Source organism: Atractosteus spatula, unplaced genomic scaffold (assembly GCF_055471065.1).
Source record: "Atractosteus spatula isolate fAtrSpa1 unplaced genomic scaffold, fAtrSpa1.hap1 Scaffold_1, whole genome shotgun sequence".
In the NCBI taxonomy this organism is placed as follows: domain Eukaryota; kingdom Metazoa; phylum Chordata; class Actinopteri; order Semionotiformes; family Lepisosteidae; genus Atractosteus; species Atractosteus spatula.
This window is the reverse complement of record NW_028296652.1, coordinates 241,390-313,478: the sequence shown is the minus strand read 5'-3', so window position 1 is coordinate 313,478 and position 72,089 is coordinate 241,390. Positions and strand designations below refer to the sequence as shown.

The 72,089-nt window shown below is 40.6% G+C and overlaps 1 protein-coding gene across 1 annotated transcript; it reads right to left on the bottom strand.

Annotated features, from left to right (window-relative positions):
- Positions 1 to 36,775: 36,775 nt before the first annotated feature.
- On the bottom strand, positions 36,776 to 71,417 carry LOC148810259 (polyunsaturated fatty acid lipoxygenase ALOX8-like). Its single transcript, XM_088909118.1, has 14 exons — positions 71,182 to 71,417; positions 61,997 to 62,192; positions 60,061 to 60,142; positions 58,112 to 58,234; positions 57,701 to 57,807; positions 57,060 to 57,232; positions 53,394 to 53,537; positions 52,331 to 52,531; positions 51,383 to 51,469; positions 45,929 to 46,098; positions 45,117 to 45,238; positions 43,320 to 43,420; positions 41,456 to 41,626; positions 36,776 to 38,674 (listed from the first exon to the last, which is right to left on the bottom strand). Exons 1-14 carry the CDS (start codon positions 71,332 to 71,334, stop codon positions 38,495 to 38,497), a joined length of 2,010 nt encoding a protein of 669 aa, XP_088765244.1. The 5' UTR covers positions 71,335 to 71,417; the 3' UTR covers positions 36,776 to 38,494.
- Positions 71,418 to 72,089: the final 672 nt, after the last annotated feature.

The window sequence follows — 72,089 nt, the reverse complement described above, 5'->3', positions numbered from 1 at the left end:
GTTGAGGAGAAGGGAGGGAGCAGCAGCACCTGATGCAACCCATGGGAGAATGGGTAAGAGCATGCAGACTCCAGACAAAAGGATGACAACAAAACAGGAGTGAACCAAGGGCAGTGTGCTGTCCTGTAGATAGATGACAAAATTGCCAATAGGTAAGGCTGGGTATGTGGTTCACTGTCTAATGGAGACTAATGCAACTGGTCTAGCACATATTGCCATATGTACAGTGTAGTGTGTGTAGTGGATAACTCTATTAATATGGTGTGTGTTTAGACTGTCTCTCTACCATGACAGTGTATGCAGTGTGTAGTTGTGTAGCTCTGTCAGTACAGTGTGTGCAGTGTGTAAGTTGGCCAGTACAGTCTGTGTAATATGAAGCTCTGTCAGTATAGTGTGTGTTGTCTGTGAAAATCTCAGTATAGTGCATATCGACAGTAGCTCTGTTGTTGCAGGTTATATAGTCTCTTAGTGGGTTCTCTGTAGTCTATAGCTCTGTATTGACAGTGTGTATAGTCTGTAGCTCTTGAAGTACACTATAGTTGTCAGTACAGGGTCTGTAGGCTGTAGCAGTCAGTGCAGTACATATAGATTGTAGCTGTCAGTAAAGAGTGTGTAGTGTGTAGCTCTGTCAGTACAGTTTCTGTAATGTGTAATGTGTATATTTGTCAGTACAGTGTGTAGGCTCTAGGTCTGAGTGCAGTGTGTGTGTATTCTGTAGTTCTGTTAGTGCAGTTTGTGTAATGTGTTGCTCTGACAGTGCAGTATATGTAGAGTGTAGCTATATCAGTACAGTGTGTGTAGTGTGTAGCTCTTTTATTACTCTGTGTGTGCTGTGTAACTCTCAGTGCAGTGTGTGTAGTGTGTAAGTCTGTCCAATCTCTTTGCTTTGTCCAATATGTTTACAGTACAGATTACATGGGATCTCCAAAGATGTCATTTCAGATCGTGGACCTCAATTAAACTGTAGGTTCTGGAAGGATTTCTTTACTTCATCAGGAGCTTCGGTCTCTTTGACTTCTGGTTATCACCCTCAGTCCAATGGGCAAGCTGCACGTGTTAACCAAGGCCTTCAAAATTACACATTTGTTTCTTCAAGATGATTTGGTACGCCTCTTGCCCTGGGCAGGGTACGCCCATAACTCCCTGACTATTTCACCACAGGCATGGCACCCTTCCAATGTTCCTTGGGCGACAAACACCCACTCTTCCCTAATTCCTCCCTGATTCATCAGTCTCTTCTCTTCATGACTACATCTCCAATCTGCTAGAATTGTGGAAAACAGCAAAAGCAGTCCTCCAACATATTGCTGACCATCAACAGGAGGCTGTGGACTGATATTGTCGTGTTGTTCCCCGAATTAGATGTGAACGATTTGTTTGGCTCGCCACTCGCAATATACCACTACATTAGTTTTCTTGCAAATTGGGTCCCTAGTGTCATTTCTCAGATTGCACCAGTCACCTACTGTCTGGCTCTTGCACTCACACTTCGGATTCATCCCACCTTTCATGTTTCTGTCCTGCAACCTGATCACAGATCTCCACTCTCCCGACCACAGCCTCGACCACCTCCACCTCGCGTGATTGATGGGCTGCCAGCTTACACTGTCACCGGGAGGGTTAAGGACCGATGGGGGCGTTCATGGTGCCTGAAGAACCTGTAGGTTCATGGTACTTACAATGTTCCATCGTTGATTCCCAGGCCATCGCTACATGGCGTCAAGAGTCTCCCCTAGGAGGGGGGGTTACCGTTACGGTTCCACCATTTTGCCACCTGAGGGCACTCCAACCTCTAGTGCCTGCTCTAACTGCGCAGCAGAGGTGCAGACCAAGCAGACGTCGGTAGCCAATTCCCTCTTGCCTAGTGTCCTTAGCTCACCACACCACCCTTCCTCAAGCCTATTTGAACCCTGCTCTTTGTTTCAGCTGTGCTCAGTATTGTTTATACTACTCCAAGCTCTAGATCTGGATTTCTCCCTTGTTTGTATATTTTTCTTCTGCTCCAAATCACTTCCCTTTTTATCCTTTATCTTGTTTTTGCTCCAGAGTTTTCTTTGCTTGTTGTATCCTGGTTCGGTTGTCCTCAGTTTGTTGTTCTTGGTTCCTGTTTTTTTGTTTTCTTACCTGGGTTCCTTACCTGGTTTTGGACTGGCCTGTCTCTCATCTTCGACTTCTGGATTGTGTTCTTTATTCTTTTTTTCTGGATTAATCTTTCTGTTCTGGACTTAGATCAAGAATTGACTTTGGGTATCCCTCAATTATTTTCTTTTGGATTGTTTGTGACAGTAGAACCCACATAAGGACTATTTCATGACTAACTGAGCTCAAGACCTGCCTTACATAATAATAATGCAATGTGTGATCTCCTGTCCCAGCCTGAGAAACTGACAGTGAGCCTGTCTCTCAATAATAATAATACAGTGTGTGATCTCCTGTCCCAGCCTCAGGAACAGACAGTGAGCCTGTCTCTCAATAATAATAATAATAATAATAATAATACAGTGTGTAATCCCCTGTCCCAGCCTGAGGAATTCTCAATGAGAATAATACACTATGTGATCTCCTGTCTCAGGCTGAGGAACAGAGCCTCTAATAAATGCTGTACAATAAAAAGTCCAGCTAGTTTCATTCCCTTAGTCATTCCAATAAAGCTCTTTCAGGCTGAATTTGAGTAAGGAGAAGGTGTGTCTGAAGAAGGAGGAAGGAGGTAGAGATGGCCAGGAGTCCCCTGTCCCTCGCTCACCTGAAGGGCTCTCTCCATAAACAGAGCAACGGTCCATATGTTGGTAAGCTGGCTCTGCAGACTGATGCAGAGAGAGCGGTTAATACAGAGACTGACCGGACACTAAAGTACATTAACACTGCTCTGACAGAGCAGTTAATACAGACAACTACTGAATACTACAGTACATTAACACTGCACTGAGAGAGAGGGGTTAATACAGACACATTGACTGGACACTACAGTACAATAACACTGCACCGAGAGAGGTTGAGGTTTTAAAAATACCTTTATTCCATTAAAACACAAAAACAACATCACCACACACAACAGAACCCCACCCCCTTCCACACACATCAAATACAAATGAAAAAGTTAAAAAAAACAACAAAAACTCTCAACATAATAACTCTTAATTTCCCAACTTCCACTGCCCACACCTCCTGAAACATGTCAGTCTGATGAGTGAGCAAACTGGACACCACGAATGCCCTGAACACGTATGCCCTGAAAAAGTGCCATGGCAAAAAATTGTTATAATATAAATTATACCTTCTTTCTGGAATCTGTTTTCTCTCTTATCACTTTTGAAATGGAGTGAGCATCGTGGTGTGGTGTGAGCACGATGGCCCTGCCTGTAGAGAGCATGGCAACGTGCTTGGGTGATACTTTTCCTTCGTCTTTGTGCTGCCATTCTGCACTCTCCGGGGTTCCTGCTTTCCCCTGCCGTACTTGCACTCAAGTGTTGTCTTGCGGTGTGCCCCTTGGCCCAATATTTGTATTGTCGTCTCTTTTTAACCTCTCTCAAATCGTTTGGGGATTTGAAGGTGCGCTGGAGAATTTGGTTTTGGTTAGCTTGCCTACATCTGACACCCTCTCTGCCCACTGTTCCTGTTCAAGACTTTTCTTGGTGGTACTCAAGGGTACCATCAAAACCTTATCGGGGGGCATTCTGAAGTACATGTTCTCTATAACAACCATAGAGGAAAGTTCTCATCTTTCTAATAGACTCTACTGGTCTCTGTTTCCTCCTGTGCTGAAGGATTGCGTTCTTGACAATTCTTCCTAACCAGGTCTCAACATGAAACTCTCTGGCTCTTGTCTGTGCGTCCTCCACCTTTGATATGCCTTTGTGGTCTGAAGCATGTCTTCCCAAGGTACCAGACAAAATCCCACTCCACAGAGGTAGTCATGCAGTGCAGTTTCCCCAACAGGAAATTAATTATGTCATCAAAGAAATGGGGGTTTGCACTATTACTTGATTCACAGTCTTCATTTCTTTCACCTGATATGCTACCCTTACATGTAGCTTGAAACTCAGCAGCAAAATGAGAGTGGCTAAGTATGCTTCTCATTGTTATGTGCTCTTCCTCGTCTGTAACTTTGACTTCTTTTTTCCTGCAATGGAAGTTTTGGGATTACCCCCCCTGTTGCATCCAGGAGAAGGCTCACTTTTTTCCTTCTTCCTTAGATGGGCAACTAGAATTCCCATAACCATTCCCATACTTTGTGTTAAGATGGTCAGCAAATTGGTCAATTTGCAAAACTGGTACATATTCAGGCCACGGGACATGGTCTCTGTCGCACTCTCTCTATTGGGTCAAACTTAATTCTACTGTCATATCACGGTGAAGGTGTGTACTGTTCCTGAACTCCGATGAGATGACTTGCAGGACATCTCGTATTAGTGTGTTGGATAAATTACCAGTTACAATTCCAGCTCTCAGAGATCTGATGTGTAATACACTCGGGTTGAGGCTGTATTGACTCATGAAGGGCACCCCCCCCCATCTCACTACATTGCCTGTCTAATGGTATTTTTAAAAAAATCATAACGAAAAACATGTTTCACAAATCAACGCATGACAGTGTAATGTGGAGCAGTGGCTCTGTGGCTAAGGATCTGTACCTGTGACTGGAAGGTTGCTGGTTCAAATCCCGTGGCTGGCAGAGGAATCCTACTCTGTTGGGCCCCTGAGCAAGGCCCTTAACCCTAACTGCTCCAGGGGTGCTGTACAATGGGTGACCCTGTGCTCTGACCCCAAGCTTCTCTCCCTGTCTGTGTCTCATGGAGAAAAGCTGGGGTATGCAAAAAGACAAATTCCTAATGCAAGAAATTGTATAGGGCTAATAATGGAACATTAACACATTATTAAAGTTAGAGGGCCAGCCTGTGGTGTAAAATACTGTAGATGGTTACAGCATCATGAGTGTTATGGTGAAATGTATTGGCTCATGAAAAGCACTCCCCTATTTTAGTGTATTGCCTGTCAGTGCCGCATTAAAAAAAATAATCCAACACAATCATGGGTTATATTTACCATGTTAATCACTGGTTTGATCAACATGGGCACTGTGTTTTAAAACAAGTACAGAAGAGAATCGAACAAAAGTGTGGAAACTGAGAGAAAACAAAGTAGATTTCAACAGGCTGGTGAGAGAAATGAAAAACAACACAGAGGAAACAGAGGAGCCTTCAGTTGAAGAAGAGTGGACTGAGATGAGTCACATCCTAGAAGAGGCTGCTACCAGGGTTTGTGGAAAGACAAGAGGAGGCAGACCGAGGGAAAATGAAGAGTGGTGGTGGGATATGGAAGTTCAGGAAACACTGAAGGAAAAGAAAAAAGCATACAAGGCACTGAAAGATGGCACTGGAGAATTACAAGAATATAAGAGACTAAAGAAGGTAGCAAAAAGAAGTATAGCAAGAGCAAAGGAAAGAGCCTGAAAAGAATGGTATGAGAAACTTGAAACAAAGGAAGGAGAGGACCAAATCTACAAGATTGCTAAACATAGAGCGAGACAGAAAAAAGATATTATCCGGGTGGCGGTACTCAAGGATGGAGAAGGCAGAGTCTTGATTAAAGAAGAACAGATCAAGCAAAGATGGCTGGAGTACTTCAAAAATCTGTTAAATGTAGAAAATGAGAGGGAGAACCTAGTGGAGGCAGACGTAGTGTGCGGGCCAATCCAAGAAATTTCAGTAAAGGAAGTGACAGAAGCTATCAAAGAGATGAAAGTGGGCAAAGCAACTGGACCACCAGGAATAGCAGCAGAACACTTTAAGAACCTCGATGAAGAGGGGATTCAGTGGCTTACGAGATTGCTAAACAATATTGCAAAGGAAGAGAGATTTCCAGAAGAATGGACAAAAAGCAGTATGGTTACCATCTATAAGGAGAAAAGAGACCCAATGGAGTGTAAGAACTATAGATGAATAAAACTTCTGGAACATGGATTGAAAATCCTGGAAAAAATTCTGGACAAGAGACTCAGGAAGATAGTCAGGATCCACAACTCACAATTTGGATTCTCAGCGGGGAAAAGCACAACAGATGCCATTTTTGTGATGAGACAGTTACAGGAGAAGACACTAGAGAAAGGGAAAAAGCTGTATGTGGGCTTTCTGGACTTGGAGAAGACATATGACCGTGTGCCCAGAGAGGTGGTGTATTGGTGCTTGAGGAAGAAAGGAGTACTAGAAAGCATGGTGAAGTTAGTTCAAGCAGCCTATAGAGATGCAACTACGAAGGTGATCACACAATGGGGAGAGACAAAAGAGTTTGAAATCACAGTTGGAGTACACCAAGGATCAGCACTAAGTCCTTTGCTTTTTATAAACATTATTGACACACTGACAGAGGAGGTAAGAACAGAAGTGCCTTGGGAACTCATCTTTGCTGATGATGTGGCACTGATGGCAGATTCAGAAGTAGAACTACAGGAGAAAGTGTTCAAATGGCAGAGGAGTCTGGAAAAGGGTGGACTGAAAATGAATGCAGAAAAATCTGAAATTATGGTAATGTAGAGAAGAGGAGATACTATGACCAATGTTGAGGAGACAAATGGAGGAAAACTAAAACAGGTTGATGGCTTTAAATACCTTGGGTCAAAACTGGTAAAGGGAGGAGAAACACTGGAGGCAGTAAAACAAAGAGTGAAAGCTGGATGGAACAAGTGGAGAGAAATAACTGGAATAATCTGTGACAGGAAAATTCCTAGAAAGTTAAAGTGCAAAATGTACAAGACTGTGATTAGACCTGTACTACTATATGGAGCTGAATGCTTGGCAGTTGGAAAGAGGGAAGAGAACTTGATGAGAAGAACTGAAATGAGGATGTTGAGATGGATTCTGCAGATTTCAATGAAGGATAAGATCAGAAATGAAGAAATCCGTAGACGATGTAGGGTGGTGGATGTAGTTGAGAAGATGCGAGAGGTGAGGTTACGGTGGTATGGACATATCATGAGGAGGGACGTTGAGGAAGTAACAAAGAGGGTAATGGAATTTGAGGTGGAAGGTAACAGGGGAAGAGGCAGGCCTAGAAAGAGATGGATAGATTGTGTGAGAAAAGATATGGAGGTATGTGAAGTGAGTGAGGAAGATGTGCTCGACAGAGACAAGTGGAGAAGAGCAACCAAAGCAGCTGACCCCAGGACAGTCTGGGACTAAGGCTGTGAAAAAGAAGAAGAAGAAGACAGAAGAGAATCTTTCCTGCTGTCAGCAGTTCTGCACATGGAGTTGACTCATACCTGAAGGAAAACAGGATGTAAAGAACTAAAGTCTGAACCCAGTCCTTATAGGCTGTTTAACTGGAGACTAGTTTGAGTTTGGCTCTGTCCTATTCTACTTCCTGTGGTCATAAGCAGGTGGTTTGCCTGAACACCTATTGAGCACTATTTCTCGCATTGTGAACTTATGTACACAGCAGTCCGGCAGTATTCCAGTTGGTGCATAGTTGTACATCAATCAAAAAGCCAGGGTTTATTAGTTGATTCGCTGACGGCTTAGTTGATATGAAGTATGTGAACATTTTCACAAATCGCACAAATGAAAAGACTTTCCTCTTACTACCATTGGCTCTACAGGGTTAATTTCCACCTGGAAGCAGGTACCCCTATATATCTTGCATTTTATTGGAAAACATGTATAGAACAGGCCTTGTAGAGAGTTTGAATTCAAGGTAACCCATTGGGTATCAAGTCTGAACCATCAAAACCTTTATATCCCTGACCCAGTACACACCCTAGAGTTGTAAATGCAGAAAAAAAACAAAAAACCAATAAAACGCTTTTGTTTTTTATATTTCCCATAGTCAAAATTTGAAGTTTTAGCATTGGTAGAGAACTATAACTTTGTCCATGGGTCCCCAAAACCTCTCCAAACCTCTCCAAACTGTGAATTTGTGCCATTATTGGTGGCCAACCATACCTGGGTTTTATGAGCAAAATTTAGTAGGGATGTCATTTTCTGTTTTTATATTGTACTTTGCATAAACATTACAATTCTCAATCCCCTTATTTTCCTTTACAATCCAATATTCTATCCAAAAGGTGGCCTTTTTGGAGAGGTTTGGGTACCCCAAGGGTTTCCATAATGTGTGTGCATGAACAATACTCTAAATTTCTAATGCCACACCTGTCAAGACACTTACTTCCACTCAATTCTGTAAACTAGCAGACTATTTATGTGTATTCATTAGTACAAGTTCTGATGTACCTGACCTGACAAGTTTTTTTTTTGTTTTACCCTTTCAAATATTTTCTCAGTCTTTCAAAGTAAGCCATTTTTCCCTGTGAAGATAATTCTATTGATCATTTGAAGTTGTACTGGCTACCATATTCTCTCTCCACAGCCATTCACATTTCTTTTATGCTCACAAGAGATAAAGGAGGTTGACAAAAAAGGCCTCACACCCTTTTGCTCACTCCATTGAAAACACCAGGCAGACAGAAAGACAAACACAGCCCACTAATTAGACTATACAAATCCACAAGCAGCTAACAGCAAATTTATCCTAATTTGCTTGAATGTGAAAACATCAAAAAGAAAGACATGGAGACCTTTTTATCTATGGTTTTTACTAGGTTTTCAAAACAAAAAGTGTAAAAAAAACAAGAAATGTAAAAAGTGTAAAAAACAAGAAATGTAAAAAGTGAAAAACAAACAGTTATATACAAAAACAGCAATGAAATACAAAAGGTGTCCTATCTACTTTTTCTGGTGCCACTCTGAATGTAAAAAACAAGAAATGTAAAAAGTGAAAAACAAACAGTACATACAAAAACAGCAATGAAATACAAAGGTGTCCCATCTACTTTTTCTGGTGCTACTCCTTGAAATAATTTCGATAAACAATCAGACACAACGCCACATCACACCTTTCGCATTTCCATGGCGTTTTGATCTTGTGCTTTTTTTTTGGCGTAGACAACACATATCTTCCGCCCTATTACTGTCTTTTTTGAGGTTGTCAACTCCTGCCCGTGGGTGAATGCGACAGGCACACAGGTTGCTGCTGTGCTTGCTGATGCCTCCCGTTTCTCTTCTGCACCCAAACTGCCAAGCTGTTTGCACAGCTCCTCTCTGAAAGCTCTCAGGCTCTGACTCTCTGCCAATTCTTTGTGGAGCAAAAAACTGTTCACCACTGCAATATCGATGAAATGGAAGAACAGTTTTTTGTACCACTTTCTTGTTTTGTGGGCCAAATTATAATACTTTATGAGAGCGTCTGACAAATCCACCCCCACCCATGTGCCGATTGTAGTCCTTGATGGTATCAGGGATAGGAATCGCCTAAACCCGCCAAGACCCATCGGGTTTTTTCACCTTGCGATGGACTTTGTCTTCACTGTACGCTTTGTGGATGGTACTACACATGGTCACCTCACGTGTGTCCATCCACTTGGTGAACAGTAGTTCTCCAGACCTTATCCAGCGTAAGGAGCCCCTTTCAGCCTTTTTAGGGAGGGTGTTTTGTTTTGTGCGGGGGAAACCCACACGGTTCTCTCTAATAGTGCCACAGGCGCCAAATTTGTTTTTGAAGAGGTCTCGGTAAAGGGCTGAGCTACTGTAGAAATTATCAACATAAACATTATAACCATAACCCAGGTATGAAACTTTTAAAAGGTTCATAACTGAGTCATAGCTCAGCCCTTTTCCGGTGGCAGAGGGTGATTTCCCTGTGTAAATGGAGAAATCACAGGTGTAACCTGTGGAGGCATCAGCAAGCACAAACAGCTGGAAGCCCCACTTAGTGGGCTTCCCCTTCATGTACTGTCTAAATTCTCGTCTTTGAGGCCACCATCCTTTCATCAATAGACAGATTCTGTCGTGGCTGATAAAACGATCGACAGGCTGTTAGGATGGAGTCTAACAGGGGTCTAAGGCGGCAAAGGGGATCATATTCTGGGGTCCCCCTTTTTAGATCATTTTCCCTGTCCTCCTCTGGATCACTAAGGTAAAGTGTCCAGGATATGGTCTTAAATTTAGATCGGGTCATAACCGACCTGCAGAATGGTATATCATAGGGCTTCCGAGGACTCCAATAGTCTTTCATATTATGAGCAGTAAGGAGCCCCATAAAAATCAAAATTCCTATATAGTTATATAGGTCCACTACGGACACCGGCTGCCACTCTGTCTTCATCCCCTGGGCCTTTCGCTTGTCTGCATTTTTATTGGTATTATTGCACAGTGTGCGCATCACATCCATTCCAAAAAACAGCTGGAATAGGTCTAGCGGAGAGTACATTTTTGAAGTGTCCAGCTGGACACCTGGTGTCCGTGCTGGACTGAACCGAAACCTTTCTGGTGCTTCATCCTCTTCTGCCTCGGTCTTCCACCTGTCCTCTGGCTCTTCAGCTGGGGGGGGTGGGGCTACTTCTCTTCCTGCCCCGGCCGGGTCTTGTGGGCTGGGGTGGAGTGCTTCTCGGTGTGGGAATCTTCCGCTCTCTCTTTGGCTGAGGAACCTCAGCACTTGTTGAGGGGGTGGGAGGAACCTCAGCACTTGTTGAGGGGGTGGGTGGTTCTTCGATGTCCTCACTGAAAAACAAAGGAAATTAGAAATAAATACTGAAACTAGGAATGAGAATAATTATTTTATTACTGACCAACAGCCTTTATTGCTAGGTGACAAAGTTTAGGCTGTGGTGTGAATATGTGTGAGTCCTGTGATGGACTGGTTTCACATGCAGGGTGTTACTCTGTTTTGCACCCACTGCTTGCCAGGATGGTTCCAGTTCCACCACAGCCTTGAATCGAGTGGAGGGGTAGATCAGTGTAGCCATCAACTTACATGTTCCTCTTCGCCATTCAATGCAAAGGAAGCCAGCTGCTGTGATGCAGTTTTGTGCTCTTTCACAGCAGTTATGACCATTTTTTGCTCACTTGGAGAAACAACACTCTTTCTTTGCCTCCATTCCTTGACCTGCAATAGCAAGTTTAGTACTATTTTACTAAAGTTTTATGTTCTCCTCCACAGATTGGAGAAGGATTGTAAGTTAATTTAGAAACCTTAATATTTATGCTTTCATTTGAAACCTCTTTTGTCACAATAACCCACGTAATTAATTTTTCATAAACGGTTAACAACAACATTAACAACAGCATTTTGACTAACCCTGTACATAAAATGTACTTTTCATGTTGTTTCATGTTTCATATTCTTGCCCACCCCTGGGTGCTGCAGGTGCCTCAGCTGGAGAAATGCCTGCTGGGAAAGCATCACAACAAGCCGCCCACTTGTGTGTGTGTCTTCCCCAGTATCCGCTGCACATCTTTCTTTGCAACACTCAGTGCCTTCCAGCAGTCTCTGGGACTTGGTTCAGGACTCTGCAGCTGTCTGTATCTGTGCACTAGGAGAGGGACAGAAGTGACAAAAACACTGGCCTTGTTTGAACAAGGAGCAGAAAAGTTCAATTAAAAAACAATCTTCACTCATTTCTCCTCCCCCACTTTTCATTGTTATAACAGAAATCACATTTCTGTGGTTAAGTACTAGATGTTTATTTTGTTTGACCCCAAAGCATCAAATCTCTTCATGCAAGGGCCATTAGCATTCTGTGGAAGGTGAATCACTCCCTCTAGCTGCCTTTGCTAGCACTTTTCCGCTTTAAAAAAAAGAAAGAAAAGCACAAAACACAAGCAGCAGTAGCAGCCGATTCCATAAACATCCAAGGATTATTAACGTTTGCAAGCTTGAAAGGTGCATTTCAATAAGCTGGAAGATGGTGGACGAACCAGCCTGGTCTGTCTTCCTCTCATCATGAGTGCTCTTTCCATCCCTTATCTATACTGCTTCTGTTCAAACGCAGGCAAACTGTTTCAGTAACGGTTTTGGCCAACTGCAATCTGGTCTTTGTACTTCTTCTGGGAAAGAGAGGTGTAGCAGACAGACCCTTTTTGTTTGCATTTAGCACCTACAGTTGGTGATGGAATACAAAGGGAAGGCCCATTCTACAATTAAACACCGGATGTAACAGACAAGACAAGAAACAAGACAAAAGTCAAGGACAGGTTCCTGTCACGCCCTCTGCAGTCAGAGGGCGCTCCTACTCTGTCCTGTCCCTAGTTTCCTGTGCTTTGCTCTTCTTCCGGTGTCTCTCTCCCTGGGGCTATATATTTCCGGGTCTCTCATTCACCTTCACTCAGCATTGACGTTCGGATGTCCTGAGACCCGCCGAGCACCAGGTCACCGCTCCGTCCATGGCCTGAGGGCATAGGTTTCTATACGGCACTCCTGAACTCTGCACTGCTGAGCCTGGGCTAACTTCCCGTTCCGCCGCTTCACATAGGGTCTTTTTCCGCTGTCCTGCCATTCCACAGTTCGTCCCTTCCGACATTCGTGACAGTTCCGAATTCAAGGCCACTAGTAATATTAGGGAGCGAGCACGAGAAAGTGCAAGGCAAGGCGTTCCTAAGGAGCTACCAATACCAAGCAATGAGATGAGAACAGGAGAGGGTTTAAATGTGTCTGTATGTGGAGGGTGTGGTCACCAGTGAGCTGTCCTGATTGGTTAACGGGTCTGATCTGCGGCGTTTGCGGGGACTGCCCCCAGCTGCTGCTTGATTGGGGCGAGACTGTTAGTGTGAAGGTTACTGATGGCAGCGGGTGTGACACATGATCTGTCTCCACCTTAAAACTGGAATTAAATGGGAAAGTGCTGTCTTTTACCTCCTGATTGTGTTACTTTTTCCATTGTCTCTTTGACACAAAAAGGTATATACACAACAGAGCTACTGAACCTTTTCTCTACTGGACAATGGTGTCAATCTCTTGCGGATGTATGGGGCAAAACAAAATTAGTCAGGAAAAAAAATAGTTCCTATAACTGGTAGCATTTGACTTGACACGATGTCCTATTGCCATTTGAAAAAAGGTACTTGCTTTTCAGATTATATTCAAGTTTTTTCCTTATTTTCTCATTTTTTCTTCCCATAAAAATATTTCAGACTTTTGTTATCTGTGTATGTTGCTCTTCATCAAAAGGTTCATTTTCAGGGTCAGAGTCAGTGGTGTCAGAGTATAGTGATCAGGTTCATTGTCACTAATGTCCAGGGTTACTGAAGTGCTGGCCTCTGAATTCAATGGCTTCTCCACGGTTTTCATAAAATGCAGTTTCACCTTGTAATTTGGAGATAAGTTTTTGTTGGCATTTTCCTTATTTGCTTTGTCCAAATCATTCTTTTTGGACAAAGCATGCTCCAGGGGCGCCGTATAAATGGGGTCTGACCCCAAGCGACTCTCCCTGTCTGTGTGTCTCATGGAGAGCAAGCTGGGGTATGCCAAAAGACAAATTCCTAATGCAAGAAATTGTATATGGCCAATAAAGCGATCTTATCTTATCTGAGTCCTATTTGAAGACACTGATTTTGACCGATCACAACTACAGATGAATCAGTTGGGTGAGGTGCTGTTCTCATACATACTAAAGAGACTGGCTCTGAAAAATGTATTCTTTTTTATTGCCATATATTGGTCTGCTTGCTGGACTAGGATTATAGTATCAGTGAAGAATGGGAACCTCGGATGATTGGGTAGATTGTTTTTCTAGGCCTGTCTTTAAATAAGATAAATAATTTAAAAACAGATTAAAATTTGTATTTGTAGCAACAAGGCCTGTTATTTCACTTAGGCTAAGTGTTTTTAAAGATTTCTAGTAATCCTTGTGTGCAGCCTGGTGGTGTCTGTGTGATTTCAAACTCCAAGTTAAAAATCCTATTTTTAGATCCTGTTTTAAAATTTAAATCCCACATTACTAATGTTACAAAAACACCTTTATCACCTTATAAATATTGTGAAACTGCAGCCCTTACTCTCTCACACAGATAGCTTAGAGGCTAATGCATGCATTTATATCTAGTAGGGTTGGCTACTGGGATGCCCTCTTGTCCGGTCTACCTAAAGTTTTAGGTAAATTAACGCTGATTGAAAATGCAGCAGTGCATCTGCTGACCGAACCCAGAGGAAGAGCACATACTACATCTGTTTTGAAGTCCCTTCACCTGTTTCCCTGTTAGTTTTCAAGGTGATTTTAAGATTCCTTCACTGTTACGTATATACAGTATCTCACTGAAATGGATTGGCACCTGAATATACAGGTATGCCTGTATTGCACCCAAGGTTTGCTCCTGTCAGATCTTCCGACACTGGGCTTTTAGTTAGTGCAGGACCAAAATCCATGGAGAGTGAGGAAGAATTTTAGCATTGATCTTTTTTAAAGTGTATAAGATAGTGACTAGTTGGCTTTGAAAAATGGCTTTTACCTAGCAATAGTATGAAAGAACAATTGCAAACATATTATTTAACTTTTTGATATTAATGCTACAACTGCAGAATGTCTAGCTCATTTCACACATTTTATTTCTATACTTCCTTTTGTCTGTATACAAGGTAAAACTGCTTCTTAAGAAGAACGTGGTCAATTACAAAGAAATGTTTGTAGAGAGAAAAACAACCCCTAATATGGAAACTGTGAATTTGCTGTATAAAACTTGTTGCATTTACCATCTCGGTGGAGAGGTTACTCACAGATCTGTATGAGAGGCTGCTCTCAGATCTGCATGATTGTATCCTCCCCATGCGCATGAATAAAGGACTCTGCTTGACCACACCTAACCTGAGTGAAGAGTTTTCTTTGACAATTTCTAAACTTTTCATCGACAAGAGGCAGTTTGATCTATAAGGTCCTAGTCTGACAGAGGAGCAGAGGGAATCGCAGCCTGTTGACACTTTTAACAGAATCTTAAAACATACCTTTCCAGCCTGGCTCTTATAAAGGGGTGCCTTTTTACTTTACTGATTTCTTTTCACCTCATTTTATCTTATCATGTGTTCCATCCATCCGTCCTTTTTCTAAGCACTTCTTCCGATTCAGGGTCGTGGAGGAGCTGGAGCCTGGCCCAGGGACACAGACACGCACACACACACACACGAACACGGGGAGAACATAACTCCACTCAGAGAGCACCCCTGGTGTGGACCTGAACACAGGGCCCCAGCGCTGAATAACCATTGCTCCACCGCGCGGTGTGCTCTGAGGTTGTCCACACAGAGGCACAACACACTTCAATGAGACAAACACTTCTATAGCACACTCAGCTGAGTGTAGCTTATACAGCTGCGCTGATTGTTCAGAAACAGTACATTTCCATACTGGGATTGCTGGATCACAACCAGCACAGATGTCGGAAGGCAGGAGAGCAAAAAAGACCCTAAGCTACCCTATGCTTAGCGGAAAAACGGGGGTTAGCCCAGGTTCAGGTTAGGTCAGACGATGTCAGGTAGAAACCTGTGCTCTCAGGCCGGGGAGGGGACGACCTGGTTCTAGGTGGGTCCCAAGACATCCGAACCCTCAATGCTGAGCGAGGAGGAAAGGGTGACCTGGAAATATATAGCCCCACACAAAGACACACCGGAAAGACAAGCAAAGCACAGGGAAACTAGGAACAGGACAGAGCAGGAGCGCCCTCTAGCTGTAGAGGCCGTGACACAGCCAGAATTTTTCGTGTCATAGTGACAATAAAAGGCCAGCAAGGAATTCTAATTCCAAAATAAACCAACCCGAAACCTAACTACATCTTTTTAAAAAAAAACAGAAAGTCACAGCAAAAACAAAACTACAAACATTGCAGGTCCTTTCAGCCGAAAGACAGCAAACCTGAATTTGCCAGAGAGGAGCCAGCTAATTCCTGACATCTGGAGCTCATTTGACAGGAAACAAGCTGGCAACAAATTGGCTTCATCACTCTGCTCTCCTCCCCACTGAGAGCTGATGTGTGGTGAGCGTACTGGTGCACTATGGCTGATGTCGCATCCTCCAGGTGGGGCTGTACACTGGTCGTGGAGGAGGGGATCCCCACTACCTGTAAAGCGCTTTGATTGGAGTGTTCAGAAAAGCGCTATACTATATACTGTAAGTATAAGGAATTATTCATTATTATTACACATTTGAAAGAGACAGGGTTATAGAGGGTAGGCCCAAAGTGTACTCCCTCTGTCACCCTGCCCCACATTCTGTCACAATATATTTACTGTGGGTATGGTCTTATTATGGTCTTACGTTCGCAACATAGTGTACTGCAAGCTGTGACAGCGCATTGTCACAAAGCTAAACAAGGATCAAATGCACGCGCCTTTCAAATCCGGTACAGAATACATCAGCCGTGAGCACCGACATTTTCAGTCAAATCAACCATTCCTAACGACTCGTAATTCTACATTTGTTCCACATTCATGCAGCACTTATATTTCTGTAATTTGAAGATCTGTCCATTTTCTAACCGCTTTATCTAATACAGGTCCACTGCAGAGCCAGAGCCTATTCTGGCAAATGACAGGCGCAAGGCAGGATGTACCCTGGACAGACAGACACAAACACACTCACATTAGGGGCACTTTTCTCAGAAGCCAATTCACGTAGCACTTTGTATTTGAACTGTGGGAGGACACTGGAATACACAGAAAAAAAACCCACACAAACATACAAACGGCACACAGACAGCAGCCCAGGAACTGAACTCGGGGTCCAGCGGTGCTAATCATGTCACTCTACATTTGCAGATGACATTTCACATATGTTAAAATACAGTTGTGACACGAGGTGGGCATCTGTAGTTAGTGATGCTTACACTTTCCAGTTTGACGGCTCTACTCACAAGGTCTGGAAGAAAATGTAGTGTTCTTTTGTTAAAGTTTTGCTTGTGTTTATTGATTGTTGTGTTACTTATTATATTATTAATAAATATTTTGTTTTTCTGGTCTTAGTTTGAACCTGATCATTACTGGATCTTCACACCTTTACCAAAGTGAAAAGGACACATACAGTATTTTGTTTAATGCCAGGACATTTCCTGTTATGGGGGGCATTATTGATCTTTATTATTTGCTCCCACAGCATACAGGTGTCATACAAGTGTTTGTGCTTAATCTTAACTCTGGCTGCCTACTCTTTTCTAAGAATAGTTTTAACAGTGTAATTATTAAGTAATTAAACCTAGAGATGTTGAATTTAAATTAATTGGATCAGAGCAAAATGCAAAGAAGAGAAAGTAGCAGCTAACTGGGCTAATCACAGGCTGCTCTGCTGCTGGTAGCTCATGTAACATCCATGAAACTCTGGTACAGAGCAGTCTCCCACAGATCATCTCAGAAAGTAGCCTCTAATCCTGGGATAACTAAGAAATATACACTCTGAAGATTTAAGTCACCCCCAGTTCTGCTTCTCTGTAGAATTACCTAACATTGCCAGGTTACAGCAAGAATAGGAATATGACAAACATGTAAAACATCGCACTAACTACCCAGGTGATTATGTGTAGAATCATAATCCAATAAAAATGAAAGCAACTGTTTCTGCATTGGAAAAGACCATGTGCAGTCAGTGAATGCATTCACTTCACTGACGATGACCATGTTGTGACAAGATGCCACGCTGCCACAGTTACATGACAGGAAACAGAGCACAGGCACAAAGTCTTTTTATGTTTTCAGTTACATACCTGTCACAATGCAAACACACAAATTATAGATCAGGGACTAGGACCACACTAATAATGCAAGATGAGCTGTTCTATTTGTTAGGTCTAGAGCTTCTTATCTTTATTAACATGTTCTTACATTAAGGATCAGCTGTTGCCGTAAAGGTAAAGACTCCCGCACTCACATTCTGAGGTTACTTCACAGTAAAGGAGGCAATTAATCTTGTTTGATTGAGGTATTTATTCTCTGCTGCTGCTGTATTGTGATATTTTAAAACACCTTTCAGCATGTAAAATCGACTTATTCTACTCTTTGAAGCAGTACATTAAAAAAGCCGGGGTTTTCCTTTAGCAGGCAAAATGTGCGTGTTCCTCACAGTTTGACCACTGCCATTACCCATCAATGCTCAATAAATGAGGTTTCATAAGCCTCTGTCCATGACGGCACAGCAATGACTTGACTACACTGCAAAACAAAACGAGCGAATAACAAAGAAATATGCCCTGTGCACTTTCAGTTTCAGTGTGAGCTGTCGGGATGGCTGGTGTCCCCAAGTGAATGATTCAGCACCAGGTATGACAACAATCACAAGGCAATGCCTCCGAGTTCTCAGAACCAGTGGACAAAAAATAAAAAAGGTATCTGATTACTGTACATGAAATATATAAATAAATACTGCAGTGTCTGAGACATTTCACATTGTTCCACTCTTTTTTCTGAATGTGCTGCCTTTTTCATGCAGAAACAATTCTGTGGTCTACTGAAACGTTACCCATTTCTGTTTTATAGATGTGAAAACGTGCTGTTAAAAATGATGAACATCTGACGAGGGTCAACGTGATGGACCAGCTACTGCAGCACTTCATACTGATGGGTCATGTGCAGTGGACCTTGGGTTGTTGTGATCAAGTGTTGAAAGACTGATCAGTTTGACAACCCTTCTTTCTTCTCATTCAGGTTGATTCAATAATCGTCAGAATTATTCTAATTGTAGAAATATAAGTGGAGACTTCGAGTGAACTGTTGGTGTTCATAGTATATATTTATTGTAACTCCTGTTTGTTTCTGAGACGTTTTTAAACAGCAATTCTTACACACAGCTTATATGATAAATGTGGAAGTTTAATCATTTCAGAAAAATGTTGAATGCTCTGCTGGCTTTGACACCTGTTTGGTCTCAATGTTTTTCAGCTTTTCACTTCCTGTTCTTTCTTAAATACAAATACTGTTTTTAAAATTGATCACGGAAGAAACATCAACTTCTCCATTATGTTTTTTTTCAGATGTTCCAATCTGCAGTGTTGAGTTAAAATGCCTTTGTGACCATTTCCAATAGAGTTCTTTCTCTGTCACTCCTACTCCCACTCCAGATCGTCAGCCACTTGTAAATCTGCAGACAGCTAGCAAACATCCATCCATTTTCTCAGCCTCGTTATCCAGTACAGGATCACAGGAGGTGTCACAGCCCAACCCTGCAAGCAACAGGTGCTGGATACACCCTGGATGGGATGCCAGGCCATCGCAGGGGCACAGACAGACACGCACACTCACAGCCTGGCCAGTTTTCCCAGAAGACAATTATCAACACAGTTGACCTCCTCTTTGGACTGTGGGAGAAAAACTGCAGCTTCTGCAGGAAACCCACACAAACGTGGGGAGAACATACAGACGCCACACAGACAGCACTGCAGGGGTTTAACACAGGGCTCCAGTACTGGCCTTTTCTAATCTTTATGAATTGATAATTAACACAAAGACTGAGAATTCAAATCATCATTTAGATTCTATTTTTGTGGTATGTTTTAACAAAGTTGTGAAGGTGCTGTTATGAACACGGGTGGTGCAGGTTGTGATGGGAGTTGATGCTGTTGCCATGACAACAAAGGTCTGGCCCTGTCACACTGGACCTTTTCTTGTGAAGCACGAGAAAGCAGAAACCAAAATAACAAGATTGTTCATAGGTGGATCAGCAGGTGTGCAGGGCAGCACAGCAGTCAGCCAGAGGCATGCTAAAAAAATAACAATTCAATCAGAATAAACCAGAGGACTCAGAATAGGAATTGCATTTCACGCCAAAAACAGGTGGGCTCTTATGTTTACATAAAGAGTTTTGGGAGGATGGAACAAGGTATCCAGCCATGTTGTTATTATCTACATATTCTAAGGAATTGGTGTACATAAGACTCAGGACAGCATCATTCTACGAGAAATTAACAAAATGGATTTTACCCTGTTGAGTGACTCAAACTTGGTCCCATTTTGCAGTAACTAAAATATTTCTGGTAGCAATGCCTCCAGTTTTTCTGCACAGCCTTTTCGTTACTGAATGTGAAGGTCTTAAAAAAACGAATGACAACAAAACAAGTATCAGAATTTTGGTTCTCCTGAGTCAACTGTTCTGTAGAAAGCAGCAGAGATATTCGCTTTTGACAGAAAAAAGGGGGAAATGTTGTGGTATTGCGTTTGGCACCTCTTACTGTATTTCTGTTGTGTAATTTCCTGTTCTAACTGAATGACACAAAAATATCACTTGTGATACAGTAATTATGGCAACATTTCCTTTCAAATTTTCTTTGGATTACAAAATCAGAAAAACAGTGGATGCCCACTTCTTGTTCATTCTACTATTTGTAAAATTATATTCTCTCATCTTATATCTCTGCCTTTTGTTTCTGCAGAAGACCCTAGATGGGGAAAATAATCCCATTGACATAAGTATCTGCTGTTAATTAGATGTTTTAAAACAAGATAGTGTGGTGCAACGCAGGGAGTGTCTGGTGGGGGGGCGGAGCCGTGGAAACCACACCTGACGGGAGTAAGTGAATGAATGGCAGGTGTAGAAGTGGTTAAAACAAGCTTGAATAGCTCTTAGGAGGGGGGCAGTAGGATCTTAGTCTTGCTGTCGCTGTAGTGGTGAGAGAACAAGTGCGGAGGCTCTGCTGTGACAGCCAGGCTGAAGTATGACTGTAACGGCTGTGAGACGCTACTAGTCGGGGCGGTGTTAGAAGGGCGTGCCGCCGTGTACAGTATGAGTGAGCAAAGACTTGATTAGCTGCTGTAGTAGCCCCGTGAGGGGCTGGAGAAGAACGACAATTCTGAAGGGGACTGGGAGAGGAATAGTCTGCGAAGAAAAGTGTGAAAACGTCAGTCTGACACAAGAAAAGGAGCTTTGAGATCGTCTAAAGTTTTAAAGGGACAGCATCCTGCTAGGGTGTGAGAGCAGGGATGTATGTGTGGGTTAGTGTGTGTGTGGACCAGAGTGGGTTGTGTGATAGAGGGACCCTCAGCCTGGCAATACATTGGTGTCAGGGAAGCAAGTGGGGTCTATCTAGCTGCACCCTCTGGGAGATCGTGCCCAACCACCACTGCACTATGTGAGGTGCGCTGGCAGCTGTGAGTTCACAACCTAAGGGCATGAGAGTGAGGCGCCAGAGGGGTTGTGTGTGTTTTAGAGAGGGACAGTGTGTTGGGTCTTGGCACTGTGTGTAGTGCCGAAGAGACTCGGTGATGTAGGTAGTGTGTATTTGTGTAACCCAACCTGATGGCGTTAGGAAGAGGACGTCAGGGCTGGAGGCGGACCTGGGAGTCTGAGGCACTGGTTGAGTGTGAAACAGTGATTTAAAGGAGCAGGAGGCTCTGTGTTGGGGTCTGGGAGCAAGAGGTTCCTAGCAGTGAGGACAACAGGATGAACTTGGTGAACTTGAGCCTCCGAAGGTAAAGGGCCCAGAAGTAACGGATTGTGGAGTCATGTATCCTGTTACCCCGATGAGGAGGTCAGTGTGATCACTGCTCTCGGAGGAGAGTGTGTAAGATGAAGGGGTGTGACAAGGGAGAGTGGGAGCCTGTCCACACCCAATGTGCTGTCAATGTCCCCTGTGGCACCTCAATAGTTATGCAGAGAACAGATCAACAGGATTTTTTAGGTTCTTTTATTTTGGGGATATATTAGTTTACTATTAATATAATTATTATATTAATGTTAACTAAAAAGCAGTTGAGCCCCCCTTGCCTTCCATTATCTTGGAATATGGGAATATTTAATGGAAACACTTTTTGCAACATAGGGTGCAGATGGTTACCTAAGATAGCCTAAAAAAGGCACCCTCTGTCAGAAGAGATGTAAAAGAGCAAAACTCTCTGTGGTCATTTGAAATCCCAGGGTGATTCTCGAAAAGAGTAGGGGTGTTACCATGGTGTCCTGACCAGATTTAGTCCTTATCGATCAAGGCCTCCTAGTAATCCCCATCTATGAATTGGCTTAATCACTCTGTTCTTCTCCCCACTGAGGTGTGTGGGGAGTGTACTGGCGCACTATGGCTGCAGTTGCATCATCCAGGTGGGGCTGCACATTGGTGGTGGTGGAGGGGATCCCCATTACCTGTAAAGCACTGTGAATGGAGTGTCCAGAAAAGTGTTATATAAGTGTAAAGAATGTATTATTATAAATGGCTTGTATTCCTTTTTACATAAAGGCATTTTACATTACTGTAAAGTAATTCTACTTTACAGAGTAATAGGACACAATTACTCCCACGAGATGGTCATACCATACCAGATCCACCACCATTTATTAGATGCATTAAACACATTTGCTCTTTCTGTGATGTACCTGCAATACAAGCGCCGTCTATTTGATTACATTTGTAAGAGCTCTCATTTGCTTTAAATTCCACATAATAAAGTACTGATTTTAAGATGTCCTTTGTAGCAGAAAGATATTGGTAATTAGTATTAAGATTAATATAATACAACTCTTGTCAATTGTGCTTTAGTTGTTTCAAAATATGAATCCTTTTTTGTGAGGTTTTTCCATTATTTTGTCCACACCATATATCCAGTGGTCCGTGGACCACTGACACCAAGTCACAGAGGCGGTGGACCACCTACAGTATGTCTATGTCCGCTTCTTCCCCTGTAAAAATCATCACCCATAAAAGTACTAAAAATAACCAATATTGAATTAAATTTTATGAAAAGTACTAATATTTTTACAAACAAAGCTGTATATTTTGCAAATGTCTTTATTAAAAAGTTAATGTGAAGAATGGAGCTGCTTTTGTTGAGCAATCGGAGAAGTGATATCTGGATGCAAGCTGGACAACTTTAGTCTCATGTCTGGAAGCAGATGAAGACATCACATCAAGCACACCTTTTGCTTCCTTGCACATCACACTTATTAAGCTGTTGGAATAAGAATTCCAGCACTGCTGGTACGGTTCACAAATTACCTCACTCGCATTTTCACTTCTATTCTGCATCTTACTCGCATTTGTGTTGTCACTATCATTGCTATTTTTGCGTTTCAGAGTCCCAGATTTGAGCCAGTGCTCCATAATAAAGCTTCTGCTTCTTTAAATGACACTTTCACATTTTATAACTTTCAAACTCAAAGTAAGACATTATCATTAAAATTAATAATTGCTTATACTTATATAGTTCTTTTCTTCAAGCTCCACCCAAAGCACTTTACAGGTAATGTAACCACCTGCATCCACCTTTTAAGAGAAATTCAGGCTCTTAGAGCAGAAAGTGCCTTTTATTCCCAGCACACCAGGAAAGACACCGGCGCACAAATACAGCGTCATCGGGCTATAACACACTCAGGTCACTTGGGGTACAGGTACTATAGGGTTGCTAAGTGGGTACAGGTATAAAAGGGTGTAAACGGGAATAACTATTTCCACAACAACTCAACAGCCCACAACAATGTGCAACTGCTCCAGATGGTCAACCCGTGCTTGCCAGTAGCCCTCAGTCCCCCCTTGTGCTCCTCCTCCCATCCTGACCCTCGCCGCACACCTCAGCCGGGAGCTCTTCGCCCGCAACGCCTGGTGAGGGCGCCACGATATTCAAAAGTTTTTTTTTTGCCTTTTTTTTATTAAACATATAGAATTTACAAATATAACTACAACCAGAGGATCAGAAACAGGTACAAGAGAAAAAAACATTTAACCATCAGAGGTAATGAAATAAATTATGTGATCAGATTGTATGTTTTACATATATCATGTTTTCCTTGCTTTATAATTTCTCAATTATTTATAGAATTTAAATAGTGTTTCAACATGCATGCGTTTCCTGTATAAAATAAAAATCAGCACACACTTTTTTACAAAACAAAAAAAACGCATTTCTTTTTACAACATTTCGAGTACCTCTGGCATTCATGAAAAAGACATACACAAAAGCAGATAACTAACTCTAAGATTGTCTAAATTTTTCAAGAACTATAACTCTAACAGTCCTTAATACATAACTACAACATTCCAAACTAACACTAAATAAACACTAGTATATACTGCTCCAACAAATATAATCAAACATAATCATTAACTGAGCAGTCACTGTGAACAAATCTCCTTCCCGTCCACAGAGGCCCTCACTCCCACAAAGCAGGCTCTCCTCCCCTCTCTTCTGGCAGCTTCAACCTGGGGCCACAGCTGGTTCCTAGTGCTCCTGTCCGCGGAGGACAGGTCTTCTGCAAACCTCAGTTTGTTCTCATTCAAATACTCATTCCCTCTCTCCGCTTGCCATAGCGAGTCCCTCGCTGTCCTCTTGGTGAACTGTATAATAATCGTTCTGGGGCGCACTTGCCCAGACATATTCGCTCTCCCGAGCCTGTGAACAAAGTCAATGGCCAATATCACATCCTCGTGGTCCGGCAGGGTCCTTTTACAGATACCCTTCACTGTTGCAACAATGTCCTCATCGTGTTCCTCCTTAACTCCAAGTCATTTTAAATTCCATCATCGACGGTATCTGTCTGCATCGTTCACTTTCAATTCAAGTTCTTTAATTTGTTTTTTTTGTTCAGTATTCACTCGTTTAAGATCTTTAACTTCACTTTTTATGATGCTCTGTGCCATCATGTTGAAGATGTTGGTCTGGAGCTCCCCCTGCGTCAGCTCGCCCCTTCCTCTCTTGGCCGCAGGGTTTTCACAGGTGTGCCAGGCAGGGACTCAGGCTCTTCCTCCGGCAGCTGAGTCTCACTTGGGCTGCGAGCGCTCGGGTACGAGTGCATCTCCAGTACTCTTTCCACGTCCCATCAGCTGCTTCACTTTTTTCTTTAGTTGCCATCAATTTTCTTGTAGTGCTATACATATACTATTGAGGTATCTTAGACTTTTCTTTCGAAGACCCAGCACTCTCTTTTCTTTTCCCAGTGCTACTCATATCGAAATTCTTAAACCTCCAAAAAAATGTTTTTTTTTCAATTATAACCGAAGTTTAAACAACTAGTGTTAAGTCCTTATTTTTCTGTAGTCAAAAAAAACAAAGAAATAACATTCAGGTCATGAAAAACTAAAAAAAAACTCCTCAGCCTCTCGCTTAGTGTTTATTCAAAAGTAAGACCCAAACGGTACGAACAATAGTAAGTGCACTCTCACATATCAAAACGTAAACTGTGTAACCACGCAATCATGACAACTAGTGATGCGCGGGTTGACTCGGGTTCCAAAAAAAAAAGATTTTAGATCGGGTTGGGCAGGTGCAGGTAAAAAAAAGCTGACCCGTGCATCACTAATGACAACAGACTGCTGCAGGGCGGCAAGGACATCGGCGCCAAACTGAATGTCTCGTTTTCAGCGTGTGACATTTCATTCATGGTGCATAGAACTGAAACACTGAAGCCACAGCCGCGGATGGGGAGAATGAAGAGGCGAGGTGGTCCGCCATTACTCATGCTTCATTCAAACACCAAGGCAACAGAAGGGTACAGCCAAGGAGAAAGAATGGAAAATCTGCCCTTTCGGCAGACCCTCAAGCCAGCTAAGCCTACGACTAGACTGGTGCTCGCCCCATTACTGACACACACAGTCCTCTTAACGCCTGGTGAAACTCCGATACCTAGAACCAACACAAGTCCCTCCTCCCACTTTTTACAGCTTGCAGTTCTTAACAGTGCTCCTGGGGGGAGCCCCTTTGTAGCGGACACTACAATATTCTTTCTTCTCACTCAAACTTAAACAGCACAGACTTGTTTTAAGAAAAATTATTAGGTCAGCCCGCAGACCACCAGTGGTCCGAGGAGCGTGGGCCAGGTGGTCCACACTTTGAAAACCACTGCTCTAAAGCACACTAAATAGTGATGTAGAGCTGCAGTATATGAGCAAATAATAGAACTAACAGAACTAATAGAACTTCAATGTCTTTCTCTGTTTTTTGAAGTCTTTTGAAATTTGAAGTCTGAACACTGCAGAAGGTTTAAAAGAGGTGGAATTAGATGCCAGGTGCCCCAGAAATTGATTTAAACTCTTGCATTGATTTGCACATGACATTCAATTTAATAATAATGGCAATATGTTTGTAAAGTTTAATCCTAGGAGAGGTTTACAGATTACAGATTGCATTACTTCATTACTTACTAACTATCCCAGGAGATGAAATTAGATATTTAATCTCATTATGAGCAACTGCAGACTCCTCCATGAGCTGCCAGATGAGAACAGATATAAATGCTACACAGAGGGAAACCTGAGCTCTGAGGAACATCACTGCGCTAATGCCTTGCCTGAATACATCACAAGAGACTGAGTTTCAAGATTCAGATGTTCATAATATTGACCGACTCATCATCAGATTCAATTCATCATTGAGACATCATTGATCAAGTCTACTGTATATCACTGAGCACTATGATCCAAAACGTACTTATTGCATCACCTCACACCTCATGAGGACCCTGGAAATTGTTAGCTATTTTGTGTTGCATTGGATACAACCAGAAAAACAGATGTACTGTTAAAGACCTTCTCCAATCCTCCTTCTTACAGGTTTTTAATGTCCGACAGCTCACATCTCTTGGTGGTGATGACTTAGTGCAACAAAGAGAACTCCAAGTTAAAACCACAAAGAGAGGGTTTGCCAGGATCAGATGGGACAACCTGTCCACTGAAGATTTTAACAGCTGGGTGTGGGTGGGGCTGTCCCAAAATGACAGACATCCTGACAGTAACTACCTGTCTGGTGGATTGGACTAGATCAATGGAAGACAATCGGGCTCCTATGAAACCTCAGTTCCTCTGAACCATGGCCTGCAAGCGAGGCTGTTCAGAGAACTCAGAGGAACTTTGCAGAGGACTGGAGTTTGATGATTCCTATAAAACTGCTGAGCCAGGCTACAAGGCCAGTCTCCAGTCTACAATAAAGATGGTTAAACTTTGCTTGCAACTCTACATCAATAAATCCGTCACTGACTGGAGACACACATTTTATGATTCACGGGCAGGTCATTATGAAGTAACGTGGAATGCAAACTATGCAAACCATGGAGTTGGACACTTGAAGAAAGAGACACACCTGTCTGCCTCTGGGGATCTGCCGAGTATGATGTGTATGTGTAGAATTATGGCAACAAACACAGAATTTGTGTTTGTTGCCCTGGTGTGCAAGCCCTTTTCTTCATTGATAAAACAACCCCTGGGAGTGCTGAGAGACAGACAGCAAGAGGGACAAACAGAAGTTTGCAGAGAGACCATCCACAAGGCATACAGATGTTAAACATTTTAAAAATATATATTTTCTGTATCATGAGATTATTGTTGTTTCATTGGTGCTCTATTTGTAAATGAAATGAACAAAGGCTGAGAATCCAAAGAAATGCAAGCAAAAATATCAAGATATATCCATACAATATCTTCTCTTATACTACTCCTGTGCACACTGATTCAACTTTACTGTCTAAAGTAAAGAGCCTATACAATTAAATTCTTACATTGTTAATTACAATTACAATTACAGTTAATCACCTCAAAAGTTGAAGGTGAATTCTAGCTATTAAAGACTTACACCAGACTGAGTTTGAAAGACTGAATGTATTATAATTTATTTAACCGCATGCTTAGATATCACAGACACTCATGGATTTGTACTCAGCAACAATCACAGTCTCATAATACATTAATACAGTGTGACACAGACTTAAACTCTCCATCATTTGATCTCTTTTGCATTTGTTCTGTGCGGAATCCATCTTAAAAAGAGAGAAGTAGGTTCAGCCTAAAGCCATGGAACTGCAGTACTGGAGGGGACTAGTAGGGGGAGCCACAGGAGAACAATAATAGTCAAAGTGGGGAGAGGTGCTACTTCTCAGAATAAGGGAAGATGACAACCCACAGCTTGTGGCCTTCTGTCCTTCATTTTTCTTAATTTGATTGATAAGTAGTTGTTAACATAACAACATTAATCTTTTTTTTTGGTGGATGCTACACTGGTGGAGGGGAGTCCCCATTACCTGTAAAGCGCTTTGAGTGGAGTGTCCAGAAAAGTGCTATATAAGTGTGAGGGAATGTTATAAATTTTATGAAAACTGACAAACTGCTTATCTTTTAGTTTTCTAACTGCTTATAACATTGGCAAGTGGGAACATACAAGGGGGGCATCTATAGGTCAGTGGAAAAGTACAGCTCATGTCTTAAATATAGTAAAAAGGGAAGTAGAATGTCTTGTTTTGCAAATGTAAGCAATAACTAAAGTCTCAATAAGGAGTTGTTTTCCGTTATCCAAGCTTGACTAAGAACTAATGGTTCGTTTTAGGGATTAGGTAATCTATGTTAGAGGTAGGAAGTTTGTCTGTTACTCTCTATAAAAAGCGCTCAGGAACATCTTTCGGGGAGACTAGCTTTTACAAGCTGATCTCCTGTATGCATACCAATAAACAGCTCTTCTTTCACCAACACCCGGACTCGGACATTTTAATGTTTCTACAAGTGTAAGCACTTATTATTATTATTATTGACTGCTATTTAACAGCCAAGCATTCAAGAGACCGAAATGTTCCCCTTTAGATCCCCTATCCCAGTCTATTAGTGTTGGAAATGAAGTCTTGTTTGCAGTGTCACTTAAATACTTTGATGCCAACTCCATGTGGGATTTAACATGGGTTTGACACTCAGCCATACAGGCCAGCTTTGTGGAGTGACTGGGATATTGTTTACTTCTGGACATTTTCTCACTTCTCAGCCACTGGCCTCCCTAACCAGTTTCTTCTTTTCAGCTGGTCAGATTGAAAGAACTGTTATGTCACATCTTCCTCTTCTTAATGACTACATGACTGTGCTCGATATTCAGTGCCTTTAATTTTTTTTAGAACCTTTGTCCTTATCTATGCATTTTAACAATTTTATCCCTTGTAATTTCTTGTTTTGAAAGCTTCTTGGTCTTCATGGGTCCGTCAATCGTAGCAAGCAAAAGGTAGACTTAGACACAAACACGCGCACACATACACTCACACCAGAGCCAACTTTTCCAGAAGGCAATTAACATACCAGCATGTCTTTGGACATACTGGCAATGTGGGTCACAAATGGGAAATGCAAATAAATTCAGGGAGAAATCTAGGATTTGTGGTCAAGAGAACAAGCCAGAATCAAGCCAGGAAAATACAAAACAAGAGAGTTTTCAAAGCCCAGAGAGTATAGTACAAAGGAAGGGAATAAAGAGGTTGGGAATACAAATCTATATTGGAGCCCAGAGCAGAGTCTGAGCAGCACTTACATATCCCTGAATCACCTGCAGCAACAAGATGGTAGCTGCCTCCAGGTGATCCAGGTCTCTTGTCAGTTGGTGTCCATGGCAACCGGTGCCGAGTGACAGGTGGATGAGGTGGCATTGACTCACCAATACTAGCTTTCCCCATACACCTGGAAAAAACATGGATTTTCCTTGCCAAAAGCTGATATCCATGTTCTCTTTTGTCCTTATACCATTTGTCATATCCGTGTATTAGTTTAAACAACAATACAAATCACAAGCCCCTTAAATAGCCCAAAAAAACTTATTAATGCCTAACAAGATAGAGGTTGGTGACTTAATAGTGACTGGGACATTGTTTATTCACAGACATTTTGTCACATCTCAGCCATTGGCCAGTTTCCTCTTTGCCTGGCTGGTCAGATTTGGAGGACAGGTACTGTATGTCACACTTTCCACTTCTGAATGATCACCTTTGCAGTGTTCAAAAGAATATTCAGTGTCTTCAAAACTCTTTTGCACCTTTGTCCTGAATTATGCCTTTTGACATGGTAGGTTTGAAAGCTCCATGGATTCTTTGGTTGACATTAACATTGAAATTCTCCACCTGAACCAGGGACTTTACAGAAAGAGGTGTGCTGTATTTTGGAGTTATGTGAACACTATTATTGCAAACTGAGGCAATTCAACTGTCTGTGTGACTTGTCAACATAATTTTGAAACTGCAAATTTCTGTTCTGTGCTTTGTGTTTCCAAGAAGGTTTGTATAATTATTGATGAGATCCCAGTGTATCCTGTTAGCCCGGATCGTGGTCACCGGTGACCACGCCTGTCTCCCCAGATGCCTCTTTTTTTTTAAAGATAAACGCAAGATAAACAACGTTTTTTTCAAACCGCTCCACAAATTTTCTCACATGCACATATTCTCCAATATCATCACAGCAAAACCATAAAGATATGACAGTATTATGCAATAAACCAATAAATTAATGAACTAGCAGAATCCCAATAAAAACACCCGGCCACCCGGCCAGCACAGCATGTCAATATCATACATTTTTACCAACAAAACCGCAAAAGCAAAAACCAGCAAAAATATATATATATCCCATGTTTTTACCTTATTCTGAAGCATGATATATATCCAAAATAACCCAGACTATCTTATCTCCAGACCTGGAGACTATTGAACGTTATTGACTTTGTAGTAAATGTTTGAAGAACAACCGCGAGAAATAAGGCGATCTGATTGGTAAAAAGCTCTGTCATTCATTGTCAACTGTCATTTTCAGCCATTCAGAGCCCTTTGGGGGTAAGACTTCCTCTAGAAGGCTCGAGCTGCATTCCGCCTGCCTTTTAGCTGTCAATCATTGACTCAGAAGGGGTAATCAATCAGTTTTTTATCAGTTTCTTATCAGTGCTCCTTTTTTTCACACCAGAAGGCAACTCTGAGTTTTTTTTTCATTGTGTAACAGCAGATAAAGGCTCTCTAGCAGTTTCTAAAGGTTTTTATAGCAATTGCAATGGTTTTTATTCTTATTATTTTCAATATTTTTATGATTGTTTATCATAGGCATGAAATTTCATTCCAGGTCCAGTCTTCACAAAACATGATGTAGAATTTTTTCTAATTGATCAATTTGTCCCAGATTTTTATCCAAGCTAGTAGTCACCTAGAACAAGGTTTTCAAATCATTCCCAGGCCCTTGACATGCATATAGTTGAAAAATCTGACCTCTGAAGACCCAAAAAACATGTTCGCCAGCTGTTTTTTGTTTTTTTTTTCATATGTTTGTCTGCTGAGTGGACACATTAAGAAATATAAGAAATTTGACAAAGTGTCTTTTCTATGCCAATGGAAACAGTCAACAGCCAAAAATATCCCAGCTGTCTGCAATGATGACTTTCAGTTACATGTATCTTTCAGTCTGTTGCAGATAGACCCAGAGCAATCTCAGCTCCTTCCCCTGGCCCTAGAACTGCACCAGGAGAGGTGCTACTGTATGTTGTCAGTCAATGCAGAGACTGAGAGCTGTGCTCCAGTTCAGTGCACAATGACAGCCACAAGCAAGAGACGGATTAATATGAATAAGAGATTAGAATCCACATTTCCCAGCAACCAGCAACTTTGTCTTTTTCCACTTAGTGGAATATCACAGCAATATGAACAAACACCTAAAATGAACATTTCTGAAGGTTAGGATGTTTCACTCCAAACTGAATAGGATCTAACTGGGTCACAAATGTCAAGTCAGGACATTCAGGAAGGATGCTATCAGTACTAAGATATTTAGACCTCTGTACAGTTGCCTGGGTTGGACAAGGCAGGTAAATTAAGAGACACTTTTCCCTGTCACCCTGATGGTCTGAACTCTATACTTTACATTAAAAAAGATTAAAATGTACTATATGTCTGCATGGGGCAATAACACATCTAAATAAAACAGTAATACAGTACATATCAGCAACATCCACCATCCAGACTGTTATTACATATTGTCCACAGGAGGTAGACAAAGACAACAACTGGTATTGCTTTGGGCTTTATAGATTAAAATAGATTCATCTGAGTGATACAGTTATTTAAAACAACTTATTAAACTGATAAGAGCAGAATTCTCAAAGCATATGGTGCAGTTTTGCACCTGTTGCTTTCTCAAGACTCCTCAGCCCTGACACATCAATTCTGTAATATCCTCTGTGGCTCAAAAAGGAGCTATTAGTGATGCTGGTAAACATGGAATCTAATGTCTTAACACTAGTCACTTTTTTACCTGTGTGTTGTACCAGTGTCTCTCAACAAACACTTGTATTACACTGATATCAAATTACCTGCATTCATTTTTGATGGAAAACACAGAGTAGTGCCACCTCTTAGTGCAATTCTGGGGTTAGAAGCATGAGCTGAGATTTCCCTGGTTCTCTCTGCCACAGAACAACACAGACTCGTATAACTGCAAAACATCACTGCACAATACCGGGTTATTTTTGGCTGTTGACTGTTTTAATTTGCATAGAAAAGACACTTTGCATTGGCAGCACATGCTTCAGTGCTCTGGGAGTGTTTATAGCCCTGTGAGTTTAACACTTCATGACTGAGAGCTGCCCATCACTGCTCAGGGTAGGAATGTAAAATTCAGCTACATATTTACTTAAGTGTATTTGCTTATTAGAAATTACTGATTGTTGTTATAATTATGTTGGAAAAAAGTAAATACAAGAAAATACTTCTTACAGCTCCAAGAATTCTAATATTTTATTCATTTGTTTCTTGTTTTCAGATGCCAGTGGACAGGTTACTGTGACTCAGACTCCAATGCAAGTTACTGCTCCAGGACAGGCAGTCACTGAGGTGTAAGACCAGTATAATGATGGCTCTGATGGTTTTCTTGCCTGGTACCAACTTAAACCTGGAGAAGCACCTAAACTCCTGATCTATTGGGCAAATAGGCGACACTCTAGTGTTTCCACTCGTTTCAGTGGCAGTGGATCTAGGACTGACTTCACTCTGACCATCACAGGAGTCCAGGCTGAAGACGCAGGAGATTATTACTGTCAGAGTGCCCACAACCTCAACAGTAAGTGGCTGTTCACACAGTGTTACACACCCGTACAAAAACTTTCCTCATCAGGACTGTACAGTGACTGCACTGTCGCAGCTGGGACCCTCTACCTGTGCTGAGGGTTAATGCAATAACTACTAATATTATACCACTAAATTCTCAAATTTATAATGAAATGATTAAAAAGACAATACAGGGAAGATAATCAAAAGAAACTAAATTAATGTTGTGCCAGACTTATTTAGTACTTCTGGCTGCTGTTCAACAAAACTTTGATGGCTTTGAATCATTTCAAGAATGGGTAATAAAGTTAATTCCTCATCTTAAAGGAATTTCCCTCTAATCTCTTATTGCTTTGAACTTGGGTTTGAGTATTCAAAATCCTGAAAGGGACTTGTGGCATGAGCAGCATACTGTTTAATGCCTGTTTCAGCTTCCCTGTTCACATCAAAGAGAATTTAGTTACCCACACTGGTTTTCCCTGCTTAGCAATAATAAACTATCGAATATTCTCAACATGGAGTACTGGAGTCACTGGGCAACACTGTAGAGCTATATCCTCTGCTATATTTTACTGCAAAGTGTCAGGACAGTAGGACTACCCTGACAGACTTATGTGTTATCATCACAGGACACTGGAGACACTGAGCAACACTGCTGTAAAGCCCTGTACTATACCAAGTACATTCCAAGATATGTGAGAACATGGTTTTTGTTTTTGATTTTTGTTGCTGTAATCGATTCATTATTTGTACAGTTTAGACTAGACACTGTAAATATCGCAGTTACTTGGTGTCAAATAATGTTTGATACAAAGTCTGAAATACATCAGATTACATACTGTAGTTCGATCTGTTCCACGTGTAATTTGTAGTGCTATATCAATTTAAGAATGTGAACAAAAGACAAAATAATTAGGGACATTTATGCTATTTGTGTTTTAAGCAGAGTTCCTCCAGAAGCTGTGTCCTGTGTCTTTGCCTTCACCCTCAGCACCTGCAGGAGGTCCCAACTGCTGCAATGCAGTTGCTTTGCAGTTTTGATGAAGTAGTATGACAGTGTTTGTGTAATTTAGTGTAAACTCTGTCAGTAGTCAGTAGTCCCCTGCATCTTCAGACTGTGATGGTCAGAGTGAAATCACTCCCAGATTCACTGCCTCTTTAACACTCTGAGATCACAGGCTAACAGGTTGTTGCTCTCAGAGTCAGGAGTTTAATACTTCTGTTGGGACCACGCTGAGTGTTATGAATGCAGCTCTGGTCTTACAGTTCACAGCTACATTCTGTCCTGGTGCACCAGATTTCACAAGCGTCTGAGTCACAGTAATCTGTCCAGTGGATTCTGAAAATACGCAAGTGGATGCTCTTATAAAAACACTTCAGAAAAACAGTTTCATGTCGTGTATTTGATTTAATGTCCTGCTTTTACAGACAATATTTTAAGTCTTTAAACTGACCTCTAGACATAAAAATAATGTTTTATATCTGCCCTGAGCACAGATGATATTATTGCCTTGAACAGCAGCTCTCACTCATGAAGTGTGAAAACCACACGGCTATAAATACTTCCAGATCACTGAAGCGTGTGCTGTCGATACAAAGTGTCTCTTTTATGCAAATTGTTTTCCTGAATACAGCAGCACTTGTAGGCAGTCAGTGCTGGAAACACAGGCTTGGTGCTGCATGCTGTGGAACTTGGGGTGGAGTTTGGAGCTCTGGTGGCAATTTGATTTGTGTACTCTAAAAATCCATTCATCCATTTTCTAAGCACTTCATCCAATTAAGTGTCACAGGGGAGCAGAAGTCTATACTGTCAAGCAACAGGCGAAGGCAGGATATACACAGGACATGACAGCAATCCATTACAGGACAGACACACAGACAAAAACACACTTACACCTAAGACCAGTTTTCCCAGAAGGCAGTTAACCTAGCTGTAATGGCACAGAGCTCAGACTGAAGTTGGACCCTGTGCGGTAACCACACAGATAATGAGCAGGGAGTTGATGAATAAAAGAGAAAGCTTAGCCAATGACGTACTTAGCCAATACGTCAGATCCGAAATCAATGTCGTTGGAAAGCGCAGGTCGAATAGCTGGGAGATCAGAGAACCTATCAGTAGTCTGGTAGCAAGGGAAACGCAGGAAGGAGCCCCAAAGGGATTCCCAATACTGAGCACCGTGATGAAGGTGAGGAGCCCTGAGGTATACTGGGAACCGGGAGGTGTGGTGGCGAGCGAGGAGTGTGATTGGCTGATTAGGCGTTTGGGAGGATTGGAAGGTGCTCGTTTCTGATTGCTGGCAGCCATGTTCATCTGCCGCCGGCGTTCGCTCTGGGTACCGCAGATGGTGACACGAGCAGTACGTGTTTGGGCTGTGGGAGTGAAAGGTAGCAAGCAGACCAAAAGCCATGTAAACATGGGGAGGGCATAGTTCAACTCCATACAGACAGAACTGCGTGTCTGGAATTGAACCCACAGCCCCATGATGGGAGATGTGCCAACCACTGGGCCACCAACCCCAGACTTCATTTTTACAAACTTTAGTTTTTCACTCTTGCCTCACAAGGAGTTGTTGTGATTGTGGAAGTCTTGTCAGCTTTGTACTGTTATTTCCTATCTCTACAAGACTTAAACGTCCCACTGGAAATCCGTACGTGGGCTGGGCATGTCCGCGGTCCGACTCTGTGCTGGAAGTGTCCTGGTGGTGGGAGAGTGGAGATTTGCCTGGCGTTGTTGTGGAAAGGTCTCCAACAAAGGTAGCTGCTAGTGCAGAAGGAAAAGCACAGGATCTGCCCCCCACTCTGTTCCTGTGATTGCCCCGCTGTGGTGCTGCCTGAAGCGTCGTCCCCCAGAGATCTCTCATTTGCCTCCCAGCTGGAGCAAGATCGCCCCAAGATTGATTCCCCTTATGCAATAAATAGAATATTAATATTGTCACAAATGGGGGGGTTACGAAATTAATGAAAATCGGAATTGACTGAGCACTTGAGTCAATAAGTAAAATAACTATTCATAACCCCCACCTTGTAAGTAATTTCTAGCAATATACCTGAGCGGCTGGTATAATTAGAGGCACGTGAACTCTTTATTCTGTGGCGCAGATTTGTTGAGAGGAGTAACAATCCAGACATTTGGTTAAACATATTTATTAAGAACAAGACACAAACTACACTACACACAGCAAAACATACAACACAAGCTACTCAATGTACAGTATTTACAAAACAAGGTGTGTCCGAGGCCTAACATTCTGAAAACCTCAGACCGCTACTTAGCATTAAGCTGTAGCTGTTTGTCAAACTTTTAACTTTTGTTTTAAAGTGTTTTCTGTTCCACTTGCATAAATGTTACCAAAAAGAGATGTTTAAAGCATTTTAAATAAAAAAAAACATGTGTGGTGGAATATACTGTGTTTGAGTGATTTACAGGTTAACTTTTATACAGATGAGAAAATACATCTAAACAGCATTTTACTTTAGTGGTGTTAGCTCTATTGCACACACAGCAAGGGACAGACAGCAACACTGATGCATGTACCTTCACTCTCCTATGGTAATGTCAATATTGTGGCGCCTTCGTCTGGCATTGTGGCCGAAGAGCGCCCAGCCAATGTGTGTGGCGAAGGGCGTAGTAGCCAGGGTGGGGATTAAAGGTCACTGGGCAGCGCAGCTGACCACCCGGAGCGAAGTACATAGCAGTCAGAACTGTTAATCAGCATGTAGTTGTTCCTGGTTTATACCCCTTTATTCCTGTACCCACCTTCCACCCTATATTCATGTACCTGTACCTGAATGACCCTAGTGTGCTGTAGCCCCTGTTGGGCCTTGTTCCTGCTGTTGCTGTTGTGCTAGACACGGGTCTGAAAATAAAGCACTTGTGTTCTTAGACAAACGAGCCACAATTCCTGTTATTAATCCTCACTGAACCCGCCACGCTACAATATTTTCTCTAACCCTAATATTGGCACTGTACACTGTGCTCATCATTGAAGAAGTGTTGAAATAATACTGAGAGAGGTCGGAAAATGACACACAGAGTGTTAAATACAGAGTGTTTGAGCTCAAACTATTGTTAATTTAAATCGGGTGAGTGTGAAACCATATAAACACCAAAAATGTGTGAAAATGAACTCTGTTAGAGTTGATTTAACACTAGTCAAGTTGCTGTGTGGTTCCGCAACTAGGGAAATGTGTAATTTTGCCTTGTTTCTGTTTTAATTAACAGACCTTGTGAATGATCAACACAGACATCTATACCATAGACAATATACACATTTATTTTCAAAAATGATTTTTTATCTGTATTGCACTACATATCTACAGTAGGACTCATCAAAGAGCTTACTGTAAATGACCACCCTATATTTTGTTCATACTCATTTCTAAGAATTTAAGATTAAACACAGCTACCAAGGCCCTGTCCCAGTATAAACACTAGCAACCTTGCGCCCGTCATATGCCCGTTCTCGCTCAAGTCTGCATTTTCTCACGGTGTCCCATTTCTAAACAATATTCATGCATTCGTAAAATGTAACTTTTTAAAAACTTTTAAAAAAGGTTTAAAGCTTTTATTTTATCACCCCATTCTGACTGATGAATATTCGTTTACCTACGATTTACAGTATTTTGTACATGGAATATTTAACGGTACACATTTTTAAGTACAAACAATATTAACATTTCGTTTGTAATAAATTTAATTATCATAATGGCACGTTATTATATACATAAAATGAAGTGGTCTGGGAAGAACCCTTTTTCTGAGCATTTTAAAATGGATGTAAGGGGGTATTTAAAGACTATTTCGAAGTGCAAAAATATGAAAGCGGTGCGGACATTATTTTTATTTAATTTGTTTGATCTTTTTTCATAACTTGAATTTATGTAGTAATATGAACCCCTGACGATCTTTTTGTCTTGAATTGTTATATGTACTCTTGTTTGTTTTGTCATTTTTGTTATTCTGTTAATAAAGAAAAAATTAAAAAAATATATTTAATAGTCCAAAGGTTTGAGGTATTGCCAAGTTTACCTTATTTAGTTTACTTCGAATGAAAGCGAATGAATGCGTTATTTTCCTTGCACTGTCATTTTGGTACTGGGACAGACGATATGAAATGTATTTAGTAGTACACAGCTTTGAATAAACACAGAGCCAAGATTTCCTTAGTTTACTTCTGCAGTTTTGAGTCGAGCCTGGTGTGGCATTACGCGGGGGCAATCTGTTAATTATTTTGGCTAAATACTTTATCCACAAAAGTAAATACTGCTCCCTCTATTCATGCTTTAAAAGTTGAATTCCTTTTTTATTTAAATTCTATTAGAAATTTAAAGAATCAAAAGGCAAGACATACAATGGAAATATATAAAAAAGTACCATTTTTAGCTTTTACAATTGTGAATTCCTCTGGCTGTGAAGTATCTATTCCTGTATATATTTCATTATTCTGTCTCCTTTTTTGTATTTCTGGAGTTTAAAAACTTCTTTAAAAAAACATGACGCGGGGGCGTGTTCAGTGTGGAGGCGGAGCCCTGGATGAAGGGCGACTCGTCCTTCATGAGCCAGAACAGCTGTGGTTGCTACAGCCAGACCACGCCATTAATCCAGGGCCTTGCCCCCACGCTGAACACGCCCCCGCGTAATGCCACACTGTTCAACACGAATGAACACGACGTGTCTCTACTTTTGGGCAGGGATAGACGAGGTGACATTCAATTTTATCAAACTGCGAGCGGAGAATGACAAATCCTTTTTTTTTTAAATATTGGAAAAGAAGCATCAACGGGAAGCATTTTCAGCCTGCGTCGTGTACCCAGCCAGTGACATCAGGCGAGGGGCCCGTCCCCCTGTTTATAACGGTGAGTCCTGCAATACTCCCGCAACTGAGGTCCGCGCTTGAAGGGGTCAGGGTCAGTGCGAGCACTGCGACACGGCCAAAGACTGCAGACTCTGGGTGGCACCTCTGATGGTGACACTTAGATATCTACACTATTGGCCACAAGCGATGGAAGCATGTAAGTGTACATCAGTTCAGTGCTTTTATTGCGGGTTTGTATTTCATCTTCAATCTTCTCCAGGTCAGATCTGAACCTTAAAATCAGATCCTGAGGTCTTTTCTCTGTGAAGTACTTCTCTGGATACTCTCCAAGTTTACCCTGAGAAAGGAAAGTAGTTATTCGTTTTACATTAACAATGTTGAAATACGTCTTTTTCAGTAATGAGTTAAAAGGCTGGACCTAAATCACAAATGTCACGTGGAACATAACTATGTTTTAAAGATAAAAATGTTGTTATTCGGCGTGGAAACTCTTGTTTTTGTTTGGCATTAGTTGCACACAGATGTCTCATCTAAAATGTTTATGGCTTTGACTGAGTATTGTAACTACAGTGTATGTGACAACATCTTCTGCAGCAAACAAAAAAAAGCTTTAATTGCATTGCAAAGTAATACAGTATTTGAATTTGTAAGTTATTGATGAATAAAGGAGTTTGATACTTCTGAAAACTAGTGTTTTAGAAAATATTTTTTTTCTGTTTATATCCCTATGGGTTTTTAATATCTTGTCTGACTGACACTGATTTTGATATTATCCAGGGTGCAGATATGAATTCTGTCTTGAATAGTGATTGATGTAAAAGGAGACAGCATCTGGCATCCAGAGTACTGAGAAACTACAGTATACTGTATATGTGATCTGAGTGTGGTATCTTTCAAACAAAGAATTTACATTTCAAATAGATATACTCCAGAATCCATTAACATTACGCATACCAGACTTCTTTCTTTAGAGAAACACTCGGAACAGAAAAAACACCCATGTAGTGTCAGCAGCTATGTCACCCTGCAACTTACAACTGGCAACCCACTGAAGCTCCTAATGCCCCAGTATAGTGATGGGGACACCATGCAATACAAAAGGTGCCATCCTTTGGGTGACATAAAACCAAGGTCCTGACTCTCCATGGTCATTAAAAATCCCAAGGCACTTCTTGAAATGAATAGGGGTGTTCGCTGGTGTCCTGGCCAAATTTCCCCCTGGCCTTTACCAATCATGGCATCTCTGAACTGGCTTCATCACTCTGCTCTCCTCCCCAATGATAGCTGATGTGTGGTGAGCATACTGGAGCACGATGGCTGCCGTCGCATCATCCAGGTAGGGCTATACATTGTTAGTGGTGGGAGGGGAGTCCCCATTGCCTGTAAAGGTCTTTGAGTGGAGTGTCCAGAAAAGTGAAGCTTTATGCTGAGGCACTAAACATACTATATGGATAGCAGATGTATAGTACCAAATTAGCTGACCAAGACCAGACAGTCTTTACAGTATCTGGCCTCTGATAATCTTGCAGTCTACATCATGCATCCAGCTACAGACATTGTCTCCCTCTGCTCTGCTATTTCCCTGAAAGTTAAGAAGGTGTTTGATTGGTTGAAATGGGATGATCCATAGGTGAGGGTTTAGGATGTATGCAATATGGGAAAACATGATTATTATGGCAGTATGTTTAAAATTCAATATGGTACAGACATACCAACTGATTTCAGTTTTCTATCATCTTATTTTTAAACTTGTTTTCAGCTTTAATGAAGATAGATGAAATTGTGCTAATTCAGCATTGTTATAATTCCTACAAATGAATTGGACTTAAGTATACTAAATTAAAACAGGGTGTGAATGCTAATTTGTCATTTTGAACTATTAAGAACTGTCTGTTTAGAAAAAAAATAGGCATAAGATATTTTATTAGCAAGTTAATGCCATGTAATATTTTCTAGACTGAAGTTGTTGAAATCGATTACTGTACTTTAGAGTAATTCTAAAACCAAAGACTGCAAACCGAAGCGCACAAACATGGACTAAACACGCAAGCATATCAGTTACAGGCCCAGTTGGAATGAAAGTCAGCAGATGCAGGGGTCACTCAGGAGCAGGCAATAGAACTTCAGATTGTTGAAGCTGATCTGCTTCAACTAGAAATTAATCTAGCCGGCTGGCCTGACTGCAGCTAAAAAGATGCCAACTCTAGTTTGGCATCCCCCATATTCCCTCCACTAACATTGGTGGACCCATATCATTTATAAAACATATTGGAAACCAGAATCTGGAGCCCACTCACCCTCTGCCTCATCATTTCTTTCACAGGGGATTCAGTCAAGCTGTTTTGCACTCTTTGCCACTGTCTCCTCAGCCAAGCACATCCAGTGCACAGAATGTCTGAACCATGGTTTCGTCTTGTACCGAGTGAAATTACTATTGCAGCAGCACATTATCTGCAGGATATAACCTGTCTCCTGAGTGTCGAATCCCAGTTCACGTTGCCGGTTAGGGGGTGAGTGATGTCTGGTGACTTCCCGGTGATCGGAAGATCCAGAATCAGAGGATCAACAAGTCATGTCACCGTGAATGCTTGGCAGCCGCAAATCAGCCATCTTTATGTGAACTTTTTTGACAACTCCTCCTTAAAATCCCCAAAAACTAAAGGATCATGAGGCTTTCTATGGTCTGTAATCAAACTGAATATTGGTATCAAGAGATGTTTTTTGTCCTCCCTGAGCTCACATTAGGGACACCTGTGTTACAATTTAGCACCCTGTCAAACTCCCCACCAGCCATTGACCCCGTAGCTGGTCCATAGGAGAAGGCAGACTTGGAGGCTGCTCCTCATGTAGTTAAGACATAATGTGGTCTAAACGGAGAGGGAGGTAGCAGCAATGTCTTAATTTCCTTTGGAATTTGTTCTGCTTGATAACGATAAATTAAATGAAAAATAAATAGAAAAATAATAATGGAATATAATGATAGTTCGTAATAGGAAACCTATATATATATATTCACATCTAATCAATTCAGGCTTTAAAAGAAAGCCAGAATGAATGTGGTAGTCAGCATTAAAATGTCTCAACAGCTTATGTCACTGTGGACGACGGAGAAACTCACATTGGAAGAGTAAGAGAAGCTGAGTGTCCTGGTCAAAATCAGGCTCAGTAAGGAGCTCTTGCAGTCAGCTAGACTGTGGACGAGCTCAGAAAAGCGGAGGTTCTGCTTCGTGGAGGGTGGAGGTTGGGTCATGGTGGGGGGGGCGTTAGGCATCCAGGAACAGTAGTCAAACTGAGGGATGAAACACACATGCATGAATACTGCACAATTTCTACATGTTCTAGCGTAAATGTTAACTTGTCTTTTGATTTATTCAAAATATCTCCCATAGGTTTCTCCATTCAATTTATGCTCAGTTAGATTTGGAGAAAATTAGGTTGTGTCTGACTTCATGAACTGTGTTCTGGTATCTTGCTAAATGTTGGCAATAGAGATATTTGTGTAAAATGTTCTAAATCAGAATGTTTATACAACTGCAATATTTATAGATATGACTTTTTAAATGAAAAGTAATATTACAGTTATAGTTATTTAAGGTATACATTAGTTAGCAGAGACAGATCCTAAGATTTAGAACTAAAACAGACAAAATGTCCTAATGACTTGTAACTATTGGTGTTTAAAATCAATCAGTATAACTGGAGATTGTTCAGAATATAGCAGCACATATTTTAATGCCATCCTTGTCTACAGACATCAGTATACGTGTCCTGAATGTGCAGGCGTTCAGTTTCTGTCAGGGTTCTTCTGATGCTATAGAAAGACTCATCTCCAGACGTTAAGCAAGATTAGGCATTGTCTGTTCTGGGATGGTTTCTCTATAGAAAAGCATGGCGCTGCTGTAAGTGGTATTGGTGGACACTAAGTGGTATTTGTGACACCAAAATTTCTGAGACACTAAACCGAGGTCCGTAGTAGGTCAAATGTCTGTCTAAAACTAGAGGTGTTAACCCCAGTGTTTTGACTATATTACATTTTGGGATGGTACAAGTAGTACAATTTCTGGTTTCCCTTATTTTCTGACTTAATTCAGTTTTCTGTAGTCAAATACTAATAATGATGTAATTAACAGGCAAACATAAAGGCATATTGTACTTCATTCTTTTAATGAAGCTGTCTTAGCTGAGGAAGTGATAGTGCTGGCAAAACATCTGAGGTGTCAGAAACCCCAAAGGATCCCCAAACCACTGATGCAGAGTGTTTTTTTAACACAGAACTCGGATTGAGTTGGCGACGTCTGCTAGAGGCAGATTAGGAGATGGTAGAAGAACCAGCCTGCTATACCTCAGTGGTTCAAATTCTGAAACATAGAGAAATATTGCCTTGAACTTAACGGTTGCAAATCTGCCTGAATGAGTGAAAGTCTCTGAAGGAGACTGAATAGTGATTTATGATGATCCGTGGGCAGCAGGAGAGGCACACAGGAGAACCATGTGTTTAAAATCAATTAATGTTTGGAATGAACTTTGACTACTTCATTTTATGATTATGCTGTCTATCCCATAATCAGTGATAAATCAAACAGAAAAGTTACGTTTTGATCCATATGTGAACATATGGAATAGTGCAGTGTATTACTTCCATTAAGTGATACATTTTCAGTTATTATTGTATTATAAAGATATTAACAAAAATGTTCCAAGCACAACATATACATGACATTTAAACAGAAGATAATGTAGCATCGGAAGAGCCACTCTCAGTGATTTGCAGGAATGCATTTTCCAGTAGTTTAGAAACCTGAATCAAAGCCCTTTTTAAGCCTTTTGAAAATGTACCATGTTGTGCTTTGTACTATATGAACAAACTACATGCCTGGTTGCACTCCAGGGGTTGAAATGATCGATAAGACACGATTCAACTGGAAAGAAAAAGGTATTTTAAATGAATAATGGACTTTTCCAGTCAGTAGAGCAGAGCTCACCTGTCCACTGTTGACTGCGCTGTGTTGCACCGAGCAGGTGAATATGACCATGGTGAGAAACTTCGTTACTTCCTGAACAGTGAGGAAAGTTCCTGGAATACCTGTCAGAAATGTAGTTACACAAAATAGAACACAGTGACAACACTAATGTAATACTAGTAGTGCTGATATATTTCTTAGTGGAAACATAAAATATGAATTAAGTTATCAGGTGGTTACAGCCTCTGTATAGCCATGGGAGAATTAGGACCTGTGTATGATGATGAGATATATGCTCTCCTCTCACAGGCATCAACAGTGTTCACTGATAGCATAAAGCAGGGCTGTGATTTTTTCTCCACTAATTTTCTAACCTGTATATCAGTTCTCCAGCATCAAGATAACATTGTAGCATTTTCTAAAGCTGTCATTTAATTTTTACAATTTATATGCATAGGTATGTGGATTAACAGTGATGTACAGTGCCCTCCAAAATTATTGGCATCCTTGGTAAAGATGAGCAAAAAAGGCTATGAAAAAGTGTCTTTGTTGTTTATCAGTTTGATCTTACAATGAAAATATGAGAGAAAACTAACCTTTCAGTGAGGTAAAATTATTAAAAGGAAAAAAATATCCTTATAAAAATGTTTTAAAAGATTTCTCAAAAACAGTGCACATTGTCTGTGTAACTTTTGAATCGGATGTGTGATTTAATGTCAATAGTCATATACAGTACAGTGCCCTCCAGAATTATTGGCACCCTTGGTAAAGATGAGCAAAATGAAATGCAAAAATGTCTTTAAAATGAATGCAATGAAAAAATGTAGGGGTGCCAATAATTGTGACATGTTTTTGAGAAAAATGTTTCTTTTTTTTATAAGGGTTTATTTTATCAGGATCAGTTATTTGTTATACTCACTGCTTAAGGTAGAAATAAGCAGCAGCTGACAGATGAGAGAGAATTAGTGCAGGAAAGCAATCGTGGGTTAATAAACATTTCATACTGTGCCGATTTGTCTGACGACCACACACAGGTGCGGCACTCCATGGTAAATTTCAATATTTTCAATATTCATTAACATTGCTTTCATTTGTAACCCTTTTCAGAAAAAAAAAACTAACAACCACATGACATTTTAAAATGGTGGCTAGTAGTGACGCGCAGGTCGGCTTGTTTTAGACCCGCACCCACCCGCGGTGGTGAGAAACGAACCCGCGCACGTCTGACCCGATCTGAAATCTTTTTTTTAACCCAAGTCTGCCCGACCCGCAGTTGTGAGTCGACCTGCGCATCACTAGTAGCTAGGCTGCTAGTTTTTATATTTTATATAACGTAAAATGTGATCTTTTCATGAAATATGATTATTAGACCAAAACAGAGCTTAATTGAAGCTGCCGTTTCACGAACATCTAAAGCAACACAAGAGCCAGCTATCGATCTTCCCTAAACAGAGAAGTGCTGAAATCGGTATGCCAGAGCAGATCGATCACACTCTTTCCATGGGGATAAATTGGAAAAAAATGAATTTTCCAACCTCATACAGTACATCCTTCAGGAATAGTTTCAGTTACGTTTACACCATCATAGTTGCTGACATTTTCATTTCTTGTTTCATTTACTATTTTTGGGTAAAAGCTATTTTTTTGTCCTTCTATTCTTCAGCAAAATACCTAGTTCATAGCACAGCCACACATGCAAAATTCTGTTCAGAGTGAAATGTAATTCATTTGTATATAATGCCCTTAAATCTTTGAAGCCCAAGGTGAAATACAGGGAATTCACTGCAAAATTCTTAATTGTTAGTGTTGGTGACCTACCTGACTCTTGCCTTCCTAAGAAACCGTTGGTGAAGATATCCTCTATCCAGGCCTGCAGCTCGGTGTCCTCCAGGACATCTTTGTCTGCTGGGTAGTAATGTTTCACCATGCCCTCCACAAACCTGACAAGCAAGCACACCAGCTAAGAAACTCACTCAACACAGCAGGAGGAAGGGAGACAGTTTTGCAGGATGTGCTGTAAAGTCTTACATTCAGTGAGACATAATAATTGTAACTTAAACATATCTTCAGAACTGATATCTAATTAATACAATTGCTAGTTTGCTACTGCTTGTGAGTACTTTCTATTTTTTAAAGAAATGGGGGATTAGTCATAATGCATTGTGGTACCCAGTCAAAAATAGTTAGTCAGTTTGTACTTTTATCCCCAATTCCTGTTACTTTGCAGTTTAAGAAAACGTTTACAAAGTTTTAATGACATGGATAGTTGTTGCCTGTGTTTGCGAAGATGTAGATTATGCCCAGCATCTTAATAGAACAGTATTCACTCAACACAAGTCTCAAATTATCAAACCATTTGTTTACTTAAGGAATAAGTGGTGCAAATGAGTTTTAGTCATTAAAATTGATTTTTTTATACAGTATTGTCTTTTTCCAAACTCAAATCTTTATATTAAACATTTTTAGTTATTTTTAAGTACAGCTCACACCTGTCACTAGAGAAATTCCAAGGTGTTCCCTCTTAATAATTTCAAGTATTACACAATTTTTGGCTACCTTAGACAAAGAGTACAAATGAATGAAGACTGGACTTTCCACATGCTTGCTGTGAAGACTCCTGGAAGTCCCACCTGTTGATCGCAGCCCACAGTTTAAGGCCGTCATCGCGGTAGTGGTAGTTGGGTATTCCTTCTACCCCACGAGCGGTAATGTCCTCCGGCAGACAGAGGGCACTGTAAGTCAGGGAAGTGAGGGCTCTCTGAAGCACTTCAAACTTCCCATATCCTCCAGTACTGGCGGCCTAGTTCAGAAGGAAAACAAGATTCATTAGTGTGACTGTTTTTTCTCTCTGTAGTCTCACAGTCAGTACAGGTTGTACTAAGAATAAACTCCTTTAGTTTTGAAATTACCTTAAAACGAACCTTAAAAAAATATCAAGTTTATGCTTTATGGCTAGTGGAAAGAAACTGGAGTGCACAGCAAAAACCTTTGCAAATGCAGTGATAACATCTGCACACAAATGATGCCCTAAGACATATTGGACCACTGGAGCTGTGAGGTATTAAACTGTCATGACTGAGCACAATCTAATGGCTTAGCCAATATGATAAACCATGTATGCTGATGTTGTGGCCCTGCTCAGTGTCTAAATATGTCAGTTAAATTTGTACATCATTCCTCCAGAGTCTCAGAGAACCTCCAGTTGGTTTTATGGATTCAGAAGGTATTCTAATGCAACAAAACTTCAGAAATACTTAAGAAGTAATTTAAAATGGAAAGAAAGAACAGTGATAGAGGAAAACACCACTACTAATGTGAAATACCTTGCCCAAAGTTCAAGGAAACAAACCTATCCCTTAGTGCTTGTTTAGTTCTTACAAGAGAACTAAAGTCTAGCAATTTTTTGCTGTTTGGTCCCAGTACAGGCAACTGCCCTGACTACTTGATGAAGTGGCAACATATTCTCGCACCTTTCTGATGAATAATGCAATGTAGGATTATCAGCCACAGTCCTCTTTTTTCACATTATCGCTGTTTCATATTTTTCTCTATCTGTGTTGTGGTCCCATGAAAGCTATACCATGGTAGAGTCAGCCTCTCAATGTAGAGAGGTGAGCAGTTTCCGTTATGTTGGTGCTTGTAGTTAATGCTAATAAATAAAACTTAATATCTTTGCCTTATTGTTTAACCGACAGATCACGTTTTTGCTATTTAGTTTAACATGACGAATGCTGGTTCTGTGATAAGATCATGTTTTCCAATATGCTTGTCGTCTCTGGACAAGCAAACCTACTTCCTCTCTCAAACAGTTATTTAGAAAAGCAGATTCCAGAATTGTAGACTATATAGTGAAGCTATTGTGATACTTCGTTGCTGTGGTGTTATTACAGACAGGAAAATGACACTAATTAAGCAGAGGGGATGCTGAGAAAGGACTAAGAGTATTGCTGTGTGCACTTACAGATGCAGCCTTTCAAAGTGAGCGGTACAGACACGTACCGGAGGTAATTGGCTACGGTGTCGCGCATTGTGACGCACGATGACGCGCGGTACCGCGGTACGTGATTGGTTGACCGACAGGGGCACTCGTGGTCCGTTGGTCTGTCGTAGAAAGATTTACAGTAAACGTCTTTACTGTGCCCGTTGTAGTATTGAATATTTATATGGAACTTTACCACTGAAGGGAAATCTTAGTGCCTGAGCATAAAAAGAATAGGAGCATACTGTAACACGTGTGAAGGCCATAAACGATATTAATTTGGAACTTAAACATACAGTATAAGGCTGGTCTCGGTACTTTAAAGAAAAAATACACACCAGTATTCCATTTCTCCCTAAACATTTTAAGTATCGAAGTCTTTAACTAACGAGATACCGGAGTCAACAAGCATACTTTTAGAATTTGATTAAAAGGGAATATAATATGGAATCGCGTATCTAAAGAAATTAATAACAATATAATTATATTCATGTACCGCAACACAAGAATAGTACACGCTGTACATTGTCTGTTGATACTGTTTCTGTAGTGCTTTTTCAGCACTCTGCATGTGACTGTGCCGGTGGTGTGTGGGTTAGGTTCCTGACTCCCATGTCACACGGTCTGTGATTGAATCCCACTGGAACCATGACTTTTTTTTTTAATAAACATTTCTTTGAAAAAATGAAACGTTTCCCTTGGTCAGAGATTAAATAAAACCTCACTCGCACCAAACAAATTTATATTTCTAAATATCACAACATGATCTAATTTAAGTCATTTTAATAACAATGAATAATAATAATAATAATAATAATTGCTTACATTTATATAGCGCTTTTCTGGACACTCCACTCAAAGCGCTTTACAGGCAATGGGGACTCCCCTCCACCACCACCAATGTGCAGCCCCACCTGGATGTTGCGACGGCAGCCATAGTACGCCAGAACGCTCCCCGCACATCAGTGATCAGTGGGGAGGAGAGCAGAGTAATTAAGCCAATTTATAGAGGGGGATTGTTAGGAGGCCATGATTGATAAAGGCCAATGGGAAATTTGGCCAGGACGCCGGGGTACACCCCTACTCTTTTCGAGAAACACCCTGGGATTTTTAATGACCACAGAGAGTCAGGACCTCGGTTTTACGTCTCATCCGAAGGACCAATTTAACGCAACGGGGGCTCAGGCGGGCGCCTTCCCGCATTAGGTCGGCCCCCCACCGTTGGGGGCTCGAACCCGGCTCAGCAGGGACCCAGCCCGGTGAGCTAAAGAGAGATCTCTCTACAGCCCAGTAGCTGTAGTCCTGCTATCACAGGGAAGGGCGGCGACGTCACCGCTCTGGTAAGCCGGCTCTTACACAGTGCCTGTCGGCCGTAAGCGTTACACTCTCCCCCGCTTAAATCGCCATCCCACTTCTATAGTCACCTATGCGTTACAAAATAAACATTTATATTGATTTGAATCGCGTTTTGATTTAAATCGTAAACGCGTGTTTAAATATATGTGTTTTTTGATTCACAATCGGACAAATGCAACATAAATTGATATCTTTGTCTTCTAAGTATCTTAATAAACTTTCAGCATAGCTTTCTCCCAGTTTAGATTTATTTTTCTTGGGATCTTGGGATCAAACGTGGAAAGATTAGATTGTAATCGTTTTTATTTTTTAAATACATTTTATAAAAGTGTAATCTATGCTAAAAAGTTGTACACCACCTGCTAAAAAGATAAATATTGTAATACTTTCGGTTCGGATAGGACAGACACGAGAACTCAGACTTGCGGAGTTAAAGCAAGTTAAAGCCTTGATTTTATATATCACCTTTAAAAGTGGAATCTAAAAGCAAAGTAAATATCCAACACTGATTGTACCCATCTGTCATGCTAATAAAGCAGCGACATATCATAAAACGTTTGCACATATCGTTAAGTTATTATTTGGTTTTCAAAGTGCAATGAAATACAGTATTGTTGTTGTTGCTGTTATTGTTGTTTTTATCCTGTAAAGCGTTTTGAGAAGCCACCTTTAAAGGCGATATATAAAAGCGCTGGTTCTTATGGAATGTGTTCCGCCGGGGATTCAAAAAATTTATTTTTTTTAATCGCGTATCTAAGGAAAATAGCAGTATAACTTTGTTCATGCACAAACAGTGGCATGTTACATTATTAATTTGGGTGTCTCCTCTTGCCAGAAAGCTCTAAATTGCATTTTGAGTGCGGTTTTTGACTTTTTCTAAATTGCAACCCATAAATAAAGCTGATACAGTTTAGACTTATTTTAAACTGTATTACAGCAGCACAATGGACAATGCAACGTAAATTGCAAAAATGCACTTGGAATCTGTCCAAGCCCTACTTTGTCAGGCATTTTCTTTTACTGCAACGGACATAAAAACTCCCTTGCTTTTAACAGAGCGTTTCATAATTTCTAACTACGAAAATTATTTAAATTGCGACACTTATCATTCAACCAGAGCTCGAAATATCACAAGGATCCTCAAGAGCACAGCAAAGACTGTATTAAAAGAATCGCGTATCTAAAGAAATTAATAAGATATAATTATATTCGTGTACTGCGACAGGGCTGTGTAGGGCTGTTTCACCTCTCTTTATGTGACTCTATTCAAATGCCATTTAGCAAAGAGTGGATGAGAAGAGTGACAAACTAGTATACTTTAGATCTTTTTTTCTGAACCGGGGAAAATCTGATCATGTTTCTCTGTAACAATAATAAAAAACTTTATTTTACATATCACCTTTAAAAGTGGCATCTCAATTCACCAGGCATGGTGAATCGGAGATTCTCAAAAATTACTGTACTTTGCATGATTGGAAAAAAATGCGTGATTGCGAAATGCTGTGGTGTTACTTTTACAAAGACGGTCAATGAAAAAAATAATGTGGACCAGGGCAATACTTTGAGTTTACAGCTTGTCCAAGGTCATTCATTATTAATACTATTATTAATATCTTCGTTAAAGACTTTGATGGCGACAGCTCAAACATGAGAGGTTGAGCTTTATTAGCTCCACCTTGCGGAAATTCCGGATACTATTATTTTGCTTGCGGTATTATAGGAGAATTTACAGTAACTAGCCGTATTTACCGGTAACTCGCGGTAGACTGCGTAAAGGGCACCGCAAAATAATGCGGTATCGCCCGCGCATTTTGAATGGCTGCATCTGTATGTTGAGTTTGTGTTGTTTCTCCCCTATAGTTAATATACCTGCTTAGACTCCATCATGCTTGTATTTGCAGCCTTGCTGTGAACCATCAGCTACAGTAAACCAGGCTGCAGTGGTTTACGAGATGATCCGTTTGTGAGTAACTGCGTATGTAAGATACTTGGGGGGTAGGTGATTTTGTTGTGAAGTCATGAACCCCAGCATTTTAAGTGCTGCAGTGTTTTGCTGAACCTATAAATTTGTGTTTAATTTTGAAGCTGTCTATACCCATTCTTGGGAAGACCAAGTACTAATATAATTAGCAGGCTTGGTTGAAAAATTGTTTTCTGTCCTTCAAAACCACGGAACCTACAGGAATTTTATTTGACTTTTAATACGACACTTGATTTAACATAATTAATACCACAATTAAATATTAAGGATTATGAAATATGACACAAACCAGAATAATGTTACCCACAGACCTTACAGTGCCTTGCAAAAGTATTCACCCCCTTTGGGCTTTTTTAGTTTTTTGTATTTAGGTGTGTCAAAGTAAGGGGGTGAATACTTATGGATTCAATTATTTTCTGTTTTTTACTTTTAATTAATTTAGTCAAATGTCTGGATTTGTTTTCACTTTAACATTATAGAGTACGTTGTGTTGATGAGTGGCAAACATTCTCAGTTAAATACATCATGGTTCCATGCTGTAACACAATAAAATGTCCAAGGGGGGTGAATACTTTTGCAAGGCACTGTAGTTTGCCCACCCTCATGTTGAGCCCAAGCATTTTGATATTGACAAGTTATGATTTGTGATAGGTTTGATTCTTTAACATTTTAAATGAATCTTTACCAGGCATTAGCTGTATTGCTGTTAATTATTAATAAAACAATGCAGTGCAGATGCAATAGTTATTTACAGCAGTAGAGACTGACCTGGTCAAAAACTCCTCCAGTGGCCATCAGATCATTCCTGGCTATAATATTGATGTGAAGAGTGTATCGTGTATGAGGATTCAGGAGCTTCGTATTGAAACGGAGAAGACATTTTAATCAATAACGAATTAAGGAAGAGCAACAACATTGTTAGCTGAGGCAATGGTATACGATATGTTTTATTGTCTGACATGTAAGTTTCACATTAATACTACTTCTGCAATGCTGTTTTTGCCTCTAACTACTCTTTTGCCATCTTTTGAAAAGTCAGAAGTACCTAGCTATTGAATAACACTCTTCCTAGACTATTAGTTTCAACCCAGAAATGTAATACACAGCTCTAGGTGATCCTCAAGACAGAACCACATCAACTACCACCCAATTCATGATGGGCTCCAGCTCCATTGATTATTCACTATGATCTAAATGGCTTTTTAAATTCAACATCTGTTACAATAAATAGATTTGAAAAAATGTTAGCCTAGGGAAAGACTGCAAAAGCATGTCCTTGGAAGGCTTATGTACAAAATGCATAAGACCTTAAAGGTATAAATTTAATTTTTATACCATCACAGAAGTGGTATTGGTCAGTGCACAAAATTCAATGTATAATTTCCCTGATATACTGCCAATAATCACCTGTACCCTTTCAAGAAATACAAGATGCATTTCGATTTCCTCTAAAAATAATAAAACCTTTAAATGGGGTTCTCTCCCCTTGACTGACACTGGAAAAATATTTTAATCTGTTATTGGCTGATGTTTTATATCAGATCCTTGCTATTACAGGAAGTCTTTGCGTTACATACTGAAACGTAGTTAACAAACACTGTAAAAAAATATTTTGAAACACTTTCCAAGACTATCCTTACACAGGAGCAAATCCAAAACACAAATACAAAATGCACAATGTTTATGCTGGATGTCAGAAAAACACAGTAACAGTACCTTGAACACAGGGTGCACTGAGGGTAACTGCCTGAGCATGGCAACACAGAATACCTCTGCCAACAGGTGGGTTCGCAGCAAGTGAGTAACCAACTCAAAATAGTTAAAGTCAGCACTGCGCACATAGGTCTTCGCCAAGAGCCAGCTGACAGAGTCGCTGGGCAGGAATATGGGGTTTTCTGGTCCTGCCTTCTGCTTGAGCTATAACAAGAAATGATAATGCAGTAATATAAATACTGTAGGACTCATATTATTCAGCGTACCTAATATTTTTCACTTCTTGAAGATAGAACATACAGCATATACAGTACACACAGATAATCCTTGACTATACCATGATGCCTAGGTAACAGAAATACAAAACCCAATCCCAGACCTTTCATTAATTATTAATGGTATTATTGATAAACTAGCATAGGATTTATAATTAACAAAACATATAATCAGTCTAGTACGGCACAGTGGTGCAGTGATTGGCATTCACTGCCTTGCAGCACTGGGGCCCAGGGTTCAATTAGTGGGGTGGAATCTGCACGGACTTTGTACTGTATGTTCTCCCTCTGTTTGTGTCGGTTTCCTCTGGGTGCTTCCTTCCCACGGTCTAAAGACATACTGGTAGGTTAATTGGGTTCTGGGAAGACTGGCCCTGATATGAACGTGAGCATCTCTGTGTTTGTGTCGGCCTTGAGAGGGTCTGGTCCATGGTGTCTTGCTGGGATAGGCACTGGCTCCCCTGTGTGACCCTGAACTGGAAGAAGCACTTCCTACCAGAGTTCATTATAAAACATTACCTTTTAAAATGAAATTAGAAGTTTTACTTTTAATGAAAAAAAGTCCTATATCAATTATTCTCAACCGCATACAGTATGTCCAGAAGCAGGCCATTTTAACTGAGAATGGGTGGATGGAACTAATTTAAAAAAGAAAAGATGTCTCTTAATCTCTCTTAATTAATTAACTCATCTTAATTTCACCGAATACTTTATTTTATCCTTGAATAATACTGGAAATATAGATTTTCAAGCTTTTTAGACAAGTGTAGTAACTGCACTTAGTCTGGCACCTGAATGGCAATGGGCATCAGGATTTCTTCTCTCTTCAGATGCAGCAGGCAGAGTGGAGCAGCAAGGTACTGCTTCTTCATGTTGATGGTGTTGGTTTGGATGCCATCCAGCAGTTTGTAGTCCACCAGGTAGATAGTACCTTTCTGTAGAAACACAATAACACTTTTGCTGTCTTTACAAACTGGAGTTGCTACGGTACTTGTTTGGAAACAAGACAACCCAAGACTCCAAGCACTCAAGACACTGACCATGATTCACACTCAAACTGAAATGCTAATACACTAACAGTGACATAGACGTTGGCGCTGCTGTCTCCTCGATCCAGGGAGCTGGGATCCCTCTTGGTTTCATCAATCCTTTCGCCAGTGCTGGGGGCTGGTTTCCTCTCAACATCCAAAGCTGACTTGACATGACTAGCTCCTAAATTGTCCCTCTCTAAAAAGCTGTGTGATACACTGGAGGGGGAGAGAGATTGCTAAGGCCTGATAAGTTACACAAATCAAGTTATCCCTAGTTGCACACCACCAGGTCCTGGCCAGGGTTGTCCAGAGATGTTATGATTAATGAATATTTAAGATCTATTGGTATTACAGACGCTTTAAGAGAATCAGAAGCCCTTTAAAAAGACAGTTCTAAGAGCATTATGGGAAAGGATATGTGAAGAAAGGAGAAAGTTGACGGCAGGAAGATTTCATTAAAAGTAGAGGAAAACGGGTATAAATTAGAGGTATTGTTTGTTGACTTTCTACCAAAATCTAGGTTGTTTGTTATTTAGCTCCTAGAAAATGTCATATAAAACAGACCAAGTGTTCAGACTCTGCTGTTTTTATTTTGTTTTGGTTTTGAGAGTGAAAAGACAAAATAATTTTATATTTCCTTCATTTGAATTAAGGATTTCAAGTTACAGTATAATGCAAAGTTTGGTTTGCTGTTTTTTTGTTGACTGGTGCTACACCTGTTACCTAAGTGTTTCATTTGGCTGTCTGGGACTGAATCTTAAACTGTGATAAGATTCATTTTATTTGTCACCCACCCATAATACTGTAAGTTTCAGTGGTTTGTATGCTTCCATGTATATTTGTTTTGTGTGCAATCCCTACAGTATGTTTCAGTATTATCTATTATGTGTAATAAATGTAGGGTGTTAAGACTTAGAACTTTTCCCTGTTTTTTGCTTTCAGCTCTTAAGCAAATTACAAATGGTAAATTCCTGAACTTTTATTTGTTTTGCTAATTCGACTTGTTGAGAGCAGTTGAAAACGTTAGGATTCTCCATTACAATTCCATAAAGCATTATACACAGTGTTTATACACATTATACACAGTATCTAGTGTGTCAGCAATCATTGTATACAATCACAGTGATGGCAGCTGTAGGAGGTATGATGAGCTACAGCTGTGAGCGGTCTTACTGTATATAAGTGTAAACTGCATACTTCCCTGCAGTCAGAGAGAGAGAGACGGGGAGTCAGTGCCATACAAGTACAGTATGTAGTTTACCTGGCACAGGCAGGGCGCAGCAGAATACCTGGCCAAGCCAGAGAGAGTAAGGGGCCAGGTTTTTTATGTATCCACTTGACTCATGTATTGGTACTGCAGTGAGACTGTCCAGGCCAAAACTGAGAGAGAAATAGAGATAGCAGGTCTGTGTTGGCCTGTGTGCTCTGGAGACGCTCTCAGTCTGATGTACTGCTCCGTAGCAACCACCTATTCAGTAGGAGACTGACAGCTGCAGTAGTGTTTTAGTGCGATGTGAGCGAGCAGTCTGGGGATGTGTTGCAGCCCCTGTATTCAGCAGGCGGCTTTGTTTGGGAGTGCTGTTGTAGGGAAAGCCAGCAAGCAAAGAAAGCTGCAGTTTTCCACCGGAAGGGGAGCAAGTACGGTCTAGGACCCCAGTAGGGATTCATCCACGCATCTTTAATAACCACCCGGTGGTGTATCAACTGAAAAGGGCGATTTCACCTGCAGGGCTGCGTAGCAGTGTGTGAGGCCTGACTGAATGGAAATTCGTGTGTAAATTAAGAATAATAAGTATGAGTAAAAGAGCAGATGTGCGAGTGAGTTAATGAGTGAAGTGCAGAGTGCATTAGTGTAGACAAGGAGACCTTCACTCTAAAATGGAAGTACAGAGTGAAGGAAGCTGCTGACCTTTGGTAGCTTGTGAGAACCAGTGTAGGTGTGTGATAGAGACGCCCTCAAGCTACAGGTGAAGTACAGGGTGGTAGAAGGCTTCTGTCTATATACAGGCCTCTGGTTAGACTCCAGGATGTGCTGTGCTACCCTGTGGGGGGCATGAGGAAGGTGTTACTTCTCACAGGATGGTATGTGGAACACAGAGGTGTGGAGTGCAAGGTCAGCCAGCAGCTCTGAGCTGTGTGTGAGACAGTGAGGTCTCTCAGGGGAACCGGTTAGTGATGCAGGGCATGTGTGAATGCAGAATTCGCCGGGGCCACAAGACCGTGGTGCAGTGGCAGCTACAAGCGGACAGCCCAGGGCACAAGTATGAGGTGCCAGGGAGTTGTGAGTTGTGTGTCTGCGGTGTGAGGTTGAGAAGCCGGAGACTGTGAATAATGGTGTTATGTGACACCGTGACTAGTGGTGCGTTATATGTTGAGTGTATAAGATGTAGTCAGGTGGTGCAGCTTTGGTCGCTGCTATGTTGGCTTGCTGGTAAGGTAAAGAATGAGGTAAACAGCCTGAAAGGAGGCTGAAACACAACACTATTTCTGGAGGAGAGTATGTGGAAAAGGGAAAAAAATCCTGCAAACTGTTTTTTTCCAAATGGGCTGTTGTGGGCTGGTCTGTTGTTATGGGATAACCTGGAGAGTGTCACTCTGTGTGGCATCACAGAGATCGGAGAGGCAGTTCCAGGAAAAAGAGGTTCACTGGGTATTGCTGACTTACTTCTGTTTACTACCAAAGATAACCTTAGAAAAGGTTGGAAACTTACCACTCTTACAATTTTTTATTCTGTAGCTTTTTATGATTTTAAAAAAGCACTAAAGCCAGCAGCCATATCACTCTGCAACTCATAACTGGCAACCCACTAAAGCTCAGCAGGTGTGAGCCTGGTCAGTACCTGGATGGGAGACCTTCTGGGAAAAACTAAGGTTGCTGCTGGAAGAGGTGTTAGTGGGGCCAGCAGGGGGCGCTCACCCTGCGGTCCATGTGGGTCCTAATGCCCCAGTATAGTGATGAGTGATGGGGACACTGTACTGTAAACAGGTGCCGTCCTTCGGATGAGATGTAAAAATCTGAGGTCCTGACTGTTAAAAATCCTAGGGCGTTTCTCGAAAAGAGTAGGGGTGTAACCCCGGCGTCCTTGCCAAATTTCACATTGGCCCTTACCAATCATGGCTTCCTAATAATCCCCCTCTATGAATTGGCTTCATTACTCTGCTCTCCTCCCCACTGATAGCTGATGTGTGGTGAGCGTTCTGGTGCACTATGGCTGCTGTCGCATCATCCAGGTGGGGCTGCACATTGGTAGTGGTGGAGGGGAGTCCCCATTACCTGTAAAGTGCTTTGAGTGGAGTGTCCAGAAAAGCGCTATATAAGTGTAAGTATATAACCGCTATATAACCGCAATTATTAATTAATTATTATAAAGTAGAGGTCATTTTTATTCAAAAATATGTATTAATCCATGTGACAGTCATACTCACCTCCAGTTCTTCCTGAAGGGAGCTGGACGTTTCTAGGAATTCACAGACCATGTCGTTGGTAACTGGGAAGTTTGGGGGGATCTGTTTGCACTGTCTGATCAGTATGGGGTTGGTGCCATTTAGATACTGGTATGCAAAAAAACAGTCTTCCTTCCAATTACGTTGCACTTTCTCTGTATTAACAAGAAATATGTTTTACATTCAGGAAAAAAGTACTGGCACTCCAAGTGGGTTTGCATTGCTAAGCAAGGGCTCCCTGATTTTATTCAAGTACTCCTCAGCTGCTGTGGCCAGAGTCAGAAGTTATTGTTTTATGGGAGTTATACTACCCATTCTATCTTACAAGATGATATTCTATGAGCAACTGATGATCGAACTATACTTGAGGGAAAAAAATGCCCCCAGAGAGAGATCGTTTTAGTGTTATAAAACTAAATTGTAAATAGGATTGTTTTGTATTTTAGCATTATTAATGCTTTTATAACAAGCAATGTACATTTATACAGTCTGGCAATTTACTGAACCATTCTCACCAAAGATGTTTTAGATGGTTTACCCATTAGGAAATTAGGTAGTTCGGCATAATATGATGTGATTATGATGCTTTAATTTATAAAACGATCACTCAGATTATACAGTACCTGACACATCTGTCTGTTTGCAGTGCTTGTAGAATTTCTCATAAAACTGCATACTTTCCCAGGACCCCCCGGGGCATACAATCCCTCCCAGGCCAAGCTCCGCTAGACTGGGAGAATGAAATGGTCAGATAAATCTCAGAACCTGCCTTGCGGTAACCATATGTAGTCATCTCTTATTAGGACAACATTTCAGGTAGATGTGTGTATTAAGAATAGGTCGTTTCTTTTAACTATGGAACCTTCTCAGAATTTTTGAAAATGAAGCAATTTAAGGTCACTAAAACCCAAACTGTAAGGATGAAACTGAGGAACAATTTTGCATAACCAGGTTTCAAACCAAATAAAGTACCTGTACATATTTTTAAGCAAGTAACTTGGAGAATAAATTAATTAAAAAAAAACAGGTCTTACATTTTGCTACGTGAAAAATGAAATCCACTCTCTGTGATGAATGAAAACTGCACCTCTGAGGGCAAATCCTCTGGTGACCCAAAGTCCACCTGTTTTGGCACATTTTCCAGTTCAGTTGTCCAGCTGTGGGAGGAACATTTAAAACAAAGTAGTAGAGGGTCATGTGATTGGGATGAAGTGATGGAGACCAGAGACTGTATCTTTCATTACCAGTCCCCACTTGGTCGTGTTTCTCCCTATCCCACACTGAAATTATTTGAATCCATCCTAGATGGGTGGAACCAGGATAAATCATGGTACACACACTAATCCTTCCTTTTTTTTCATAACCGGGGAAGCTGATGAACCTGTCATGGCTGCTCTGTTCAGGAGGTTGGTGAGCCCCTTTTCTTCATTGAAAAGGAGGTGATTGCAGTGACCTCCTGGGTTGCAGATGTTCACACCAGAATTCAGCAATTGATATCTAGGCTGGACTTTGTTTCTAGCCATCGATGGGCTCGGAAAAAGATCCCAAAACTGATGCTGGAATGTCTGGAGCTCAGGACAGTGGAGCTGGATGAGCACTCGGGATGAGATGACATGTGGATACTGGGCATAAGGGGGGACACTCAAGGGCTCACCCTGGAGAACTGGACAAAACATCATTAGATTACCAGTAGACATTTCTGGTTAGCACCATTGACCATTAGAAACTGGTAGCTAATTTCTACTGGAACCAACCAGACGTTCTATTAAGGACTGCAAAACGTGATTGTGGAGTAGCTGCACTATATACAGTATGGAGGCATCATTCTCCCGGAGACACCACAAGACCCAGTTGTCTATTTCTTGGTTTCTCTGGGACAGATGACACTGTTACGGTGGAGATTGGTGCTCTGGTTTCTGATCATGATGGGAAAGGGGTGACTGCATTGACAAGCCTTCACAGGGCAGTTGAGGGGCTCCCAGTGTGGGTCTTCTGTCCTTCAGTGGAAGGGTCTCTTTGGGCAGGGATTCTTGTCTAGTTTTTGGAGTTGGGAAGATGTGCTCTATAAAATCAATTTGATTAATGTGGTGAAGAATATAACGTGTTTAATTTATGAGAAAGGTGCAGGTTTCAGCTTTCATTTCCCTCCTCTTCAGTTCTCTGTTTTAAAAACTGAATTGGCCCTTTTTTCTGGAAACATGTCCATCTACACACCTGTCTCATAATATGAAGAGGCTAGTGTTTTCACTGTGATGAACCAGCGCAATGTTGGTATTCCCAGATTTCTTGCCACGGAACTGAATGAAACGAACAGTACTAATTAACTCAACTAACATTTACTGTATTCACATTAAGCCAGCAGCCATATCACCCTGCAGCTCTCAGCTGGCTGCCCACTGGAGCTCAGCAGGGTTGAGCCTGGTCAGGACCTGAATGGGAAGCAATGGTTGCTGCTGGAAGTGGTGTTAGTGGGACCAGCAGAGGGCACCCACCCTGTGATTTGTGTGGGTCCTAACGCCCCGGGGACACTATACTGTAGTGGGCGCCGTCTTTCGGATGAGACGTTAAACTGAGGTCCTGTCTCTCGGTGGTCATTGAATGACCGGGCATTTCCCAATAAGAGTAGGGAGTTAGCCCGGTGTCCGGGCCAAATTTCCCCCCTCAGCCTTTACCGTGGCCTCCAAACTGTCCCCATGTATGATTGGCTTGCACTTGCCCTGCGATGGACTGGCATCCTGTCCAGGGTGTACCCTGCCTTGCGCTCGTTGCTTGCCAGCTAGGCTCCGGCTTCCTGCGGCACTGTATGATATAAAGCGGTTTGGCAAATAACATGACATGTATTCATATTGACCTGATTCAGATATGATTCAGCGATTTGTAATTCATTTTTCTCTAATGCCCAATAAGCAACCACAGGATAGTTTGTAGGGAGTGTGTACCTGTGTTGTTCGCTCCACACAGACCTGTGTTTTATCATACCTACCGATAACTGCTCCTGCGGTTCTCCAGCTCACTCACTCTGTGTTTCTGCAGGATGGGAAGTTTATCTTCCTGGGGTTTCTTAGCTGGTAGACAATGCAGAGAACATTTTAATGTGTAGACGTCCCTTAGTATTAAAGTTAAAGTTTAGTATTGCTAAACATGTTCTAATACTGATTTTAGACTGCAACAGTGCTAGATTGGGATGTTTTGTTTTTTGTGGCATTATTCCTATTCAAAGAGTAATATTATTGGTGAATAACTACATGCAACAAGTGATGCCATTTTTGCTTTAAACCAGTGATTCCCAATCCTAGTCCTGGTTTTCATTCCATCCCACCTTCATTAGAATTGAAGCCTTATTTGATCTAAGAAGGAACTATGAAATATCAAAATATTAAATATTTTGTTTCAAGTCACAATTTGGGGATTTTATTACACTTACAACACACAATGGTTAAAGCTGAAACTTTTAAGAGATGGGAACAAGCAGTTCACATTAATCACATTCAATTAATTATTGTTAAGTCAATGAAGGGTTAGATTGTGTAACAGAGAGCTCGGCTGGAATGAAACCCAGCAGGTGTGTGGCTCTAAAGTATTCACAAATCAATAAGATGTTCTGGATTGTTTAGAATAAATTATGGATCATTTAGTCCCTACAGTGGTAGAGGGCTCACATTTCAGGCAGCACTAATGAATCCATTTCACTACAGTTTTCTATTTACTAGCTGGCTTACTGTGGGTGCACACACAGTTAAGCTAGTTTTCATCACTCATACAAGCTACATACATTATATGCATTTCCCTTCATATTTGCTCCGTGCCTGTTGAAACCTGTTAGCAAACAAAATCCTCACATGCACATGGATTCAGATTATTTCCTTTATTACACTGATCTGTTTGTGTGTGGGACGTATCTGTCTTTCTTTCTGTATTTGTCGGATGGGCTTGGGAGAGTGGAGAGGCTTCTGTGTTTCCCTGCTGAAGGACCAAAGCTGAATTCAGGTTGGCTATATCATGCCTTAGTCAAGGCGCACACGTGCATTATCGCAAGTGCGGAAGCAACCATTTAAGAAGAAGCATTGACATGTACATTGTTTAAAAGGACATTTTGTTAAGATTTATGTTAGTGATCTGTGTGTTTTGATTGGTTTTATTGTGTATTTATGTGTTCATTCTTTTGAACCTTTCTTTGGTGTTGTCAAAGGGGGAGTAGTTTTCTTGCTTCACATTAGTTCTGGACAAGCTATACAGTAAATGGATGATTTCCAATTAATTCTAAAGATACATAATAGAGGAGACCCACACCATCCAACACAGAAATGTAGTGGACCACCCAGCAACCATTCTGCAGAGAAGCTGTGATGTAGAAGAGATATTGTCCCACCAAGTGAAGTAAGGGGGATTTTTAAAGAGGCCAGATTGTGCAAACCCAGAGTGGAAATGAATCATGACATCAGAACTTCTGTAAAGTTCTGAAAGGTTCTCCTCTACTTTTGTAAACAGTGATATTTGATTTTTGATGACCAAGTAGTCTGGACTGTGTTCCTCAACGCATCTGAAAGATGACATCTCCAGCAAAACTGTACCCATGTTCTTGATTCTTGATTCCACAAACACCATATACAGTACATCTTAGATGTCTAACCAGAGCCAGATATGCTTAGGTTCTGAGATTTTGCAACATCAAGCTACGAGGTGACTGCACTGATGTCATGTGATGAGATATTTAGCGGCCCTCAGAATAATCCAAAAGCAACTTCCAGTTCCTGCTACTTGTATGTGCTCAGTGTCACAATCACAGTCTATACAGTAAAATAAACTGCTGAAAACATTATTTTCAGTGAAGTTTACATTAAAACATTAAACAGTAGAAAACATTTGAATACCTGTATTCTTAAAACCCAGAAATGTCTTTTATAATAAGGAATGAATACCTTTGCCCTCTCTCAGCTCAAGGCACTCTTTCTCCTTCAGCCATCTATAACAGGGGAAGTTGTAGGTTTTCTCCTCAAACTCCACTGTCACCATCAAACAGAACCAGTCATCTCCAGCGAGAATGGGGGACTTTTCCAGCCTGATGAGCACAATCTCTCCCAGATGTTTTTTGCAAGTTAAATAGTACACATCAGTCTGTAAAGAAACACGCATGTACAGTATCATAACTAGATGTTTGTTTTTAAATTTGTACTTCTGTTTCTATGTGGAGTCTTTTGCAAAGATGGTAGATGTATAGTGTATAATGGATCTGACTCCTGAATGTAGTTTTCTAGTTTTCACATCATGGTAGCATCCTTTCCAATGGATTCTCCCAGAGTGTTGCAGGAAAGTCCATTTTAGATTCCGTTGCTTAACCAAAGTATTCCAAATCCTTGCCAAAGTCAGACCTGCTACCTCTCACAGAGTCAACAGCGATACACAAACCAGAGGAAACAGATGAAAAACTACTTGGAAAAGCATTTAATACTGATAAAAGGAGGCAATTCTTTACACAAAGGGTTGTGGGAGAATGGAGCATGTTGCACACCTCTTTTGTTGAATTCAGATGTTGGCATAATCTCTTGTATTCTGTTTTACTTTCTTATTTTGCACTGAAGGATATTTTTCTATTCCTGAAGCAATGCTACATCCTGTATCAAGTATGTTATGCTTCATATAGTTTCTGACATCTTTTTATAGATTGGGTTGAACACTTTCAAAGCTGTGTTGTTCTTTCACTCAGACAGAAAGAAACAAAAACTATAGTTGTACAGAGGAATGCTCTGCTTAACCAGTGTTTATTTGTCTGTTTTCCTGTAGGGCTATGCTAGTTCAATCCTTTTTCAGTACATTACAGCTGGATACTACAGAAGTCTTATAGCCCCATGGAGAAAAATATTATAGTGATATTACAACATAATATTACATTATTTCACAATAATTGTAGTATACAGTATAATGTTTAATATAGGGGAGAGGTGTACTATACTTAAAACTTAGGATATAGGATTTCGGAGTCTGGTGAAGACAAACATCTAAAGGAGAAATAGTTATTTTTTCTTTTTAAAAAAGTTTATCAAGACCCCCTGCCACATTACAGTGCTGTGCACAAATTCAGTTTGTAGGTCGTCTGGACCTGGGCTTTTGATAAGGTGTACCCATTGTCCATGCCTTGCAGTGTCAGGCAGTTTATCACAAGTGCTGCAGCATGACAAACATCACCTTCTCTCACAATCATACACACTGATGTGTGTCAAGGCATTTTTTATATTTGATATTTTCAAATAATCTTGTGCAGGACTGCACTTCTCTCTAAAACTGCCAGTTGGTGCAGTGAATCCTCAAAGTACCACAGCTACATGCCAAAACAGCTGCAGTGCACAGCCACGCGAATACCAATATCAGATACCCAGACTACCAGAACGATGTATTGCTGGTTCAGTGGTAGAATTCTTGACAGAATAATAAAGACTCTATAAAAATAAATATAATAATTAACTTGTGTTCTTCACCTTCATTTTTATATACCACAGTAGGTTAAACATTTATTAATATTAATAATAAATGAAGTTCTGTCTAAATGATAAATACATGGAAATAGCATTTGAATAAAAATAATTGATTAACTGAGTTATTGGTTGGAATAATTTAATTAAATATACCAAAATTTCATTTAATTTAACACCAAAGCTTATTTGTAGTCATTTGTAATAGCTAAAAGAGCAGGGCACAGTCATTTTCCACCAACTTGGTTTTTGAACTGTAAATTATTCCTTCTTACTTCCAGGAGCTCGGGTTCAAATCCCACCTCTGGCTATCAACAATCATCTTTTTAATGTTTTTTTTCAAAGCATAACTACACTTAATTAAAAGTGTCTGAGACAGAGAGAATAGGGAAGTGAGTGAGAGAGACAGCACTTTTAAAGCATTAAAGGATTTTGAATCTGTGGGAAATGGTACCTCAGTGAGCTAAAATACTGACTTAAAGGTCTCATGCTTCCAGGAGCACATCATTCCCCTGACTCATATTCTTTACATTATGTATGCATTACTTCACGAAAAGAAAGAACAAACTGTCTTTTTATGTTTATTTGGTTTCCTCCTATCACTTAGATGTATGTAACAAAAACAGGGATGATGGGTATGGGGTGAGGGGGAGGTGAGGTGTTGCCGATTTAAGGAGATAACAGGTTGCATGATGAGCCATTGTTAAGGAACCTTATGAAATCTGCTTATCAAACCTGCAATAAAACTGAAGGGATGGTGTTGTGGGAAATCCTTCATCCAGGGAGCAGGACACAGTCTTTGTGGATTCAGTTGTTTTATTGAGCTCAATAATGACATCAACGCACGTTGGGTCTGCCCCGCAGGACAAACAAACCGCAAGGGTTTCCCAGCTCTTATATACAGATGCAGCCATTCAAAATGCGCGGGCGATACCGCATTATTTTCCGGTACGCTGTACGCAGTCTACCGCGAGTTACCGGTAAATACCGCTAGCAAAATAATAGTATCCGGAATTTCCGCAAGGTGGAGCTAATAAAGCTCAACCTCTCATGTTTGAGCTGTAGCCATCAAAGTCTTTAACGAAGATATTACTAATAGTATTAATAATAAATGACCTTGGACAAGCTGTAAACTCAAAGTATTGCCCTGGTCCACATTCTTTTTTTCATTGACCGTCTTTGTAAAAGTAACACCACAGCATTTCGCAATCACGCATTTTTTTCCAATCATGCAAAGTACAGTAATTTTGGAGAATTGATTCACCATGCCTTTCACATGCTCATAAAAGAGATTGATTTAGGAACATAAACATATTACCGTATGCAAACTGTACTGTATACAGTATGTATATGTATATTTAATGTCTTAACTGTGCCCGTTTAAGTATTGAATATTTATATGGAATTTTACCACTGAAGGGAAATCTTAGTGCCTGAGCATAAAAAGAAGAGGAGCATACTGCAACGCGTGTGAAGGCCATAAACGATATTAATTTTGGAACATAAACATACAGTATATGGCTGGTCTCGGTACTTTAAAGAAAACATACACGAAACATGGTTTCATTATGACCAGAATCGGTCTTGAGATATTTTTAACTTGATTTACAGTATTTGAGAGGTATGTCTTGACACCGATACTACGTAAATACTGCTCACGTACTGTATATGTTTCTAGGTTTATATTATGCATTTCATACTGTCAAATTACTTTTGAGCAACTGATAAGAAGCGCGAAACGGTATGCCCAGGGCGTTTTAGTTTCGTTTTGTGCGGGGACTGCTTTAACTATATTGCCGTGGATTGATTAGGGATATCAAGTACATACAAGTCATTTTTTAAATGTTGTAGTTCGTCTTGTAAAAATGTTACGAGAACATCATCTGTCAACAATTACACAGGTTCTGTTTCCATATTGCGGATTTTGGTTACGTAATATTATTTTCTAATTTCACGTTGTGAATATATGATTTGGGCAAACAGAGCCGCAAAGAAGTACATTATGGGTTGTTGTTTTTTTTTGCAGTTTTATCTAGAACAAGCGATGCTTAAACCTTTGTCTGATTCTTGTGAAACTATCCACACGACAGTTACCTACAGTAGGAGTTGACTTCAGTGATGTCAGTGATGGGATGTTTCTAAAAATCCATCCTCTGTAAAATGTCTTCTCTAGTTGTCCTGCATATGTATTCGCTAATGAAGCTGTGTGTTCTGAGCCTGGTTCTCTACATTTCTGTATGAACCAGCTTAGAGGGCTAAAGACAGCTTGTGTTTAAATTGAGTGTAAGGTAATTTATGCTTCTAAAACTTATCATTCATCTTTAAATAAACTTTATTCTATATAGAGTTTTAAGTGAATAGGTAATTAGATTGCTCATAAACCTAATCGCTTTTTCTACATAAACACAGCGTGATTGCTCTCTGAAAATGCTTTTCCTTTATATTTAGGCTCAGATTTCAACTATAGATCGTATTATTATAAACTTTCTTGGAAAAATGTCTTTTATGTAAACCATGTTTGCTATAAATTCATTTAGGGCTAAAATACGTTCATTGTCTTCCAATCGAGTCGAGTTGACATTGGAAGCTTGCCACGCCCGGACTGTTACACCAACGTATTAGCATGTTAAAGCGATTACATTGAGGAGCCTAGCTTTTTAACTAGTAAGTACTGTACTTCCTACTTTGAAAATACCTGTGAAACCGGTTTAATTCATCACAGCCAGCACTCCCGCAGAGAGAGGGGTTGTACTCGTGAATGTCCGATGACATACAAGTGGAAAGATTACAGATTTTAATCGTCTTTTTTCTGAACCAGGGAAAATCTGAATGCTGAATGAATAAAAGCATTTTATTAAAAACGCGTTTGCGTTTGTGTGGTATTTACTTTGGTCCCTTTTAACTGTTTTTCGATCTACTGTATTGCTTTGAGATGCCACTTTTAAAGGTGATATGTAAAATAAAGTTTTTTATTATTGTTATAGAGAAACATGATCAGATTTTCCCTGGTTCAGAAAAAAAGATCTAAAGTGCTACACCTTACTTTCTTAATTCGATGTATTTAAAGCAGTGAACTACTGTAGGTGTAACATAACATTCAGAAATACAATCGAGAATAGTTTTGTGGTGTTTGTTTAGATGAAACGTTCCTAAAACGTATAACGTAACAAAATTAAAGACGATTAAAATCTGTAATCTTTCCACTTGTACTGTATGTCATCGGAAAGTTTCTGCTTTGTGTAAGGATGGTATTAAAAAGTAATCTTAAGTGGTGAGAAAGCTGTGCTCAATGTATTTAAGGGACTTAAAAGTAAAAGGAGATGCTTCATATTGCTTGACTAATTTTAAAAACTAAGTTATAAATGCAGACGCTCCCTCGGTGCCGCGCCGGGTGTAAATATCAAAATATACACGAATATAATCATATCGTTATTAAATTCTTTAGATACGCGATTCCATATTATATTAGCAGCAAAAACTTAAAACTACCACTTTTTCACATGCTATTTCACATGTCAGTTAAATACTTCTGACTGGCTGACACCCTTCTGAAGTGGTTCCATAAGATCTGGTATACGGAAAAGAAAGCGTTGATAAAAAGGCCTGGATTCTCATGTATCTCAAAGGAACAGCTGTTACACCCAGGTTTTACGCTCTCTCTTTGTTGAATGAATGAAAGCATTTTATTAAAAACGCGTTTGCGTTTGTCTGGGTATTTACTTTGTAATCTGTCGTTTCCATCTACTGTATTGTTTTGAGATGCCACTTTTAAAGGTGATATGTAAAATAAAGTTTTTTATTATTGTTATAGAGAAACATGATCAGATTTTCCCTGGTTCAGAGAAAAGACGATTAAAATCTGTAATCTTTGCACTTGTACAGTATGTCATCTGAAAATACAATCAGTTTCTGCTTTGTGTAAGGATGGTGTCAAAAAGTAATCTAAGTGGTGAAAAAGCTGTGCTCCTCAAAGCGCTTTACAGGATAAAAACAATAACAACAATAGTGGCTGGGCAAACGATTTTTTTTTATAGAAATACAAAATGAGATACTGTATAATGATGTGCATGAACAAAGTTATACTGCTATTTTCCTTAGATACGCAATTAAAAAAAATAAATTTTTTGAATCCCCGGCGGAACACATTCCATAAGAATCAGCGCTTTTATACAGTATATCGCCTTTAAACACATATATTTAAACACGCGTTTACAATTTAAATTAAAACGCGATTCAAATCAATATAAATGTTTATTTTGTAACGCATAGGTGACTATTCATTGTTATTAAAAAGACTTAAATCCGATCATGTTGTGATATTTAGAAATATAAATTTGTTTGGTGCGAGTGAAGTTTTATTTAATCTCTGACCAAGGGAAACGTTTCATATTTCATTTCGTTAGATACGCGATTCCATATTATATTCCCTTTTAATCAAATTCTAAAAGTATGCTTGTTGACTCCGGTATCTCTTTAGTTAAAGACTTCGATACTTAAAATGTTTAGGGAGAAATGGAATACTGGTGTGTATTTTTTCTTTAAAGTACCGAGACCAGCCATATACTGTATGTTTATGTTCCAAATTAATATCGTTTATGGCCTTCACACGCGTTACAGTATGCTCCTATTCTTTTTATGCTCAGCTACTAAGATTTCCCTTCAGTGGTAAAATTCAATATCTACAACGGGCACAGCAAAGACGTTTACTGTAAGTCTTTCTACGACAGACCAACGGACCACGAGTGCCCCTGTCGGTCAACCAATCACGTACTGCGGTGCCGCGCGTCATCTTGCGTCACAATGCGCGACGCCACCTGCAGTACGCGTCTGTAACGCGCACTTTGAATGGCTGCATCTGTACAGTATGATCTCAGGAAGTTGTTTTGTTTCACAGCTTCATGTGTATTCGTCTTGCCCTTTGATATGTAGCATGAGTTGACTGGTTAGTCCTGTCTCAAGTCCTGTCCTTTGATGTGTTGCTGTCCTTTGATATGTAGCATGAGATGACCGGTTGGTTCTGTCTCAAGTCCTGTCCTTTGATGTGTAGCTGTAATTGTTGGAGCTGCTTAAGATATGTTAAGACAGCCGACACATTACACAATGTGCTTGAATTAAATTGTTGTGTTGAATACAGATAAATGATATATATATTTTCCATCAATAATATATATAAGTATGTTTTATGTTCTACTTCAGATGGGTCATTTTCTGCAGGGGCTGGGGGAGGGCTTATACTTATAGTTTGTAATAGCTTAAAGGCCCCTCTACAGGGTGGATATTAGACAACTGCAATTCTCGCCCTGTCGTGTATTTGGCTTTTGCCTTTTGCATGGCTGAGTGCTATGTTGACATGAGATTTAGCTTTCCTGTAGTCCAACAATGTCTCCTCCTGGTTTTGCGTAGGGCCCAAATCCAAGGAAAAGGCAGCCAAAGTAAATACAGTCTTCAGCTTGATCTGATCACAGTTATTTTATGAAAAAAGCAAACAGGGCTGTTTGCCACATAATCTGTTAGCAGAGTTTCTGCAGGCACTGAATCTCACAGTCACAACAAATAATATCCACTCTAGTGGCTACGAATTGAGCCAAGATACACTTTCTTTCAGTGTTGCATTGTAATAATGACGATAACTTTGGAGATATCGCTACGTTTTGGTTGAAATCATTTTCTGTCTACCCAAAATTAGCTGAGCAAACTCTGAGCGTCCTCATCCCATTTTCACTTGCCTATTTGTGTGAGGCTGGATTTTCTGCCCTTTTGAGAATCAAAAATAAGCACCAAAACACACTTGATGTCAAAAGTGACTCACGTTGCCCTCTTTTTTGTACAGTGTTGAGAATTTCAAAACTTATGGCAAATGTGCTGCACAAGAGAACACGTTGATGATTAATAATTGCTTACACTTATATAACGCTTTTCTAGACACTCCACTCAAAGCGCTTTACAGGTAATGGGGATCCCCTCCTCCACCACCAGTGTGCAGCCCCACCTGTATGATGCGACAGCAGCCATAGTGCGCCAGAACGCTCACCACACATCAGCTCTCAGTGGGGAGGAAAGCAGAGTAATGAAGCCAATTCATAGATGGGGATAATTAGGAGGCCATGATTGGTAAGGTCCAATGGGAAATTTGGCCAGGACACCGGGGTTACACCCCTACTCTTTTAGAGAGGCCCCCTGGGATTTTTAATGACCACAGAGAGTCAGGACCTCAGTTTTACCGTCATCCAAAGGACGGTGCCTACTTACAGTATAGTGTCCCCGTCACTATGCTGGGGCATTAGGACCCACATAGACCGCAGGGTGAGCGCCCCCTGCTGGCCCCACTAACACCTCTTCCAGCAGCAACCTTAGTTTTTCCCAGGAGGTCTCCTCTCCAGGTACTGACCAGGCTCACACCTGCTGAGCTTCAGTGGGCTGCCAGTTGTGAGTTGCAGAGTGATATGGCTGCTGGCTAATAATGTTGGAGGTGACCTTTTAAATTATATAAACTGAAGTTTAAAAGGGAATTGGGATCCGACTACCTTTATTCTGTTTAACTATTTTTAAGGTAAAAAATGTTTTTCTTTTTCTTTTCTTTTTCATTATTATTTTCTTTCATTATTTCAAATAATTTCTTTTTTTTCTTTCAATGTGTTTCTTTCATGTAAATTCACAAATAACAACTGAAGTAAAATAATTTAAAGAATGTTTACATAAAATAATGTATTATATACTGAGGGGGAGCTATAGTGTTGTGTTAACTGAAGGGGGACATTGTGTTTCAAGGCTGAGAACCACTGTTGCAGATCATTCCCATGCAGCTAAGTGAAAGTAGCACAAGATTGTGGCTCGGGGATTATAAAAACATTAAAGCTCTTTAAGACGTTCTCAAAATATGACAAATTACGGTGAGAAATAAGGAGGCGTGTGTGGAATGCTCTTCTTCAGTGTGTGCATTATGCTTCACTTGAGCTTCAGGTCCGCCTCACTCTCGTTGTAAAACGGGAGCCACCAGTGTAACTAGTCTAAATTCTGCCAGGCAAATTGTACTGCTGCACAGTGCACCTAACGTACTGTATGGCGAACACTATTCTTGATGCACATTCTGAGTGGCTGCATCTGCAGTTTATGTAAGTTTTGTCTAATAAAGTCTCCCTACAGATACAGCTCTTACTTAACTACAGATGCAACTATTCAGAATGTGTGACAAAACTACTGTTCACCTTATTACCATAGTGTCTGCTACGAAGACCAAACTCCACACTTCCCCGTAGCATTTCAGATCTCTTTTTAATATAATTTCACAGCTAAACACAAACATCACAGAACACTTGCGTGTCAAATTCAGATCTAGTTATGACATCAGTAAAACTCACAAGAAAGTGAATTAGGACCTTCCCTTCATTATTTAAATGCTGTATAACTTTAAAAGGAAAGAAAGATTTATATTGTGAACAATATTTTAAATAATAATTAATAAAACTAATAATTTCTTTCAGGATGTTTCAGATGACTTTAACTTTAGCAGATTTTCTGACAGTGAACTATGATTTAGATTTTTGTAATAGCTGGCAATGTTAAGTGACATAGCCTAACCTGCAAAGCAATGTGTTTTCACTTATAACTAGCATACACATCATTAAAGAGATACTCACTGCTCCTCTCACACGATCTTGACCCCCGTTGTCCAGTGTAAAGGTGTCACTTGTGTCATTGGTGCCGATCAGGGTGATACAAACATTGTCATTGGTTCCAGCAGAAGCTATGTCACCTGTGGTCACAGACACTTTACAAGTAAATGTGGCCATAGTTATTATTAGTTTTCCAGCGTATAGAGAGTATGGGCTACTTGTTTCAGCAGAACAAGAACTGTCAAGTCTCAAGTGTGTACTGTAACTCTTCAGTACAAGATGGAATTTAAGTACAGCTTCACCTGAATCCTCCCACTTTCTCCCCGCCCTCCACCCAACTGTCAAACACAAAATATTAAGCAGCGTTTGTGTCACACTCTTCTGTGTATTGGCAGGGATTTACAGTGCATTTCACTCATTTATTCACTTCCAGCTGAATAACAACCTTTTGTCTCTGAAACCCACTGCTACTTCAGTGCATAAGGGTAGATAAAATAATAATAATTACTAATATTAATTTCTTACACTTATATAGCGCTTTTCTGGATACTCCACTCAAAGCGCTCCACCACTCCCCTCCACCACCACCAATGTGCAGCCCCACCTGGATGATGTGACAGACGCCGTAGTGCACCAGTACACTCCCCACACACCAGCTATCAGCAGGGAGGAGAACAGAATGATGACACCAATTTATAGATGGGGATTATTAGGAGGCCATGATTGGTAAAGGCCGGGGGAAATTTGGCCAGGAAGCCTGGGTTATACCCCTACTCTTTTAGAGAAACGCCCTGGGAATTTTATTGACCACAGAGAGTCAGGACCTCAGTTATTTACAGTATAGTGTCCCCGTCACTATACTGGGGCATTAGGACCCACACAGACCGCAGGGCGAGCGCCCCCTACTGGCCCCACTAACACCTCTTCCAGCG

What these genes read in the sequence shown, in the direction of transcription:
- LOC148810259 (XM_088909118.1), bottom strand. Translation starts at nt 71,334, where the DNA reads ATGGCCACATTTACTTGTAAAGTGTCTGTGACCACAGGTGACATAGCT. An exon ending in CAAACAGACAGATGTGTCAG is followed by an intron (nt 57,233 to 57,700) that starts GTACTGTATAAT and finishes TTGTTAATACAG; the next exon opens with AGAAAGTGCAACGTAATTGG. An exon ending in TGATGCCCATTGCCATTCAG is followed by an intron (nt 52,532 to 53,393) that starts GTGCCAGACTAA and finishes TTCTTGTTATAG; the next exon opens with CTCAAGCAGAAGGCAGGACC.